At 48.5% G+C, this 72,089-nt stretch overlaps 1 protein-coding gene across 1 annotated transcript; it reads left to right on the plus strand.

Moving 5' to 3' along the window:
- The first annotated feature begins 4,486 nt into the window (after positions 1-4,486).
- Positions 4,487-59,980, plus strand: PGAM2 (phosphoglycerate mutase 2). Its single transcript, XM_029604223.1, has 3 exons — positions 4,487-5,165; positions 23,374-23,554; positions 59,125-59,980. The coding sequence occupies exons 1-3, from the start codon at positions 4,755-4,757 to the stop codon at positions 59,292-59,294; spliced, it is 762 nt and encodes a 253-aa protein (XP_029460083.1). The 5' UTR covers positions 4,487-4,754; the 3' UTR covers positions 59,295-59,980.
- The last annotated feature ends 12,109 nt before the right edge of the window (positions 59,981-72,089 follow it).

Raw genomic sequence — 72,089 nt, forward strand, 5'->3', positions numbered from 1 at the left:
CCACCCTCTTTAATATATACCTACTCCCAGTCTGCCACTTCATCTCAAGTCTTGGCATAACATATTTTATGCATGCAGATGACATTCAACTACTCATCCCTGTATCTAACTCCATTGAAGAGGCTCTGAACTCCACAGCCAAGCACCTAATCGCCATCAGAGACAAACTAAACCAGCTGAAACTATGTCTCAATATGAATAAAACCGAATGCATCCTCATAGGTAAACACAACCCAGGGTCGACAACCTCCTCACACTTCCTACAAATTGACAACTCTAGCATCCAACTCAAAAACACAACAAAAGACCTCGGAATCTGGATTGACAGCGACCTCAACTTAAAAAAGAATATCGCAATGAAAACGAAAGAAAACTTTCTGAAACTCCACATCCTGAAACACTTAAAACCACTTATCCACCATCAAGACTTCCGAACAGTACTGCAGTCCCTAATCTTCAACAGCCTTGACTACTGCAACTCCCTGATGATCAGCCTCCCAAAATCCACCATAAAGCCACTCCAAATGCTGCAAAACGCCGCCGCCAGAATCCTCACCGGCAAGAAAAAATCGGATCATATCACCCCCGCTCTGAAAAGCCTCCACTGGCTTCCCATAGCACAAAGGATTGAATTTAAAACTCTAACAACTGTCCACAACTCAATCTACAACGAAGCCAACCCCGCCCTCAATGACATGATTCACCTTCACAAAGCACAACGTGCCACCAGAACAGCAGGCAAAACGACCCTAGACATACCTTCCCCCAGCATAGCCAAACTGACAGCCACAAGGAACAGAGCATTCTCCATCGCAGGACCCAAATTATGGAACACCCTACCTCAATACCTAAGATCACTCAGTGACATTAAATCTTTCAAAAAGGAACTCAAAACCTGGTATTTCAACCTTACCTTCCGTGATGGAGTCGGCTAAGCTATCCACAACCCCTCGCTTCTTCCCCCCTTCCTTCCTACTCCCGCACATCTCTCCCAATCTCCCCCTTCCTACCTCTCCCCCTGCCCCATACACTCCCCCACACCCCGTCCCACCTCTTTTCTTCCTCCCAAATGCATCCTACCCACAATTACCCCGCTCCTCCATGAGTCCCGCCCTCTACCCCCCATGTTACTTGATTTCACCATTTGTTATAAAGTGCTCTATCCAGTTTGTAATCGTTGTTCCCCCTTGACCTCACCCTAACTCATTTCTCTGCTAGGGTGTCCCAGTGTTACCAATTTTGTTACCAATTTGTTACCAATTTGTTTATATAAGTTGTATAAGTTGTATAATTTGTATAAGTTACCAATTTGTTACCAATTTGTATAAGTTGTTATCTTGTAAACCGGAGTGAAGGCAACCTGCTATACTTCGGTATATAAAAGCCTCGAAATAAATAAATAAATGTGTCAATGGGCACATTTGAGCACTTTTGAAAGTTATCTTCAAAATATGAATTATGCACATAAATAAATGTCCCCCTTTGAAAATTTGCTTATACATCTGTGGCCACAAAAGTACTTTCCAGCCGCCGTCTGTGCGGGCAGAGGAAAAAGGGGCAAAATCTTTTGGAGATAATTTTTAAAAAGAGTTACAGGTGCAAACATGACACAGGATCGCAGCAATTTTCAAAACCCACTTACAGGGGTAAAGGGCATTTACACGTGTAAAACCCAGTTTTAAGGATATAAATGCTTTTTGAAATCATTCCCCTTTGTGTAGATTTGAAAATGTGATTCTACAGATGTCGTTTACTTCCCTGACCTAAACACACCCCGGGAATGCTTCTTTTTAATCCCTTGTGAAAGCAGACATGCACTCGTAGTCACCGTGGGGTACATTTTCACGCCAGGGGAATCTAGCCGGCTTACTCCACAGGGACCCAGCTGGATCTCTTTGGAACTTGCCCTCATAGCTAAAAAGAACAACGGAGTAGTGGGGAACTCCAGTCACCAAGCTGCAGGGGCCTGATATTTAAAGCGCCTGTTCAGCGATATTTAGCCAGATAAGCGGAACTTATGGGGCTAAATGGCAGCCACTGAATATGTGCGTACATTCAGAGGCCGCTGCTTAGCCATATAAGTCCCTTATAATGGCTAAAAAATACACGCACAAAAAGTAGGCGTGTACTGGGCAGAACGGGGCAGAACGACTTAGACGTATAACTTATACTCCTAACTACCGATATTCAGAGTTAAGCACATAAGTGTACATCTAAGTTTAGATTCTCCATACAGCAGGTCTAAGCTTAGTCGGTTAGACTTATCTGGTGAAGTGCGCAAATATACGTGAATATTCAGCAGCTTTGCCGTGCCATCAAATATACATCATAATTAAGCCGGATCAGTTCTAACTGGCTTAAGTCACTTACACGGCCAGCTTTGAATATTGATTCCCAGGTGTCTAACTCCCCTTAGTCTTGGAGTCTTTCGTTCATCCATTTTCCCTTTTCTTCCTTCCACTTTTTTATTTCTCTCACCTTAACTTTTTTTTTTTTGCAAGTTCACAATTACATTTTCACCCTGGCTAATCTTATTTATTTTCACTTGAACATTGTTTTCTTTCTTTCGGGCCGATACAGTACAGTACGCTCCGATGGAGCACACTGTTAACCCGCCATTGGATGCGCGTTTTCGACGCGCTAGCGTTACCCCTTATTCAGTAAGGGGCCGAAAATGCGCAGCCAATCCCCCAAACCTAATAGTGCCCGCAACATGCAAATGCATGTTGATGGCCCTATTAGGTATTCCCACGCGATTCAGAAAACAAAATGTGCGGCGAAGCCGCACATTTTGCTTTCAGAAATTAGCACCTACCCAAAGGTAGGCGCTAATTTCTTCGGGCACCAGGAAAGTGCACAGAAAAGCAGTAAAAACTGCTTTTCTGTGCACCCTCTGACTTAATATCATGGCGATATTAAGTTGGAGGTCCCGAAGGGTAAAAAAAGTGAAAAAAAAAAAAAAAAAAATTTGAAGTCGGCCCGCGGCTGTCGGGTCGAAAACCGGACGCTCAATTTTGCCAGCGTCTGGTTTCCGAGCCCGTGGCTGTCAGCGGGCTCGAGAACCGAGGCAGGCAAAATTGAGCGTCGGCTGTCAAACCCTTTGACAGCCGCCGCTCCGGTCCAAAAGGAGGCGCTAGGGACTCACTGGTGTCCCTAGCGCCTCCTTTTGCCTGTTTTTACCACCGGGCCTCATTTGAATAGAGAATCGCGCGCACAGGAGAGTGGCATTCGCCCGCTCTCCCGCGGACTTTACTGTATCGGCCCGTTTATTTGTGTATTTCTTTTCTTTTGCTTTTCACTTTCTTTCACCGCCCAGGGCACATTGTGAAGGCCGGACTCTCATTCTGAGTCTCTGGAAAGAATACTGATTACTGTTCCAGCCCCCCCTCCCTGTCCCTTCCCTCCCTTCCCCTCAACCACTGCGCTCAGCCCAAGCCTCTCTCCTCTCTCCCAGTCCTACCTCACTATCCTCCCCAGGCTGTCCCCTCTTTCGTCTTCTCCTCTTAGCTTTTCCCTTGCTCTTCCCTCCCCCTTCAATCTCTGTTCTTGAACTCTCCCAGCCTCTCCCTCTCTCTCTCCCAGAGTTCTCTCCTTTCATCCTCACTCTCCCCTTTCTCCCAGGTTATCTCTTGCCATCAATTCCTTCCCCCTTCCTACCTGTTTTTTTCTTTCCTCTGAACTGTCTTTCTGTCTCCCGTACACTGACATTCTCTCCTCTTTCCTGAATCTTATACTCCTAGCCCACTCTCTTTACCCTGTGCTCTCCCTCCCTTGAATGGAGAACCATGAAACTCTCCTACAGAAATGCAGTATTGCACGCTGACAACCTACAGGCATCCCCATGAAAAGCTTGTACCATGATGTGTGGACCAGCTTTTCAAAACGATTCAGGATGCTAAACCAAGCACATATCACCCCTCGCTGGACACAGTGAAGGAGTTTACTCAGTATTGGGGGTGCTCAGGCACCCACAGAGCTGGCATGATGCATTTCAGCAGGGCCGTGTGACAGTCTATTCCAGTCCATGGCACTCTTAGCGTGGGAGTAATATATCATCTCACACGGTCCAAAGTGAACCCTTGTGGCTCGCCTTAATGCGGGACCAAGATGGGATATGTTAAGCACCAGTCTGGAAACCTAAATCTTGTCAATTCAAGACGAGCGTTTGCTGAAGGTCACGGTGGCTTTTTTTTTTTTTTTGCATTGCGCCTGCAGCATTAACGTCCACCACCCCCTGTCCTATTTCCATCCAGAAAAGGGCAGTCAGCTGGGATAACTATGCTGCTGCTATTTCTGGGCTGCTCCATCTGTCACTCAGAGGATCACTTCAGAATCAGGAGGGGAGGCGGGGAGGTGGGGGGGGGAACAGCTGCCCACCCCTCTGCATTCTGATTGGCCACCTGCCACTGTCCATCTACTGCTGGGGTGGCTGCTGATTGGGTGGTGAGGTGGAGCAAGGGCTGGAGACCTATATAAGTTTAGTCCAGGAGCTGGGGCGGGTGCCAGTGTTTGGGACAGGGGGGTGAGGTCGAGGGGGGCATTGAGGAGACGGAATCAACCAATCTTGGAACCAAGAGACTGCCCCGACTTGCCTTACATCCTTAAGCTCCTACAGTTTTAAAGGGCTAAAAAGCTGAGGTGGCTGGGTCTCTCTCTCAACTCCACTTGGTGTGCACGAAGCGCGGCCTTCGCCCTTGTTCCACCGTTTTGCCCCTTCGCCCCTTGCCGCAGCTGGGAAGCGCCCCTCTCCCACCATGCCGCACCGCCTGGTCATCGTCCGTCACGGCGAGAGCACCTGGAACCAGGAGAACCGCTTCTGCGGCTGGTTCGACGCCGACCTGAGCGAGAAGGGCTCCGAGGAGGCCCGCCGGGGCGCCCATGCCGTGAAGGACGCCGCCATGCAGTTCGACATCTGCTACACCTCCGTCCTGAAGAGGGCCGTCCGCACCCTCTGGTACATCCTGGACATCACCGACCAGATGTGGCTGCCGGTGGTGAGGACCTGGCGGCTCAACGAGCGGCACTACGGGGGCCTGACCGGCCTCAACAAGGCAGAGACCGCCGCCAAGCACGGGGAGGAGCAGGTGAAGATCTGGAGGCGCTCGTACGATATCCCCCCGCCCCCCATGGACGAGGCGCACCCTTACAACAAACTCATCAGCAAGGTGAGCGGGACGCCCCCTGTCTTATCGTTCCCTCTGGGGAGAGAGGGGGCCCGCTGTGGCCTCTGAAATGCCCCTGCATAACCTGCGGCCCCTGCCTGCTCAGTGTGAGGAGGGGGCCTGCCCTTTGATTTGCGCTTTCAGCTCCTGCGTGGGTGGCGGTGGAAGGCAGAACTCAGAACCCGTACTCTCTTCTACTTTTCCTCCTCCCACCTTCTAGAGCGGCAGACACTGCAGGGTGCGAGCAGGCTCCGGGGGAAAGGCAGGGGTTTTGGTTTAATTTTAAAGGGTTTTTTTTTTCTGAGCAGTTACCTCCTCCTTTGTCTTGAGTTGAAAACCCCCTTCCCTAGTTTAAGCCCTCGTTTTTGTTTGGTGGTTAATTCCCTTACTTGCCCTTTAGTACCTGATTTAACTTCCCCACAGTTTCTTTTTCTTGTTAGAGAGTCCCCCCATCTTTTCCCTGAGTGTGTGAGTTCCCCTCCTCCACCCCCTGAGTGAGCTGAAATCAACTTTTTTCTTTCTTTTTTTTTTTAAGACCCCTTCCCCCCCCCGAGGCTTGCGTAGGGGATAGCAAGCACAGCACAGGGGCTGAGCCACAGGCTAAAAGGTCGTTCCTATCCCAGGCCACTAATAAAGCCTTAGCTCAGCTGTTTCTTCCCTTCCCACTCACCCACTCCCCCCGCCCCCCCCCCCCCCCCCCCCCCCCCCTTGTTGTGTATTACGGCCTCCGACAGCTCCTGGGACACTAAGGGTACTCACCAAGGCAAAGAGGGCAGAACCGGACGTCAGCACCTCCCCCCCCCCCCGTTCTGGGGCTCCTGAGGGCCACGGGGCACTTAGGCCCTGAAATCCTCGATCCCAGAACCCCGTCCCCATGGCGAGGTGGCAGAGTCCGCCCCCCACCCCTACCACCAAAGCCACCGGGAACAAAACCCGCTGGAAAGAGGAAAAGGAAAGTGAGGCATACTGGCCCCCCTTCATCCTGCCGGCGGGACCCCTCCCCCTTCCTCCCCCTCCTTCACGCCCCCCCCCTCCCGCCAAGGACATCACTGTAGAAGGCGGCGTTTCCATTGCCCTCCCTCCCCTCTCCCCCTCCCCCAAAGACAGGCGCCCGCTAAGAGGACATGCGGTACCCACGGGAGGAAGCGTCCCCACAGCCAGCATTGCCACCAGCGCTGCCGTCATAAGCGCCCCCGACACAGCAAGTGCCTCTGCCGCCGATAACCACCGCCGCCACCACTGGCATCACCGCCAGTGCTTCCGCTACTGGCGCCGGCACTGCCACCCCCTCCCCCACCCAGACTCTCCTATGTGACTGCAGCCGCCGCCGAGAGTTGGGGGACCTGACTCGCTGTTCATCGGCGGCCGAGTCCTCCAGCCTGACTCTCAGGCACGGACCGCGGTGCCCTAGGTTGACCTCGCCCGACCCCCTCCACCTTAGCGCTGCCCTGGAAAAACTGGTAAGGGCCAAACAGGTCCTGGTGGCAGGGAGAATGAACAGCAAGGCCGTTCTTTTTGTCAGGCCCCTCCAGGCGGGCAATAAGGCCCTCGAGGAGGGAACTGTGGTGGAGGGGGTATTCCACCAAGTGGAACCAATAGTGGGGCAGGGGACCAGGGTGGTCTTTCCCAGTGTCCTGCCTCATCTCCCCAAAGTCCTACTGAAGATCTTTTTCGGTGACCTGGGTACATTTACCACCCCTGTCACCGCCCTCCAAGCAGGTCAACAGGAGAGGGGGCTGCGCCACGTCTCCTCCGTCCTCGGGCAGGCCTGGGTTGGCCTGCCCGAGGACGGAGGAGATGCCCAGGGTGGAAGTTGATGCCTTTTCGGGGGGGGGGGGGGGGGGGAGAGCTTCAGGATCTACTGGTCCACGGAGGAGGCACACGGCTTTCACCACCGCCGGCTGGGGTACTCCTGCAGGCTGTGCCCCAGCCTCCTCTCCTCAGGGAGAGAGTGGCCTGCCTCCTCCTGGCGAGATCCGCCCACCCCCAGCCCCTCCACCCAGGCCCCGAAGGGCAGTCCGCAGCTTCCTCAGGGCAGCAGGCCACCGTTGTCACCTCCTGGGCTCCGGGAGATGAGAGAGTACCCCACCCCACTCCATCAGAGCCTGATGCTCCTTCGGCAGCATCGCCAAAAGCCAAGGGGCGGCGCAGGCAGGTGAGACAAGAGGCTAGGGCGGCAAAGCAGAAGGCGAAGGGGGCAACGGGCGGCAAGGCCAGCGAGTTGTCGCCGACTTCTCCCCTCCCTCTCTGCCCCTCTCCTCTCCCTCCCCCTACCCTCTCCAGAGGGTATTGGAGAATCGGTGATCGTGGCAACGGACGTCGCGCTGGAACTGGACCCAGAAGGCCCAGAAGTAAAGCAGGGACAGATTCAGGCGAGGGCGACGGACCCTTTGATTAGGGAACTAGGGATGCCTCCCTCCCCCTCTTCCTTTGTCCCACCCCCTCCTCTCTCTGCTCCGATTTCCAGCTGAAGAGAGGGAGAGTGAGAGGCATCTTCGCCCGTGGGAGAGGAGATAGAAGATGCAGGTGGCGCCACCCCTCCCCGTCGCCTGTACACTTCAGCTGCTCCCCTAAAGCGGCTAAACAAAAGAAGGTAGTAAAGCAGGAAGCCTGCTTGTCCTTCGCCCCCGCCCCCCCCCCCCCCGCCTTCAGCTAGAGATAGGAACCCCCGCCCTGCCTCAGAGACTGCCGAGACACCCCCTCCCGAGCCTACCACCGGCCGATGAAGTAGCCAACGCTGTGGAGGTCGTGGGCAGGGAGGGTGAGCCCTTGAAGCCTCGGTCTGGTGACCGGGGGGGGGGGGGGGGGAGCCAGCCCCGACCCCACAGACTAGCTCTGGAGCTCCTGTGGGGTTCTCCCCAGAGGACGTGGATCTTGAGGGTCCATCAGGAGGGAACTGTGAGGGAGGGACAGGTAGGGTCGCTCCCCCCCCCCATGCCATGGAGAATGCTGCTCCCTCTGTGGAGATGGCTTCTCCTCCCCCATAGCGAAGTGCTTTTCCACCCCTGCCCCGAATAACTCCCCCACCCCTTTGGGAGAAGGGGTGGGGGAAGAAGTGGGACAGCCTCCTCCTTCCTCAGTTGAGGTGCTCCCCCCCACCCCGGTGTCACCCAACCCAATCAGGAGTCAGGTCTGGGAACACCTCCCACCCCGGATGGGGCCCCTCCTCTGTGGAGTCCCAACCAGGAGGAGGAACCAATCGACCTGCTCCTGTCGGGTGTCCTCCCCTTCCCCCTCTCTGACCTGGGGGAGATACCGGATACTTCATCCCCTCTTTCAGAGATGGTGGCAATTTGTCCGTCACCCCTTCTGCTCCCCCTTCCGTCCCTCCTCTTTGGTTGTCCATCCCCCACCCTCTACCCTGACCCCAGGTGGCCCAGCACTGCAACTGGTGGGACAGGACCCGCAGGCGGGTGGGGGGGAGCAGGATCCTAGAGAGAGGTGCAGGATGGGCACTTGGACCCAGAGGGCTCTTTCTCAGGAGGGTAGGAGCAGGGTACTCTCTTGGTCCCTGAGGCTGAGTTCCTAAGACTCAAAGGGGGGAGTGAGAGTGTGGAGAGTAAGTGTGTGTGTGTGTGTGTGTGTGTATGTGTGTGTGTGTGTGGCTGAAGAAAAAGGGCTGCAGGCTGACATAGTGGCTTGCAACCTCTTGCCCCCCTTCTCCCTCTGCAAATAAGCCATCCTCACGGAGATGACAGCAACAGCAGAGCAGAACCGTGGTAGGGAGGATGCGAAGCGGGCGACCGTGAAGACACCCACGAACCGCCTTCCACCCTGGCCGGTACGGGAACGGTCAAAGAGAGACATGCGCTCTCCGGGAGGCCCTGTGATGGGGTCGACTGTGCACATACCCGAACGCTCCTTGACAGAGAATGGTTTTGACGTTTTGTACCCTTAATGCCAATGGCTGTGGGACTGGGCTCTGCAGGTAATGGGTGCTCTTTATCCTTATGAGCGGTGGGTACCTGGTGGCCTTTTTATAGGAGACCCACACCACCCCGGACGCCAAAGCATCCTGGTGCCTGGGGTGGAACAGGAAGATGGCCTTCAGTCACGACTTGGGAGTGGCTGGTGGAGTGGCCATCTTGTTTTCGCAGTTCCTGCAGACCGAGGTGCTAAATGCCAAGGCAGAATGCTGCACATGAAGGTTTGGCTTGAGAGCATCACGCTTAATTGCATCAAAGTGCATGCCCCCAACAATGAGACCAAGTAGGTAGCATTCATCCGCCATTTGTCCGCCTACCTAGATTACCTGGACCCGGACGAAAAAGTGGTGCTCGGAGGTGACTTCAACACCAGCCTTGACCTTGTGCATCGTGATGTCCAGGGAGAGGAATCTGACCATGGACAGGTGCCTCAGAGAGACAGTGCATCGTCTCTCCCTGGTAGATGTCTGGTGCAAGCAGCACCTGAGGGCACGCCAAGGCTTCACCTATGTAAGGATGAGGCAGGGGTGGGTTTCCTGCTCTCAGATCGACCGGTGGTATCTTTCCCGCTGGTTGATGTGCCGGGCCACGAAGAGCATGGTGGAGCCTGCCCCCATCTCGGACCACAACCTCATGGCCCCGAGGGTGGTGCTCAGCCCCACAAAGCCCAGGTCGACCCATTGTTTCTTTAACAATTCGCTCCTCGCGGACGAGGGGTTGGTGGTGGCAGTCCAAGAGTTCTGGGTGCACTGGCGCCACTGGGAGGCGGACTTCTCCTCACTCATTCAGTGGTGGGACATGGGGAAGGTGCGCCTCTGGGTTCTCAGTCAGGAGCATGCCAGGGGCGTAAATGCGGAGCGGTGCCTCACATTTCAGTGACGTCATACGCGCCCGTCTATGTGCTTTCATTGGCCTGAGCGCCCAAATCGACGGGCGCTCAGGCCAACGAAAGCACATAGACGGGCGTGCTTTCATTGGCTGGAGCGCCCAAATCGACGGGCGCTCAGGCCAATGAAAGCACATAGACTGGTGTGTTTTCATTGGCCGGAGCGCCCGTCGATTTGGGCGCTCAGGCCAATGAAAGCACATAGACGGGTGCGCGTGACGCACGCCGTGACGTCACACGCGCCCATGTATGTACTTTCATTGGCCGGAGCGCCCAAATCAACGGGCGCTCCGGCCAATGAAAGAACGTTTCGCTCCGCTCGTGCTGGAGAGGGCACAGAACAGTGGACTCTCACCTCACGCCGAGCCAGGAGAACCGGGACCTGCGCGGGGGGGGGGGACGGGGGGGGGGGACGCTGCAAGCCGCTTCACAATTTGGCCGAGCCAGGAAGGAAGGAAGGATTGGGGTGGATGGAGCCCTAGCTGTGGCTGCAGGTGGAGAATGTGAATACAAGGGGGAATGGATATGGAAACTTGTGCCAGACTGGACAAGTTGCTTTAATTGGTGGCCATTGTACTGCTGTTGCTGTTGCCGAGCCAGGATAACTGGCACCTGCGCGGGGGAGACCGCTGCGATCCGCTTTCGCCGCCTGCTGCCCCCTCCGGAAGGCGGCAGAGAAGGGAAGGGGCTGAAAAGCAACAAAAGGTAAGTTGGCACATGTCGAGCCGCTTCGGGAGGAGGGGATTTTCGGTTTTTAGGTTTTCATGGGTTAAAGTTGGGATCCACTTCCTGGTGCCTGTCATTTCAAATGACAGGTACCAGCGCACCCAGGATACTGTATAGGCGCTGTATTAAGCGCCTATACAGTAAAATGGGTTGCGCGGGCCTAATGCTTCGCCGACGCGGCATGCATTTGCAAGCAATTTAAAGAGTATCGAGCGGTATGTGATCAGAACTGTGCGTGGGGCAAACGAGGGTGCGCCCGGCACTGCCGCACTCTTTCTAACGCGGCCTTACTGTATCGACCCGCTGGAATCAGGAGACTGCCTCGACTTGTCTTAAGTCCCTAAACTCCTACACTTTTAAGGGCTAAAAAGTTGAAGTGGCTGGGTCTCTTTTTCTTAGACAGAAAGTGGCTGGGTCTCTCTTTCTTAGACAGAAAGAAAAGCTGTCATTTTGGGCTGCATTTCAGATTTCTCAGTTGACAGACGATGACCAGGCGGTGAGGCATGTGGGAGAGGGGCTAGCTGTGGCAAGGGGTGTCACATAATGTCCTTTCTAGGCAAATTTCGGCTTCCCTTGACAGGAGTTATCAGTGCTTTGGTTTTTTTTTGTTTTTTTTAAAGCACAGTTTTTTCCCAAGTGTTTTCAGATCCCCCCAAGTAATCTGCCAGTGAAGACGTGTCACTGTTTCTGCAGAGATTGTAGAGTAACTCCCTAGGTTTTTCAGCTTAAAACCTCTACCGTATAACCCTACATGCCAGCGACTTCTCGCTAAGAACTGCGGAAGCTGTGGCTAGTTGGACTGAGAACCCTCGTCGTGCGCTGTAACGGGCCCAGCAGAGAATGAGATGGCGTTAAACTACCCCGCTGTCTTCCTCAGCTTTTGTGCCCCACCCGGGGCCCTGCGGCTCAGGTGCCACGGCTGCACTCTTTGGTGATAAAAGGGAAAGACTTGTGCATTTCGTGCCAGGCCAGTAGGAGGAGCTCTCCTGGCTGGAAGAGCTTCTGCCTTTAGACCAGTAGCTCGCTAATCCTAACCCTGCTAGGGGACTCAGAATACACCTTTTGCCAAAATCTACTTTGTCAAAACCAATTTTGCTTTCCCCAAAGCCCTGCTTTATTATCACAGACATTACTGGGGCTTGTGCAGGTCAGAATCGCTTTGCAAGAGCTAAGGAATATTGTCTTTACCTGAAAAGATTCAGGATCTTCCATCAAGGCATAGAAGGATGGACAGTTTGTGTAATACATAAGCTTGCTCCTGGGAGGAGGCTGGAATGAGGTGGCAAAAGGGTCAGTGTTCCAGGGCTCTGCGTATTTATGGCCCGCACTGTCTAGTCAGGATTTTAGATTGCTGGGGAGGATCTGGCAATTGTGGTCCTTATGGGCACCATTGACAGGAAGGTGCATGAGGGAGGTGCTGGAGGCTAAATTTAGTTTGTTAGGGAGAAGGCTAAACTTCAAAACCTCCAGGGTAGCGTTCTCATGAATACTCATGGTTCCTCGGGCAGGAGTACGGAGGCAGGCAGAGCTCCAGGGTGTGGATGAGAAAATGGTGCGGGGAGAAGGCCTTTAGGTTCATTAAGAACTGGGGATGGAACCCAGCTGCTGCCACTAACAATAAAAAAAAAAAAAAGAGAGAGAGCAGTTTTTAAACTAAATCATGGGGGAAAGCGGGCAGTCGGGTTCTGAACTCGGCATCCACAAAGGACACCGTTAAAAGGTGATACTGGGATACAAACATACTGAAATGACAAAGGCAGAAGTGGTGGGGATGTGGCATGATATTAAACAATTCAACAGGGAAGTAGAATACAAATTCTGGAGGTAACAAACGCGTCATCTGGAACCTGTAAGGATCGAAATTCCGAGTGTGGCAGGGAGGAGTAGAACAGTGGGGGCTGTCCAAGCTGTGAGATGAAACACATACAGAGAATTGCCAACAGAAACGACACAGGCTACCAAACACGGAGAAACAGCAGTGGGAGACTTCAGTTGCCCCAGCATTGACTGCGTGAATGTTTCATCAGCGCATGTCAGGGAGGTTATGTTCCTAGACACCATAAATGGAGCCACTGGTCTAGAACAGATTTTGGAGATGGGTGGGGGCTATGTTAGACTTAGTCCTCAGTGTAATGCGGATCTGGTGCAAGCGGTAAGTAACAGTGGTGAGGCAGTAGTGACTGAGAAAATGAGGAAACTAGCTAGAAGAAACTAAAAAAGAGCATTTTGTCATGTCTGAATTTGTTTGTTCATTGATTTTACTATTTCATATGCTAGTTGTACTCCACTGAATGTAACTGCAGGAGCAGCGGATTATGTGTTTCCCAGTGGAAAGAGATAAATAGTGGCGTGCCCCAGGGATCTGGGCTGTGTAACACATTCATCAGTGATCTGGAAATGGGAGCAGCAAGTAAGGTGATGACATTTCTAGATAAGACAGACCTTCAAAGTAGTTAAACACAAGCAGATTGTGAGAGGACCTGCAGCCTGCCTAGACGGCAGATGAAATTTCATGCAAAGAAAACCAATCCAAACTATAGTTACAGAATGCTGGCTTCTCTATTAGGAGCCACCACCCAGTAAAAGGATCTTGGACTCCTTGTGGGCAGTACTTTTGAAATCTTCAGCTCGGTGTGCAGTGGCTGCCGACAAAGCAAATAGAATATTATGGATTGTTTGGAAAGGAATGGAGACTATCATAACAGGAGGAGCGTGATCCACGAATGTAACCAGGAGATAATGCCTTTGTACAGATCCACAGAGTGACTGCACCTTGAGTATCAAGTGCAGTTCTGGCCACCCCATCTCAAAAAAGACAAAGCAGAACTAGAAAAGGTTCAGAGAAGGGCAACTAAAATAACAGGAATGGAACGGATCCCCTAAGAGGAAAGGCGAAATAGGTTAAGGCTCTTCAGATTGGAGAAGGTGACGGAGGGGATATGATAAAGGTTTATAAAATCCCGAGTGGGCGGCATAGATAGAGAGCAGCTATGCACTCTCTCAAATAGCATTAAAACTAGGGGACACTCTATGAAACAGGTAGCAGATTCAAAAACAAATTGGAGTTTTTTTTCCACTTAGCACATCATCAGGTTTGGGATTTGTTGCAGAGGAATGTGCACTGCTGGCTTTTAAAAGGGGGATGGACAAGTCCCTGGAAGAAAAGTCTCTGAAGAGTTATTTGCCAGGTAGACTTGGGGAAAACTACTGCTTTTCCCCAGGAGTGAGTAACACAGAATGGATGGACTCTTTGGGATCTGCCGGGTAATTCGGGGTGCTCCGCATTGGCTGCTGCCAGACAGGATACTGGGCTTGGTGGCCTCTGCTCTTAGCCAGCATGGTGCTTACGTTCTTACCCCCTTTACCCCTAGATTCCCTACAAGGAGTGATTAGAGTGAGTCGGCCCTCTCTCCTTTATTGGGACAGCCGAGCTTCATTATTGTAAAGGACTTTATTTATTTTATTTGAAACATTTATAGCCCAGCTATATCAACATTAGTTCTAGGTGGATAACAATTATAATTTTTAAAATTTTTTTAGATGTTATTGTGTCTAGCTCATGCCTTTTCATTGGCAGCACAAAGCGAGTTCCATTCAGGTACAGTAAGTATTTTTCCTGTGCCCGGGCTCACGGTTTTGTTTGTACCTGAGGCAATGGAGAGTGAAGCGACTTGCGCAAGGTCAGGAGGATTTGAACGCTGGTTTCCTGGCCCCCTCAGGTTGCTGATGAGAACCAGGGAAGGCAACTCTCACATTTACTGGTACTTTTAAGACATAAAAAGACAGGCAACAGATTTAGTTGTGCAAGTCTCAAGAGCAAGATGTATTAGCCACCGCTTCCCATCACCCGAAAACTTAAACCAACAGAGAAGTCTTCAATCTCCCGTGCAATGAATCCAGCTTTGGGTGACAAGAACAAACCTTGAAGAATGTGTTTTGCACACGAAACCTCTTCCTACTCACACGCTTCAGATGAACACATCCGATAAAACCTTTAGCTTTCAAATACAGCAGCAATGGAGTGAGTTAAATAAAATGTTATCTCTTTCTGCACGGCAAGCAGCGAGATGCTACCAGGTTCTTCCAAAAGGGGCTTGATTCAACCATTCTCACTCGCCGAGGCAATCTTTACTTTCCGAAAACCAATTTAAGAAGAGAGGGCTTCTGGGAGCTTCCTCCATCACATTGCTGGTTGCCAAACCCCGGAGCAAATTTAGCATGAGAGATCTGTTTTAGCATTCCAGCAAAGGTATGGCTGACCCTAGCGACTGCCACTACTACTTCTTTCTGAAGCCCTCCCAGACCCGCACCGCTCTGTGCAGAGACTCCTACGTGACAGTGCTTGCCCGGTGGAGCTTATAGTCTGGTCAGGACACCCAAAGACCAAGAAGAGGCTTCAGGAGAGGTGATTACAGTAAGCATGGTTCAAATCAACAAGGCAGTGCCAGGGTTTAAGATTGAAAAGCAGCCTCAAAAAGGTGAGTTTCGGCAGGATTTAAATGTCCAGAGGGAGCTCGATGCAGCAACACTCAGGAAGGCCGTTGTTAAGACAAGATGGATAGCACAGAGTCGGGAGCTGGAAAAGGAGAAGAAGGGGATAGATAACTGCAGCTTGCCTGGTGAACACATTTTATAAGGAGGGATGAAGGGCTTTGCCGACTTAACGCTCCCCGATTCCCAACGCAGCTTTGATCATTTCATGTAGGTCTGTGTGTCTGGTTATCCTTTGTTAATGTGGAAAAGATCGGCATGGTGGGCTGGTTGGTTCTGAGGCATCATTCGGATAATGTAAGTTTTGGGGGGTTTTTTATTTTAATGAATTTCAAATATTCACAAGAATTACCTTAGTAAGTAATCATGTAAGAAATACATAACAATCCTTAATTATAAGAGAACAAAGAAATCTAACATTTATGTACCTAAATAAAAAAAGTTTGGGGTTTTTTTTGTTTTTTTTTTTAGTAAAATTAGTGGAAGGAAGATGAAGGGATGTAATGGTAAAAGCAGTCAGCTAGGGGTCAGAGCCCCTGTAATGTCTACATAAAAGTCCATCATGTAACTGACTGTGAGACCTTGAGCTCATCACTTTGTCTCCCTCAGCCTCAGTTCCAAGACTGTTGTTAGTGGGTGGGGACTGAGTCGATTGCCACAGAATCTGTGCTTTGGTTGGGGCCTTTGCCGTGGCATTTGCCATATTTCCCCCCCCCCCCCCCCCTCCAATGTCTAGCATCGCTTTCTCAGCTTCTGAAAGAGAGCATGGGGGCAACTCCAGATTTGCTTTCAGCTGCACGTCCTTAGGCTCAGCCCTGCTCAGTTCTCATCATGGCTCGGGCAAGTAATCTCCCTGTGTCTGAGTGCTCATCCCAGCTGTGACTGGCTAACTTATGATCCCTCATGTCTTTGGAAGTTTTCATATGGATGAAGAACCATAATTGTCTTTAGGGTTTACTGAAACACTTAAACCATTTTATGAATGTTTAGCGGCCAGTATTCAGCTGCTGGGCAGCTCAGCTAGTTAGGCAGGTAAACTAGCAGTGTATATTCATTATTCAGTAGTGCGGTTGCGCTGCTGAATATTCCCGGCTATCTTAAAGTTAGCTGCATATGTTAATCTAGCTAACTTTAGGACATCCCTATGTCATGACCAGAGTTAGCCACGTAACTTATGCAGCTAACTCCGCTCCTTCCCGAAACGCCTCCCAACTGCCCCCAGAACACCCCCATGTGGCTGGAACTTATCGGTTAGAATTTAGCTGCATATGGCTTTTAATATCGCCGGTTAGTCACTTAGATGGATAACTTTTCAGTTATCCATCTAAATGACCTTTAAATGTCAACCTCTTAATATACTGTCTCTTCCAAGTTAGTCTCAAGGTTGATTACAATCAAAATTGTGGTAAAATGACAACTACAGTAACATCAATGTACAGTCAAAAGGCACATTAAACATGAAGGTAGGACATATATATAGACACAGTTAAAGGAAGGAGGTAGATTGTGGATAGCGATTTAGGTTGTAGCACATATAAACTGTAATAAGTGGGTCATATTCTTAACAGAGTGCAGGTATGTATGTGTGTGTATATATTCGCAAGCTGCTAGTGTAGGGGTATTGAGGAACATTAAGTAAGATTTTCCTAGTGGTGGCCACAGTTGTGGGCACATCACAAAGCTCTGGCAGTCTGAGTGAAAGGGGAAAGTTTCTGCTGAGGAATCCAGTGGAAGGCCTGGCCGAACTGCCAAGCCTAGAGTTTCTTTCGGAAGCTGAGGTGGGGCAGTTTGAGGAGTACGGGTAGTGGTATTTTACTCTGTTTTTTGGAGCATAACAGCTGGATGCCTGACGTCTTTTCCAAGTTAATCTGGCAAAAGCCAGAGAAGGGGAGGATAAGAGGGCCATTTGGAAGGATTGAAAGTTAGGATTGTAGGAGAGCAGAAGCTGAGAGCATTTGAAGACAAAGCAGACAATATTTCATTTAAACCTGGTTTCAACTGACTGGATGTGCACAAACTTACTCTCATACACAAACACACATTAACACTCATATGTTCGCCATTACTTTCCACACACACACACACACACACTCATTCTTACATGCTCTCATTCCTCGTTCTCTGACACATTCTCACATGCTCAGTTACCATACCTGAGATTACTGTGAATGCAAGGGGGGGGGGGGAGGGGCGAAGGACCTGATGTGCACAAACTTACTCTCATATACACACACACACACGCACGCTATCACTTTCCACACACACACACACATTCTTACATGCTCTCTTATTCCTTGTTCTCTGACACATTCTCACATGCTCAGTTACCATACCTGAGATTACTGTGAATGCAGGGGGGGGAGGGGCGAAGTACCGGATGTGCACAAACTTACTCTCATACACAGACACACACACACACACACTCTATCACTTTCCACACACACACACATACACACACACACACACACTCATTCTTACATGCTCTCATTCTTCATTCTCTGACACATTCTCACTTACTCACTTACCATACCTGAGATTACTGTGAATGCAGGGGGGGGGGAGGGGCAAAGGACACGATGTGCACAAACCTACTCTTATACACAGACACACACACACACACACACACGTTCGCCATCACTTTCCACACACACCCGCTCATTATTACATGCTACCTCTCATTCCTCTTTCTCTGACACATTCTCACATGCCTACTTACAGCTTTACTCCTCTCATTTTCCCACATGCACACTCCTCTCACACACATGCTTCTCTCCCTCTTCCACACCCTCACATGCCCACTCACCCTCACACCCTTGTTCATTCACATTTTCACTTCTCTTCCTCCTACATACACACATTCAGACATGTTCTTTCTCTTCCCCCATGCACACCGCATTCACATATATATCTCACACACACACACACACATGCCCCCTCACATCTATATATACACACATGTACAAATATCGCCTCACTGACTACCTCTCCCCACCCCAAACTTACCAGTAGGGCAACCTCCTCCTGGGCTTGATAGGAAGGAAGGCGCTGTACCTTCTGTTCGTACACACGGTTCACTTCCTAGCGCTCGCCTCCCGCCCTGACACCGTGTGGAGAGGAATGATAGGAGGAGATAGAGGGCCGCGCTGGAGAACATGCTACACTCACCCCACCCCCAGGAAGAGCGCAGATCTGGCGTGGAGGTTAGCGCACGGAGCCATATTCACAGGGAGTACGATGGAAGCCATCACCGGCTCCGCGGCCTGCCCTTTCTGCCAGGTGCGGGAAGCCGTAACTCACATTTACTGGTTTTTGCCCTCGCTTAACCCCTTTCCTTGTCTTTCTGAAGAATTTGTTTTTGTGTTTTTGGTTGTCCTTCTCTCCCCATCTCCTGATCTACGGGTTCGCTATACCAAAGAATCCAGTAGTACGCAGCCGAGCCCGCCTCATCGACTACCTTCTGGCAGAGGCCAACAGTACCATCAGGGTGGGACCAGAGAGGCGAGGTGGGCCGGCGAACAACTGGCTGCGTGCGAAACTCTCCTTAGGTCTTTGGTGCTTTCCCGACTGCGAGCAGCGCACGCACTCGCCGTTCAAAAGAACAACATCCAGGCCTTTACCAGTGGTCAGCTGTGTCCTCTGCCCAGCACCACTTCCCCAACCCACAATCTATTACTGTACGTTTAAGTTTCCGTTTTGGTTAGTTATCCACCTCTATATCTCCTCCCTCCCTCCGCTTTTCTCAGTAAATTGGTTTTGCAATGATGTGCTAAAGGACACTGACCGAGCCTGTGATTCCTTTCTTGCCTTTGTGCAGTGTGCGTCGCTGAGTAGACTGATTACACTGATTCCCTGTCTCTCTTCTCTTTTACCTCTACGGATTTCTGGGAAGGAAAGGTTGGAAAGGTTAGAAACACCGGGAGCTGATTGCCTCAAAATATCTAGGCACCTTGTTTATTGGCAGGCTGAAAATGTTTTTTCTCGTGTATAATCCACTTTTTAGGACTGTTTTCTGGTGACTTCAGCGCCCTGCTCTGGTGCCTACTCCGATAAAATAGCAGGGCACCCAGAGAGTTCCCAGGTATGGTAATATCCCTTATGCAATAAAATAATAATATTCACACCACTTCTCAATATACTGTCACTAGACTCTATTTGCCCTGCTAACTATAATCCCTTTTGTATCCAAACTAAATGTGCCATTCACCTCTGCTGACTTGACTTTTTCATCGCAAGTCAAATGCCTGTATCCTGCTTGACCTACCCACTGCTTTTGACACTGATCACCACTTATTCCTTGGATTTCAGGACTCCGTCCTGTCTCGGTTTTCTTCTTATTCAAGGAAGAGCATTCCCGCTGCTGTCACAGTCTGGGGGTGGTCTTCGGAAAAAGATGGCATTTATGGCTGTTTCTCGCCTGAGGAATGACAAGGCACAGGGGGAAAAGGCCTACTCCCTTTCCCCACACCGTTACCCTTCTGCCAGATAACGGGGGCGAGAGCAGGTCTGCCTAGCCACAACTCCTCGGCCGGGCCTGGCTTGGTCCCGGTTGACGTCTGCTGTGCCCGCTCTTCCAGCTGCCTCCCTTCAGTGCTGCTGCTGCCTCGGCCGCCCTGCATACCTCCAGGGAGGGGACCAGCAAGTAAACATAGCTGCTGGCTAAATTACCTTTCCATCACACTTCTAGTCTGTCTGGATTCTCTGTTGCTACCCCTCTATCAATCGGTCTGCCTCAGGGCTCTGTCCTGGGCCCTTTTTTTTCTCTTCTCTATACTTGTCCCTTGGTGCTCTGATCTCTTTCCATGGCTTTAGTACCTTTTATGCTGACAACTCTCACATCTACCACTCTACAACAGAAATATCATAAGGAATCTAGTCTCAGATCTCAGCCTATTAGGCATTGCGGCCTGGATGTCTATAACCGTCACCTTTATCCTTCATCCTTCCCCCGTTCTCTATTTCCATGGACAACACTGTCTTCTCCCAGTCTCCTTAGCCCCCAACCTCGGCTCATCTTCAACTCCTCTCCTTCTCTACACACATCCAGAACACTATTCTTTTTCTCTCTAAGATCACCAAAATCAGCCCCTACCAAAACCCTTATCCACGCTTATCAACTCCCGCTTAGACTACTGCAACCTGCTGCTCAGGGGTCTTCACCACAATCTATTCAGAATTCAGCTCCACCGCTTATCTTTCACCATTGTCCCTACACCCATATAAACTACTGCTTATCTGTTTCCGCATATCTTAACCCCTGATCCTCCCACTCACAGCCTTATTAGCTTTAATCATTTTCTTAATAAATGAAATTCACAAACAGGTCGATCCAGTAAGGCCGCGGTAAAAACAGTGAGGTAGTGTCAGGCGCACCCTTCCTCCCCGCACGCACAGTTCTCTTCACTAACTCCCCGATACTCTCCTCTAATCGCATGCAAATGCATGCCGTGGCTGTGAAGCGTTAGGGAAGGGTTATGCCCGCGCAACCCATTTTACTGTATAGGCGCTGTAACAGCGCCTATACAGTAACCTGGGTGCGCTGGTACCTGTCATTTCAAATGACATTTGAAATGACAGGTACCAGGAAGTGTAAAAAAGTTTAAAAAGTGTAAAAAACAAAAAACCTGTGTGTTATATAAAAAAATAAAACAATTTTAAATACCTGTCGGAGGGCCGTGGGTCCAGGCGGCCGGTGGGCGGCGGGCAGCCATCAGCGGCATCCGGTAGTCCCTTCTCCCTTCCTCCCTCCCTCCCCTGCCTGGATGAGCGCCAAAATCGCACGGGCGGGTCGGCAGCGGGGGGGCGGCAGCAGGATCCGGGAGCGGCGGGTAGGCAGCAGCGGGGTCTGGGGGGGCAGCGGCAGCGGGGTCCGGGGGTGGCAGCGAGATCCGGGGAGCCAGCAGCGGCAGCATGTTCGATCGGGCAGGCAGGTAGGTGGCAAAGTAAAGATGGCCGCCTGCACGGGAAAATCGTGCAATTGGCCGCTGAAGACGTGACGTCACACCCCGTGACGCCAAACGTCGTGACGTCACGTCTTCAGCGGCCAATTGCACGATTTTCCCGTGCAGGCGGCCATCTTTACTTTGCCACCTACCTGCCTGCCCGATCGAACATGCTGCCGCTGCTGGCTCCCCGGATCTCGCTGCCACCCCCGGACCCCGCTGCCGCTGCCCCCCCGGACCCCGCTGCTGCCTACCCGCCGCTCCCGGATCCTGCTGCCGCCCCCCCGCTGCCGCCCCCCCCCCCCCGCTGCCGGCCCGCCCGTGCGATTTTGGCGCTCATCCAGGCAGGGGAGGGAGGGAGGAAGGGAGAAGGGGCTACCGGGTGCCGCTGATGGCTGCCCGCCGCCCACCGGCCGCCTGGACCCACGGCCCTCCGACAGGTATTTAAAATTGTTTTATTTTTTTATATAACACACAGGTTTTTTGTTTTTTACACTTTTTACACTTACCATAGCAGGCCCGAGCCTTGCTACTTTTTCGTTTGTTTTTTTTTGCCCTGGTCCCGTCCAGTCTCCTGCAGCCCCGTCCGGTCCGGACGGGGCTGCAGGAGACCGGACGGGACCAGGGCGGGTAAGCAATGTTTTTTTACACTACACTACACTACACTAACTCCTACTAGGGGGAGGCGGTAAACTAGCAGGTTAAGGCCGCTGCAGAACAGCGGGTTACGGAGGAGATAATATCAGCGCCCGTTACAGTATCGCAGGGGAATAGCTAATTCCTTCATTATACAGCTTTTTCGTTCATTTACATGCCGGGTGCGGAAAGGGTTATGCGTCTGTTTTCAGAAGCGATACGGACGCGTGAAACTGGAGACTGTATCGCCGAATTGCCTTGCGCGCCCGAATTGTGCGCTACGAGCACGTTACAGACGGGCAATCCTCGAGCGGACGATACTGGATCGACCTGAAAGTCTTTTATGCTGTTGAAGTTATTGTAAGCTCTACAGAGAAAGGGCCTGTTGTGCGGATTTGTATAGCACTGAGTACATCAAATAGCGCTATAGAAATAAGAGGTATTCTGTACATTGAGTAAAATCTGTGTCTCTGTGCCAGTGAGCTGTCCCCAAGTAGGCTTCCCACCTCACCCAGGTCCATCCAAACAGGCTGACTGAGACCTGGCTTTGCCCCGTTTTCCTGGAGGGAGCTCTACTTCTCAATTCCCTGAAGAGAAAGCAGAACTAGACACCCGTGCAAGCAGTGACGCAAAACCAAGTCTGGAGAAGGCGGCAACCCTATTCTGCTACTTTCTGAAATTAAAAATGGGGCTTTATGGCAGAAATGTATCTTGAGAAAAAAAAATCTTCTGGTCACTTTTCAAGGAATAATACTAACTTGGCTCCTCAAACTATCAACTTTTCTGTTTCTTAGCTTGATTGCTGCTTTTGCTTCCTCTTTTGGTTTATTCCCAAGTCTCCCTTCTATCTAATGCATCTTATTTCTTATTTTAAAATTATTTTAGAATGGTGTGCACTTTTTTTTATTTTGGCCATTCCTCTATTTTTTGTTTAAACATTCTTCCCTGAGTGCCATTTTCCGCTTTACATGTATCAGTCAGATGCATGCATGGTGGGGTGGGGGAGGGGAATGATTTCTGATGACAATCAGTGCAGCAGGACCACAATTCATTAAAATTCTTACAAGTGGGAACAACCCAAGTAGAAGCAGCAATAAACACGAATACCTCCTCGGGGGTCAAAATATGTTTCAAAATGAAATGCAATACTCTCACAGATTCCATTTTCTGGGTAGCTGATGTATCTACATTTTTAAAAATCTATTTTATTTTCTAGTTTTGCCATTGTCAGTCAGTTATAGATCACAGAAGATTTCTAAGCGGGACTGAGCAGAAGTGTGGTAGAAGCTGAGGATGCTATGGGAAGGAGTATTGGGTCTAGTGATATCCTGGCACTGAACTGGGTCGTACCGAGAATACATGGTGGAAACAGCTTCCTGAATAGAGACATACCCAGCCGCTGGAGAGGAGAGAGCTGCCTAGAATTGATAATTTAGGGAAAAAAACTGAATTCTCTTGACTTCTCCACCTAAGGTTCACTTTCTTTAGTGCATACGAGTGAGCAAAGACATCCTCCTGGATATTCTGAGGTTGGCACGTAGAAGGGTAGAGGTCTCTGACAGTATATTGCGATCACTAAGGTCTTTTTCTTGTTGTGTTTCCTCCAGGAGCGGCGCTATGCTGGTCTCAAAGCCGGAGAGCTGCCCACATGCGAGAGCCTGAAGGACACGATCGCCCGGGCCCTGCCCTTCTGGAATGATGAGATTGCACCTCAGATCAAGGCAGGCAAGAGGGTGCTGATCGCCGCCCACGGAAACAGCCTGAGGGGCATCGTAAAGCACCTGGAAGGTAGGAACCCTGTACACGCTAACACCATAGAACGTCTGCATAGTACAATACTGACAGAGTACAGGGCCTCTGCTCCTGGGATCTCCCACTGTGTACGCTAAGCTCTTGGGAGCTCCTGCTGTAGTTGACCTCAGGAGATGAGATAGAAACAGAGAACATGACACTGGATAAAGACCATATGGCCCATGTAGTCTACCCATCCACATCTCCTGCTCAGTTTTATAGCCCCCTCCTCTCCCTCCGATTCTCTGCTTGTCCCATGGTTTCTTGAAGTCTGGTACTGTGCATGTCTACCACTTCTACAGGATGGCTGTTCCATGCATGCACTACCCTTTTTGTAATGAAATATGTTATTAGTTTAGCCCCTTTCTCCTTCATCCCTTGCCCCTTCATTCGGTTAAGAAGTCTACCTCTTGTGCATTTATTCCTGTGAGGCATTTAAATGGCTCTACCATATCTCACCTTTCCTCCAGGGTACACGTTTGGATCTTTAAGTCTCTCCCCATATGCTTTAGAATGAAGACCACTCATCATTTTAGTAGCCCCCTCTGGACCCACTCCATCCTGTTTACATCCTTTTGCAGGGGCGGTCTCCAGAAATTGTATACATTAATCCAAGTGAGGTCTCACCAGAAATTTACACAAAAACAATGTCTCCTCCTTTTTTCTGCTGACCATTCCTCGCTATGCACCCAAGAATCGCATTGTCTACCTGTTTGGCCACTTTAAGATCATCAGATATGATCCCATCCCCTTGATCCCGCTCCTGTTTTGTTCACAGAATAACTTTGCCCCCTATCCTGTACTGCTCCCTTGGGGATTTGCAACTCAGATGCATGGCCTTGCATTTTTTAGGATTGAATTTTGGCTACCAGACTTTAAACCATTCCTCAAGCTTCACTGGATCCCTTCTCTGTTTTCTACAGCTTAAAGGGTTTCCACCCTGATGCAGACTTTGGTATTATGTACAAAAGGGCAAAGCTTTCCCGCTAGCCATTCCACAATTTTGCTTACAAAACTGTTGAACAGAACTGGGCTGAGGACCGATCCCTGTGGCACACCACTGGTAAACCTTCCTTTGTTTGGAGTGAACTCAGTGTACCACTACCCTCTGCCACTTCCTATCCCAATCAGTTGCTCTAGGGCCCATATGGAGTGCACTCAGATTGTTTATAAGTTGCCTATGTTGGAACCATGTCAAAAGGTCTCGCCGAAATCCAAGTACACTACACCGAGCTCTCCCCTGATCTACATACCTGGGAATTTTCGACTTCCAGTCACCCTGAGATTACCATGGATTAGTGGGGAGTGGGCGGGGGGGGGGGGGGGGGCAACTGCACAGTGGGACCGAATGCTCACAAATTTGCTCTCATAAACACTCTTACATGTTCACACACTTTCACTGCTCATTCTCTCACATTCTCACATCCATTTACACCTTTACTTCTGCCATTCTCCCTCCAACACACACCCGCTCGCGTCTCTCCCTCTTCCATACACACATGCCCACTCACTTTCACACCCATGCTCACTTGCACTCAGCTCTCTCCTACTCACCTACATACACTCTCAGATCTCTTCTTCCTACACAAATACACACTCACTCACTCTCACAGACATGCTCATTCATTCTCTCTCCCCCCCCCCCTTTCAAAACACACTAGCAACAGCAGACTCTGACTTGGGCTCCTGGAGCAGCAGCAGCCTCTTCCTTCTCCTCCTGTGCTGCGGAAGTGGACGCTGCCTGTTTCTTACTCCTCGTTTGATGCACGGGCAGGAAATCGCAATGTCGATTGGCCAAGACAAACAGGATGGGGCGGGCAAGTGGCTGGAAACAGGAAACAGGCTGTGCAGGAGCAGGTGGTGTCACGAGGAAGTTAAGAGTTAAAAAGGTCCAGAGATGGTAGAAATCACTGTCGAGTTCCTCCTTTTTCAAGACCAGTGACGTTCCTTTCTTCTTTCCGGGTCCAAGCAGATTGGTTTTGCTGCAGCACCCGGAGATTTCCGGTATTGGCCCAGAGACCTGGTAATTCTTTTAGAATTCTGGAGTCTCCGGGCCAGATCCGGATAGTTCCCAGGTATGGCGATCTAATTCTCTGGTCACTCCATCAAAGAAATAGATTAGATTTATTTGACAAGATCTCCCTCTTGTAAAGCCTTGCTGCCTCGGATCTTGCAATCCATGGGATTCCAGAAACTGCACCGTCCTCTGTTTTAGCAGCGATTCCATTCGTTTACTCACCACCGAGGTCACACTATCAGGCCTGTAGCTTTCAGACTCCTCTTTGCTTCCACTTTAGGGAAAACGAACCACATCTGCCTGGGTCCAGTCCTCTGGAACCACTCCTAACTGTAAGGAAGCATCGAAAAAGTCACAGGGGAGCTGCCGTAAGTTCCCTTAATTCCCCTGATGCCCCCCTGGGGTCTCATTGCCTTATCAACTCTGCTGGCTCCTCACGAGCAGTCTTCTGAACACGGAGATCCACCTCACCTCCATCCCTGGTCCTATTCCAAGCCCTTCCTCAGGGAAGGAACACCGAGCAGAATATGAATCCAGTCCGCTTTTACCCTGTCAGCCCCCTGCCCCCGCCCCGTCACCTTTCAGTCTTCCAGTCCCACTTGTGCATTTCCTCTTGTTGCTAATCCTTCTGGCCTTGTCCCCCTTTCCTTGTGTTTGCTATTTTTAGTTCCTTTTGCACCGTCACTTGATTAATTTCTCAGCGTCTTTTAGCTTTTCCAGATATTGATGCCCGCGTCGCTCTTCCTGCGATCTCTCTCTTGTGGTTTACGGGCGCTGACCATTTTTCTCCTACCTTTTCAGATACTTTAGAAAATCAGTGCCCTCCTTTTTTTTTTCCCTCTTATTTACTTTCCTAACAAAGTTTTTTTTTTAGTTTTTGCCCTTACAATATCTCTTTTCTGGTTTTGTTACATCATTTTGTGTGTCTATAACTATGCAAAACTAACCAATTCAGCTTAGTCATCGATTAGTACATGCTATTTGCAAAAGCAAATGTGTTTTAAAAAATAAAGCAGGTTAGCAAAATGAAACGAATGAAGCAAACAAAATCAGTGGAAAAGTGAGACAGTTTTCCATGCACATCCTTAGAAAGCTTGCCTAGCACTGATGCCAGAGATGTCCCAAGGTGAATTTTAGAGCTCCATATTGAGTAAACCAGCAAAGAGGGAAAGTTACGTGGACAACTTTAGCAGGCCATCCAGCAAAGTTACCCGAACAAGTGTTCTGCTGAATGTCCCTGGATCAAGTCATCCAAATAACTTTGGGGCAGGGGTTTGTCCAAGCAGACTTACTCAGCTGATTTTGCACCCGCAGCGCTGAACGTCGGCACCCTGAGAGCGCCACCTGCTTGTACCCAAGGAAAGTTTGTGCCAAAAGCAGGGGGAAATATTCAAATCTTGGGTTGTATCCAGCTAACTCCAAACGTTAGCCAGACAGACCCTTTGAATATCGTCCTCTTAGCATTTGGGCTGGCAGAAGGGGTGTCTGGGCCGTGTATGATTAGTGTGCTGGCGCGTACATGCAGTGAGCGGATCTTGGTAATAGACCTATAATTGAGTAGTAAGCACAGTAGGCAGACACAGATGGGTGTACTGGGTAGAACTTTGTGGTCCTTTTTCTCTCGACATCTTGGCTGTTTCTGTAATGTTGGTCTGCCCACTAATATCCTCCATTTTATAAATACCTGACTCGAGGGCTGATCACATTAACGCCAATTACTTGTCTTGAATTTTCTGCTTCTCCTGTCCCTGAATGAGAGGTGCACTCCAGGACAGGAAACATTCTGCAGCAGAAAGAGAAGATGCCTAATAAGCCAGAAAGCAACAGAGGCGGCAGGAGTCGATACAGAGAAACAGCACAGCAACCTCTCCTTCTGCCAACAGCCTCTGGGAGTGGAGGGGAGAACTGTGTGCTCTGCCTCCAGCCATAGTAGCTGCCCTCTGAGCTAAAGGAGAATGCTGCACTGGTGGTAGTACTATTGTTCCCCACTAGAGGGATTTTATTAGGCTGGTGTGTTACATCCACTCCTGCATTTCATAACAATCCTGTAATATTTCTGGAGGGTCGTATGCAGCAGCATGGCGTGTGGATAACTTATCCACCGAAAGATAGCCGGATACATTGTCACAGATATTCCTCAGAGGGCTGCCAATCAGGTGCTCTGCTGAATATAGCTGGATAAAGTCCTAGTTAGCTGGATAAACTCATCTGGCTAACTTTAGACCAGACTTAGCTGGATAATTTATCCAGTTAACTCCAATATTCATACCTAAGCTAAATAGGTTATCTGTCTAACTTAACTCTCCAACATATCTGACTAATTGTTGTTGGAGCCATTCAGAGTGGTGGGAAATTTTCAGACCTGCGGTTTGTCCAGCTGAGTCCCAAATTTAGTTGGACAAACCACCTGAATATTGACCTCGTGGTTTATAAAGAAATTATGGATACGTTTTTGGATATTTTAATTATGGCCAAGAAAAGCAGCTCTCGGTTCCTGCTAGTCACCATTTCCCATTGGTCACTAAATTAAGGTCAGCTTAGCAATCTTTGCAATTTTTCAGGTAGCTGAGTTTATTCACAGACAAGACAGCACAGTGTGAAATACTGTATGTCTCCAAAAATGCACATTCACACCTCCTTCTCTCGCTCCTCCATCCCTACCTCACACTCGCTTCTTCCTCCCCCTCACGCTCCTGCACGTCTACACTTCAGCCTTACCCTTCTCCCTCTGTCACTCACCCTGTCCTCTCTCCCCTGCACTCACCTCGCTCTCCTATGCTCGTCACTCACATCCTCCGTCCTTTTTCCTCTTATAAACTTGCATGTAGACTCGTGGCTTGGTTCACACTCATGCTGTCTGCCCCTTCCACTGCACCCCCCATATCTACCACCACTTAATAATTCGTACACAAAGTCAATCACTGAGGCACTTAAAAATGCCTAGGCCATGACTTAATGATATAACAGTTCTGTGTAGGACATGCGGATAAAAGAAAAATTAGTTTGGTTTTTGGTGAAGGGGAGACTGAAGGATTCACACTAGGGGCTGGCAAATTATTTATGGTGCAGGCTGTATTTTGCGGGTTTTATGATTTTACGACTGTAGATTAACTCGCCTTAGATATTAGAGCAAGTAATAACATACTAACATAGTAATGATGGCTGAAAAAGACCAAAATGGTCAATCCAGCCTGCCCAGCAAGCTTCCCAAGGTAGTAACTGCCGCTCCGTGCAGGCTACCCCCATGTTTCTCTTAAGGGTAGTAACTGCCGCTCCGTGCAGGCTACCCCCATGTTTCTCTTAAGGGTAGTAACCGCCGCCCCGTGCAGGCTACCCCCATGTTTCTCTTAAGGGTAGTAACCGCCGCTCCGTGCAGGTTACCCCCATGTTTCTCTTAAGGTTAGTAACTGCCGCTCCGTGCAGGTTACCCCCATGTTTCTCTTAAGGGTAGTAACCGCCGCTCTGTGCAGGTTACCCCCATGTTTCTCTTAAGAGTAGTAACCGCCGCTCCGTGCAGGCTACCCCCATGTTTCTCTTAAGGGTAGTAACCGCCGCTCCGTGCAGGTTACCCCCATGTTTCTCTTAAGGGTAGTAACCGCCGCTCCGTGCAAGTTACCCCCATGTTTCTCTTAAGAGTAGTAACCGCCGCTCCGTGCAGGTTACCCCCATGTTTCTCTTAAGGGTAGTAACCGCCGCTCCGTGCAGGTTACCCCCATGTTTCTCTTAAGGGTAGTAACCGCCGCTCCGTGCAGGTTACCCCCATGTTTCTCTTAAGGGTAGTAACCGCCGCTCCGTGCAGGTTACCCCCATGTTTCTCTTAAGAGTAGTAACCGCCGCTCCGTGCAGGTTACCCCCATGTTTCTCTTAAGGGTAGTAACCGCCGCTCCGTGCAGGTTACCCCCATGTTTCTCTTAAGTGTAGTAACCGCCGCTCCGTGCAGGTTACCCCCATGTTTCTCTTAAGGGTAGTAACCGCCGCTCCGTGCAGGTTACCCCCATGTTTCTCTTAAGGGTAGTAACCGCCGTGCAGGTTACCCCAATGTTTCTCTTAAGGGTAGTAACTGCCGCTCCATGCCGGTTTAGCTTTTTTATTTATTCTCATCCTCTAGCCCCTATGAAATCCTTCACAGTTTTAATTTTTAATAATTTAGTAATTGCCCTCCCTACCCTCATTGGAAAACTGCCAGCAAATTGGTGTTTGAGCATTGACGTCTGTGCTGGGCAGCTGTGAGATGCTGGCATGTCTGATAGGGCCACAGAGCCTGTGTGTCGGAGAGGATGGATTTTTTTTAAGAGCTAGATGCCATGGCGGACAGTGAGGTGGATGGATTGGAGACCTTCTCCTGTAACTTGGCTTCATGTCAGTGCCTGGAGGAGAACAGCTATCATTTACCTCTGACCTTTACAGAGCAAGGAGACCTCAGGCCAGCTGCCCCTCAGCTATCTGCTCTCATTAAGCCCACGTTATAAATAAACCCTGCACGTCTCTTCCTCGGGAGGGCTCTCCTCATCTTCTCGCTTAGAAGGTGCACAGTTGCTAGGCTGCAGTCTGGAGCAGGCAGAACCCCAACCCAACTGGCCCTTCTTAATCTATTTTCCCAAGCAGCAGAGGGGAACTGCCTGACTCCAAGTTATAATGCTAGTAAGGGGTGGCTGGAATCTCACCTGGAGCTTTTCATCTCTTGTTTCAAAAGCTGTGCTTGCTCATATTCGGAAGCTCCCAGACTGACTCCCTTGACCCTTATGGCCTGGAGCCAGGTGATTACGCTGCCAGGAAGGAACAGGGAAAGCAGAGCAGAAATGCTCCCAAGGTGACTTCCAGGGCAGTGGTTCAAAGATGGAGAGGTGAGGATGGGACAGAGGGCCAATCCCACTTGAGCACCTTACAAGCTAGGGGTGCAGTCTCTCCATTTATAGGAAAACTGCCATAAACTTACAGGTGAATTTTCAAAGGAGTTACATGTGTAAATGTAACACGCCATTGCAGCCATTTTCAAAAGCCATTTAACATGTATTAAGTGCGCTTACACGTGAATATCCTATGGACAATTCAATGGCATGTATTGTAGCAATTTTCAAAAGCCCGCTTACTCGAGCAAAGTGCATTTGCACATGTAAAACTGCATTTTATGCATGTAAATGCTTTTGAAAATCAGGCCCTTAGGTTGCAATCAGATGTGTGAGCTGAAAGCCATAGGACAAATCAATAAAAATGAAGTGTTTTTCATGTTCAAGATTTTGTCATCAGATCTTGGAAAGAGGGTTTGGATGGGATCTCAGGAGGTCATAGGATCACTCTACCCATATTGCAGGTGGCAAAGATTGCTCCAGCTCCCTGGCTAACCTGTTCCAGGGCGCGACTCCCCCCACAGTTAAAGACTCAGCTAAACCTCCCCTGCTGCAGCTTGAGGCCTTTTTTCCTTGTCCTAACCCCGCTGGAGGTGCGTAAATAACAATCACCAGCTTGGTTTGTTTGAAAGCTGCTGTCAGGTCACCCCCAATCTTTTTCCCAGGCTTAACAAACCCAACTCCTTCAACTTAGTCATGTATTTAAAAGATTTTTTGGCCCGTGCAATCCAAAGTACTTGGAGGGTTACAATAGTACCATTAACATAAAAGCAAGCAGGATGGAACAGCAATAACATGATTACTTATAGTCCAAATTAAAACTAAGCACAGACAAAAAGAAAACACTCCACCACCTGCAGACCTAAAAATGCAAATAATGCCGTCAGACCCCATTAGACCCACATGCCTGCTTAAAGAAAGTTTTCACCTGCTTGCTAAAAGTTAGGTAATGCTAAAATGATCTAATTGTCGGGCCGATACAGTAAAATTTTGCGGGAGAGCTAGCGCTCCGAGGCGAGCGTCCGCTCTCCCAACACGCGCCCAGGCCATTCTCCTGGGTGCACGATTGAGTATGCAAATGAGGGCCTCCTTTTTGACAGGAGCGGTGGCTGTCAGCGGGTTTGACAGCCGACGTTGAATTTTACCGGCATCGGTTTTAAAATCCGCTCACAGCCACGGGTTCAGAAAACAGACGCCGGCATAATTGAGCGTCCGTGTTCTGACCCGTGGGCTGCCGGCCGATTAAAAAAAAGTTTTTTTTTAAACTTGATTTTTTTTAAATTTTGAGGCCTCCGACTTAATATCGCCATGATATTAAGTCGGAGGGTGCACAGAAATGCAGTTTTTACTGCTTTTCTGTACACTTTCCTGGTGCCAGCAGAAATTAACGCCTACCTTTGGGCAGACGTTAATTTCTGAAAGTAAAATGTGCGACTTGGCTGCACATTTTGCTTTCTGTATCGTGCAGGAATAACTAATAGGGCCATCAACATGCATTTGCATGTTGCGGGTGCTATTAGTTTCGGGGGTGGGGGGGGGAGGGTTGGCCACACGTTTTCGATGCGCTATTATCCCTTACTGTATAAGGAGTAAAAATAACGCGTCGAAAACGCGCGGCCAATCGCGGGCTTACAGTGTGCTCCGCCGGAGTGCACTGTACTGTATCGGCCTGTGTATCAGGTAGGTGATTCCTGCAACAAAGAAAGTTCTCTCTCTCTTTTTCATCTCTTGTAAATTTGGGAATAAGGCTGAGAGACTGCTGGTGAAGATTACTAAGACTTGGGTGGCTCCCAAATTCATTTCAATGGAGCAAACGAAAATGGATAAAGTGCTTAATTCTAAAAGAAAATTGTAAATTATTTTATGATAATTATGCTCAATTACCTAAAGGGGAATTTAGTGATTTTAGATGATATCAGGGATTACCTTCAATCATCTTCTCTGCCCCAAATCTCGCAGGTCACCTATGGAATTAGAGGAGTCACGTATGGCCGAATTTGTTTGTCTTTGGCATATGCGTTTAAAAAGGTAGTTGAGCAAGAAGAATTTTCATATGGCGCTAACAGAGCAGTAATTATTTATTTTACCGTAACCTGGTCGGGGTTCTCCAGTGCCATCATATCGACCTATTTCGTTGTTGAATTTTGAAATAACGTTTTTAAAATCATGGCAGACCACCTTTCCAAGATGTTGCCTGATTTGATAATTCAGGGACCCCTGGGTCTGTTAAAGACAGAGAGGCCGTCCTTAATGTTCACCGACTATTGGCTTCAGTGGAACAATCTATTTGGCATACATAGCACTCAGTTTTGGTGCAGACAAAAGCTTGTTGATGAACTGGCGTTTTCTCATGGAGGCCTTGAAGGCCTATGGTTTTGAGGGGTGATTTGTTAGTTATACATGCTTTATATACACAAACCTTTTCCTTGGTTACAAGGCAAGGAGGTCCTCTCTCCCTTCTTCTATTTTGCTTTTCTTGGATCATCTGGGAATTAAGGGGTTTTTCCTTTGGGGCTCAGCAGATTAAAGTAGCAGCTTTTGCTTTCGTATTACTGAACCTAGACCCATCCTCTAGATAGGACACACTATGAGTTTGCCCAGTTTGGGTGGGTGGAAGGTTTAAAGATAAATCTTCAGAAATCGGAGGCTCTGCTGATAGAAGATAAAGTGCAATGCTTATGGGATGGAGACTTTCCTCTTAAGTGGACGGGTGATTCTGTAACACATCTGGGGGTCTTCTTTGTAAACTGAATAAATCATCTCTGTTGCTTACTGAGAAGTTTTTAAGTAATTGGGGTATATTTCCTCTTTCTTTATTGGCTAAAATACATCTCTTTAAAATGATGTTTCTGCCAAAATGGATATCTTTTTAATCTCTTGCCTCTTTTTTTTTCTGTCTCAAAAGGATTTTATTATTCTGGGAAACACCTTGAGAGAATTTGTTTTGGCAAGGAAAGAAAAAAAGCTCTATTGCTCTGTTAAAGTTAATGAGGCCTATGAATAAGGGAAGCCTTGGTCTTCCAAATCTTACATTTTACAACATTGCAGCAAAGCTTTGACATATAGAGGATTGGTTAAATAGCCACTGAGTTTTACACTCCTTTGACTCTTGAATCACTAAGCCCACAACCCCATATCAGAACATCTCAAAAATCATATAATCATGCCATTGTGGAAAACTCAGAGATGGATATATACAACACTGAAACTCAGCTATGGGGCTTCTCCTTTTTTACTACTTAAGGGGGGAATAAGGAAGGACTTCATGCCCCGGTCACATTTTGGTATCTTTGGTTGGTTACAGAAAGGCATTTATTCCATATCTCAGAAAAGATGGTTAGTTTTGAAAATCTCCACGAGCGCGGCCCACTACCTTGCCCGCGATGGCGACCCGCCGCGGGAACTCCGGGGGAGACCCCTGGCCCGATGCCCGTCGCTTCGGCACAGGTCCCCGCTCTGGCCGCCAGGTGGGGAGCCGTCCCTGCTCCTCCCTCCCTTCCTTCCTCCGCTGAGGAAATCCAAGATGGCCGCCATCTTTAGGCGTGAGGCCGCACCTCCTCATTAGATTTAAAGGGACCTGATCCCTTTAACCAGGTTCAGCTGTTCCCTATGACCCAGAGCAGAGGAAGTATAAAAGGAGGCTTCCTCTGCTCATTCCTCAACTTGGCAACTTTTGGGTTAGTCAGGTCTGCTTGCTTCGGTGAGTTCTTCTACTTCGGATCCTTGTTCCTGTCTTGGTGTTCCTGGTTCCTGACTTCGGATCGGCTAGCGGTGATTCCTGGTGTTTGACTTCGGATTGGCAAGCGGTGATTCTCTGGTGTGTGACTTCGGACTGGCAAGTGGTGATCCCTTGGTGTGTGACCTCGGACTGGTAAGCAATGACCCTCTGGCACTTGTCCTTGGACTTCCTCTTGACCATCGTCTCCAAGGGCCCACCTAAGTCCCAGCGGCTCGGGTCCCTATGGGCTCTTCCCGGGGGGACAGCAGGCTTCCAGGGGTGAAGCTCCAGTCATCCCTTGCACCGAACGCTCAACCTCTCAAAGGTCCACCTAAGTCCCAGCGGTCCGGGTCCCTATGGGCTCCTCCTGGGGGAACCGCGGGCTTCCAGTGGCGAAGACACAGTTCCTTTCCTCGACGTCACGACTCTTCTTCTGCCTCTACAGTCGCCTCTGTCTCCAGTGCCGAGGGTCAGCTGGTCACGTTTTCTGTTCCTGCCTCACCACCCGACGGGAGAACCTACGGATCTTCCTCCTAAGGTATTCCATCCTCCCGTCGGCCCAAGGGTTCACAAGCCTGAGCATAACAATTATATGTTTTACTCAAATTAAGACCACATACAGAGGCAATATTGCCTCCTTTTTCCTGCTGGCTATTCTTCTCTATGCATCCTTCTGCATTTTGGTGTTGTCTTATCTACCTATTTGGCCACTTTAAGGTCATCAGGTATATGTTTAGCCCTCTAACGCAGGGATGTCCATCTCTGGTCCTTGACAGCTGCAAGTCGGTCTGCTTTTCAGGATAACCCGAATGAACATGTATGAGATCAAATTTGCATATACACTGCTTCAGTTGTATGCAGATTTATCTCATGGATATTCATTAAGGGCGAGCTGAAAACAAGACTGGTTTATAGCCTACAGGATCAGAGTTGGACACCCCTTCTCTATTTCTCATGCAAGCTTTAAACACACTCTTTTCTTAGAAAACCAATACTCACGAGCCTGCCTCACCCACCAGCAGATGCAGCTTCTGCTATCAGCACTTCCTGAGGACTGCTGTACAGAGCTGTAAGCTGCTCATTCACAGTTTTAAAGATAGGAACGACTTTATAGTAGGATGGCTAATTTGTGCTGGAATTAAAAGCGCTTGCATAATAAGCCTGCGCCATTCATAATACAGGGAATGGTGACTGTGGGAGGACATGGGGTGGCACTGATTGTGTAAAGATTGTGGACCTGTGTGGCTGTGGAGGTTGACTCATCCTACACTGAATGACCTGTAGGTCCTCCCTGACAGCTGGCAGGATTGGGCTGGTGCGAGACTGGCCTAGGGCTTCACCTTTACCAGCCTTTCCCCCCTTTAGGTTGACCCCCGGGTTCCGGTGGCCAGCAGGACTTAGGTGATAGTCTCGTGGAGAAGAGAATGGGGGGGGGGGGGGGGGGGGGAGGAGTCCCGGTTGTGGCTAAGGGTCAGAGGCAGGCGGCAGGTGAGAATGATCCAAGCCCAGGCTGTGGTCAGTCCGAGGGAAGGCTTGGCTAGGAGGGAAGAGGCGGGCAGGCAAGAATGGAGAGACGAGGTGGGCAGGGAAGGCTGGATCAGGCAGGAACACAGCAACTAACACTACCTAAGGTAGTCGACTCCTTGCTGAGATGATGCTCTGTTGCACGGCTGGGGTTTAAATACCTGGCGGTGCGTTGTCATCAGGGTGTGCCAGGGAGAGTGGTTCCCGCTGCGGGGCCCTCACAGGCTGGTGCGTGGGCCTAAAGGGAAGGCCCCGGCGGGCGATGGTGGCATCCTGGCCAGGAGGCAGGTCATGGTGTCAGCGTGCCTGGCAGTACTAGGTGAGTGAGCGGGCTCATGGGAGCAGCCCGCGAGCCGGCAAACATAACAGATTGATGGACAGGGTCACCTTGTAGTGAGTGCAGTCTTATGCAGTACTGGTAGCAACTTGGCACCTGCCCAGTTTTATTCATGGAAATGCTTAGTTAGCAAACTTACAGGGAGTTGGCCCAGCTCAGTGGCAAGTGCTCCAGGCTGCCATGCAGAAGATCTGACTTTGATTCCTGGGTCTGATTTCATCTCCGTGATTCAGTAGGGCCGGGATTGCTGTTGCTTGCACTGGGGCTGTGGTACCGTGAGAACAATTGCAGCTGTCCTGTGTTTTCTACCCCTCCTCCCTTCCTATTTAGTCCAGCCATCAAGTGACAATTCTTAGCCAGGGGTCATCAATAGTGTGGCTTCTTCAATTACTCTGCACCTGACCCCTTGAGTTTGCCATTGCGTTGTACAGTGGATGTGATGACTTCCCTCTGGAGGCTGTGAGCTATTCCTGGCCCAAGGGATGGACTGGGGAATAGAGTCCAGATCTCCTGCATACTACAGAGCCATTTACCCCATTCCAGATTTTCCCACTTCTGGGGAGTGGTCTCAGACAGGTGACTAGGAACTCAATCGCTGGGGAGAGATTTCAGGTCAGGCCTGGCTTTTTGATTCTCAGTTCCCTGCTATACTTTCAGACCAGTAGCACTGGCGTCAGATGAAAGAAGCAGGCCTACTCATCTCATAAGATGTAAGTTCAAAACTCAGGAGTGGCTGGAAGTCTTCCCTCCAGAAATTGAGTCACTTTAGCACCTTTGATTATGGACAAGGCAATTTAGTTACATTTAAGATTGCCCAGTATTTAGCAGATTCTGGAGAGGGGGTTTTTTTTTTCACCGTATGCAAGTTACACACAATCTGAGGTGTCTCTTAACTATTTAGTGGCTCTTCTAGCTTTTCAGTTTTGCTCTGTCCTGGCTGGCAGGCCCTCTGGGGCTTAACACATTTGCTTTTCCTCGCCATCAGCATAGTGCTTGCAGTCCACTGGAAAAAGTCTAGTGTCGCCAGCCTCACTCCCAGCTGAAGCTCGTTCAGGTTTTCCTGCTAACTTCTAGCCCTGGAGGTGGACCCTAACCAGGGGGAGCCACCATGAATAGGCATTTATTGGGTTTCCTCTTTCTGACATTGCCTTGTAGCTTTTTAAATGCTAACCTTTGTGCCCTTACGTTTTCAGCCACTTTCTTTTGAAAACTTTACTGCTCTCCTCTTCCTCTCTTACTTTCCTAACCAGACTGGTTACTTTTTAAGGTTACTCTGCTGTTCTGGTTTGCAGAGATCTCCCCTTCCTGCCGCCCGAGTGAGCCTAACGTGAGTGAATCTTTCCCTTCCAAGGGCCTTCACTCGTTTATGCAAATTCAGACTAAAATGGCATCGCTTTAAATGTCAGTTTCCATTCAGTTCAAATTAGTAAACCAGTGTTAAATTTGTTACACTTTAAGTGAATCATAGCATTTGCTCTGCCAGTGCCAGCACTGTAATACAGCTATGGGTAGATTTTGCCCAATTTTATAAACTGTATGCGTAGAGAGAGAGAGAGAGAGTCTCACATTTTGAAAGTAAGTGTTACACCAGTCGGTCGCACGTCTGCTCACCTCTCTCTCTTCTCTTCAGTGACTCCATTGGGGGAAAGTGGCAGCCTCCGCCAGCTACTGCCGATCCACCTGGCGTTCCCGGGATGGCGTGGGTGCTGCCGACCGCCATCTTGTCTCCGGGATCACATAGGCGCGCACAGGTCAGGTTAAGCACTGCTTGGCGGGAACCTCAGGGGCGTCCCCCGCCGATGACGTCTCCACTCCCGGATACTTAAGCCAACCGAACCTGACCACTGACGACTTGGCAGTGAGTTCCCTCATTGCTGATTCCGCACCTCACGCTACGGACTTCTGTTCCAGCTCCTACTCTGGCGAGACACCCTCTGGGTACCCGCTCCACGGGGGCCCTTCCTTTTCTCTGGCTATCCGCTCCTCGGAGGGCCTTCTGCCTTATGCTATCGTTCTATCCTTCATCCCAGGACTACTGCTGGAATGTACCTTACTGTGAGTACTCTGAATCCTTGGATTACTTCCTATCTCCAGTGTACCCCGTGCTGCGAGCCACTACCATGTTCACCTTCATAGGACTTCCTATGAGCACCTCATCCTGCGGACCTCCTCCATTCCATCATCTGTGGGGAATCCTCTGGCGTACCCCGCGCTGCGGGCCACTACCATTCCTGATCTACTTGAGGCACCCCGCTGGTGTACCCTGCGTTGCAGGCCACTACCAAGCAATCTCTGCGAGAGGACCTTATCGTTGTACCCTGCTCTGCGGACCATTACCGATTACTACTAGGAGGTATTCCCTCTGGGTCTACCCCATCTCATGAACATTGTGCTTGTCTCTGCATTGCCCGCTTCTCGGGCAGTCCCTCTCTCTCTCTCTCTAATAAAGACTCTATTCCACAGCTGTATCTGAAGCCTGTTGAGACCTTGCCTCCCGACAGTGAGACTCACAGGGCTCCTCCCTGTGGGTGGTACCATCACTCCCGTCAGCCCAGGGGCCCACAAACATACAAAACCCTAACAGATTGTCACGTCATGGACCCGGCACAGGTCTCGGTGATACAGGCCCGGCCCAATGTATTACAGAACAGCAAAAGGTACTAGAGACTTTGGCTAACGCCATTAATCAGCTAAGTAATCAGCTGGACACTGCCTCAACGCCTGCCAAGCCTATTCCTGCTTCACAGGCGTCCTTATTCCGGCCTTCAGTGCTCTTGTCGGCACCTCCGTGTTTTGCAGGTGACCCCTCCTGTAGGGGTTTACTGAATCTATGTAAAATGCACTTCACTTTACGACATGCATGTTTTCCTTATGTAGCTGCCAAAACTACATATATTCTGTCTCTCCTGGATGGGAAGGCCTTGGCCTGGGCATCATCCAGGAGATCGATGGATCCATTACTCAATGACCTGCAGGGATTTCTTGCTCAGTATTTGATGACCCTGGTTGCAAGACCATCGCTGGATCCACACTTCTGCGTTTGCAACAAGGTAACCAGTTGCTGACTGAGTATGTTATTGAGCTCAAGACTCTTTCCTCTGAATTACGCTGGGACCCGGACTGTCTGTGTGCCATATTTCTTGAGGGATTAAGCTCACCCATCAAGGATGAATTAGCTGCACGAGAACTCCCTGCAACTTTGAACTCTCTTATTGACCTCGCCGGTCGCATTGATCATCGGCTACGAGAGCGATCCCAAGAGGTTAAAGGATCTAAGAAAGTTTCGTCAGGTGCTTCCTGCATCCGCTCAACATCTACCATCCAGACGGCTCCTACACCCAGTGTCGAGGAGGAAGAACCAATGAAATTGGGGCATAGTCATCTATCTACTAAAGAGAAGCATCGTAGACAAAAATCAGGCCTTTGCCTGTATTGTGGCCAACCCTCCTGCCCTATCTGTCCGGGAAACTCTCTGACCTAGGATCTGCTGGAGGACTCCTCCTAGGTCTAACAGCAACATCTCCTCCACTAACATTGCCCATCTCCATAAACTCGGACTCCTTGGAGTTTCACACAGTGGCGCTTATAGATTCCGGGGCTGTCTAGACATCTGTGCCTCTGTTCCTATCATCTATCCATGGCGAACCATTACCAGGTGAAGTCACCCAATCCATGGTCCCAATCTAACTTCACACTGGGTCAATGCACACGGAGATCATCTCATTCTTGGTTCTAGACAAAGCCATACAGTCCATGGTGCTTGGACTGCCTTGGTTGGAAGTGCACACACCCCAATTCGATTGAGGTATATTACAGTTGTTTTGCTGGGGCGATTCTTGCCATGGGAAGTGTTTGAAGAGAGTTTCTCCCATGCCCTGTCTCACAACTACTACCTCCCTTCCGGGCCTTCCACCGCAGTACTCATCTTTTGAAAATGTCTTTTCCAAGAAAGCCGCTGACACCTTGTTGCTGCATTGCTCCTTTGACTGCGCCATAAACTTAATATCCAACACCGAGCCTCCCAGAGGAAGGGTCTACCCATGTTCTCTGACTGAGACCAACGCCATGTCCAAGTATATTAAAGAAACTTGGTGAAAGGCTTTATTCAACCTTCTAAGTCTCCTGCTGGGGCCAGATTCTTCTTTGTAGGAAAAAAAGATGGCTCTCTCTGACCATGCTTAGACTACTGTGGCCTCAACGAGATCACTCAGAAGGATCGTTACCCGCTGCCTTTAATATCAGAACTTTTTGACAGGCTCCAAGGGGCCAAGATTTTTACTAAATTGGACCTTAGAGGAGCCTACAATTTAGTGAGAATACGCCGGGGCGATAAATGGAAAACAGCTTTTAACACCCACGACAGCCACTTTGAGTATTTAGTCATGCTGTTTGGCCTCTGCAACGCCCCGGCAGTTTTTCAAAACATGATGAATGAAATCTTCAGAGACATGCTGTACACATGTGTAGTGGTATATCTGGACGACATTTTGGTTTTCTTTCAAAACCTTCAGAGCCACCACTTAGATGTCACAAATGTCTTACAACGCCTAAGAGACAACCAGTTATATGCTAAACTAGAGAAGTGCTCCTTTCACCAGGAGTCAGTTCCCTTTTTGGACTATGTGGTTTCTAGTCAAGGGTTCCAGATGGATCCAAAAAAGACCAACAGCATTCGAGATTGGCCCCAACCCACAGGCCTCAAGGCCCTTTGAAGATTTCTGGGATTCACCAATTACTACAGATCGTTCATCAGGAACTACTCTATGCTAACCACGCCTCTCACAGCTATGACTCGGAAGGGAGCCAACTCTTCACAGTGGTCCCCTGAAGCCATGACAGCCTTCCAAGAACTTAAGGAAGTGTTTTTGCAAGAGCCGTGCCTATGCTACCCAGATCCCCAACAACCTTTCATCGTCGAAGTAGACGCATCAGATGTTGGGGTCGGTGCTGTTTTCAGCCAACACTCTGCCAATAACACGATACACCCATGCTCCTTTTTCACCCGGCGATTCTCTCCCGCAGAGCACAATTACGGGATAGGAGAAAAAGAACTGTTAGCAGTTAAGTTGGCCTTTGAGGAGTGGTGTCCCTGGCTTGAAGGAGCACAGCATCAAATCACAGTCTACACCAACCACAAGAACCTCAAGTACCTGTACCACACTCAACCCCTGAATCACAGATAAGCCCGGTGTTCTCTATTCTTTACCCGATTCAATTTCATCTTCCGATACTGGCCAGCGAACAAGAATATCCGAGCTGACACTCTTTCTCGTTCATTCACCACGGAAGATGACCCTGACACACCACACTACATCATCGACCCAGCGAGGGTTCTCCTCGCCGCCACACACACAGGGCCAGCCAGGAAGACTGTGGTCCTCCGATTGCTCAGAAGGAAGATCCTTAGATGGGCACATGACTCTCTACTCACAGGCCACCCTGGACAGGCTAGGATGTTCTCCTTACTACAAAGATATTATTGGTGGCCCTCTATGAGAAAAGATGTCCAAACTTACATAGAGCTGTCCTACCTGCACCCATCAAAAACCACCGTCTGGCCACCCCTGGGGACACCTTCAACCACTTCCTGCTCCAAGCGAACTGTGAACGCATATAGCCATGGACTTCATCGTGGATTTACCTCCATCCAGTGGCAACAACACTATCTGGGTTACAGCGTTTCGAAGATGGCTCACTTCGTGGCATTACCCGATCTTCCCTCTGCACCTGATGAAGTTATTCATCCATCATATTTTTCACCTTCATGGACTCCCAAGACACATCCTATTGGATCATGGAGTACAATTTACGGTGAAATTTTGGAGATCGCTATGCAAGAAATTCGACATATGTCTGGACCTCACATCTGCCTACCATCCACAGGTTAATGGTCAGACAGAGAGAACGAATCAGACCTTAAAGCAGTTCCTCCGGGCATATGTGAACACTAGGCAGAGTGATTGGTCCGATCTTTTCCATGGGCCGAGTTTGCCTTAAACTCTCATCAGTCTGCCTCAACTGGTTCATCACCTTTTCAAATCGTCTATGGATGTCAACCTCTGCCACCTCTACCCTTACCACTGTCTGTGTCATCTCCAGCGACACAAGTATCTGCACAAGAGCTGCACCAACTCTGGGCGCATACGAATCAACTACTGCAGCAAGGCGGTCAAAAGGCCAAGAAATTCTATTATGTTCATCATCGTGCGGCTCCTCAGTTGAATCCAGGAGACAAGGTGTAGCTTAGCACCCGATTCATCCATTTGAAGCTGCCCTCTGCTCGCTTCGCTCCCAGGTACATCGGGCCATTTGCAGTACTTCGTCACCTAGGTCCAGTCACCTTTAGTCTGCGAATACCTACTTCTTTGAAAATCCACAATGCCTTCCACATTTCGCTTTTAAAACCACTCATCCTGTCTGAGTTCTTGAGGAAAACACCTGAACCCCAACCTCTAACTGCCGAAGAGGACATCTTAGACGTCAGGAAGCGCAGAAGGCGCTGGGAATACCTCATCGCATGGGAAGGTTTTGGTCCCGAAGAAAATAGTTGAGAGCCAGCGAGCAACATCCTCGACAAGGAACTGATCAAACAGTTCCACATCTCTCACCCTAGAAAACCAAAACCCCCTGGGGGGCCCTAACCTATCACTAAAATCATCCATTGTACCTGAAGACTGGAGGGTGGCCAATGTAACTCCAATATTTAAAAAAGGCTCCAGGGGCGATCCGGGTAACTATAGGCCAGTGAGCCTAACTTCAGTGGCGGGAAAAATAGTGGAAACTATTAGAGATGTGAATCGTGTGATCGATCGTCTTAACGATCGATTTCGGCTGGGAGGGGGAGGGAATCGGATCGTCGCAGTTTGGGTTTTTTAAATATCGTGTAAATCGTGTAAATCGAAAACCGGCACACTAAAACAACCCTAAAACCCACCCCGACCCTTTAAAATAAATCCCCCACCCTCCCGAACCCCCCCCCAAATGCCTTAAATTACCTGGGGTCCAGAGGAAGGGTCCCGGTGTGATCTTTTACTCTCGGACCTCGGACCTCTGTGCGTTGTAGAAACAAAATGGCGCCGGCGCTACCTTTGACCTGTCATATGACAGGCCAGCGCCATTTTGTTTTTTTTGTCCCCCAACGTCAGGAGTGTAGGAGATCGCTCCCGGACCCCCAGGGACTTTTGGCCAGCTTGGGGGGGCCTCCTGACCCCCACAAGACTTGCCAAAAGTCCAGCGGGGGTCCGGAACGACCTCCTACAGTCGAATCGTTTTTACGTACGGAAAATGGCGTCGGCCATACGGCGGACCCCCGCTGGACCCCCAGGGACTTTTGGCCGGCGCCATTTTGCGCAAAATGGTGCCGGCCATTCGGCAACACGATTCGACTGCAGGAGGTCGTTCCGGACCCCCGCTGGACTTTTGGCAAGTCTTGTGGGGGTCAGGAGGCCCCCCCAAGCTGGCCAAAAGTCCCTGGGGGTCCAGCGGGGGTCCGGGAGCGATCTCCTACGCTCCTGACGTCGGGGGACAAAAAAACAAAATGGCACCGGCCTGTCATATGACAGGTCAAAGGTAGCGCCGGCGCCATTTTGCTTCTACAACGCATGGAGGTCCGAGGTCCGAGAGTAAAAGATCACACCGGGACCCTTCCTATGGACCCCAGGTAATTTAAGGCATTTTGGGGGGGTTCGGGAGGGTGGGGGATTTATTTTAAAGGGTCGGGGTGGGTTTTAGGGTTGTTTTAGTGTGCCGGTTTTCCCGCCCTCCCCCTTCCCCCAATTTACGATTTTTTGACGATAAATCGGGGGAATTGTTATTGTATCGCGGCTCTAACGATTTTTGACAATTTAAAATATATCGGACGATATTTTAAATCGTCAAAAAACGATTCACATCCCTAGAAACTATTCTCAAGATCAAAATCGTAGAGCATATAGAAAGACATGATTTAATGGAACACAGTCAACACTGATTTACTCAAGGGAAGTCTTGCCTAACAAATCTGCTTCATTTTTTTGAAGGTGTTAATAAACGGAAAATGTCATAATGCCTCTATATTGCTCCATGGTGAGACCGCACCTTGAATACTGTGTACAATTCTGATCGCTGCATCTCAAAAAAAGATATAGTTGCAATGGAGAAGGTACAGAGAAGGGCAACCAAAATAATAAAGGGGATGGAACAGCTCCCCTATGAGGAAAGGTTGAAGAGGTTAGGGCTGTTCAGCTTGGAGAAGAGACAGCTGAGGGGGGATATGATAGAGGTCTTTAAGATCATGAGAGGTCTTGAACAAGTAGATGTGAATCGGTTATTTACACTTTTGAATAATAGAAGGACTGGGGGGCATTCCATGAAGTTAGCAAGTAACACATTTAAGACTAATCGGAGAAAATTCTTTCTCAATGCACAATAAAGCTCTGGAATTTGTTGCCAGAGGATGTGGATAGTGCAGTTAGTGTAGCTGGGTTCAAAAAAGGTTTGGATAAGTTCTTGGAGGAGAAGTCCATTAACGGCTATTAATCAATTAGGGAATAGCCACTGCTATTAATTGCATCAGTAGCATGGGATCTTCTTAGTGTTTGGGTAATTGCCAGGTTCTTGTGGCCTGGTTTGGCCTCTGTTGGAAACAGGATGCTGGGTTTGATGGACCCTTGGTCTGACTCAGCATGGCAATTTCTTATGTTCTTAAGAAGGGGGATACTGTTACGCCCGTCGGTCACAGATGGCTGCAACCACTTCTGCTCACCTCTCTCTTCTCTTCAGTGACTCCATTGGAGAAAGTGGCGGCCTCCGCCAGCTACCGCCGACCCACCTGGCATTCCTGGGACGGCGTGGGTTCTGCCGACCGCCATCTTGACTCCGGGATCACATAGGCGCGCACACGCACAGGTCAGGTTAAGCACTGCTTGGTGGGAACCTCAGGGGCGTCCCCTGCTGATGACGTCTCCACTCCCGGATACTTAAGTCGACCGAACCTGACCACTGACAACTTGGGAATGAGTTCCCTCATTGCTGATTCCACACCTCACGCTACGGACTTCCGTTCAAGCTCCTACTCTGGCAAGACACCCTCTGGGTACCCACTCCTTGGGGGCCCTTCCTTGTCTCTGGCTATCCGCTACTTGGAGGGCCTTCTGCCGGGCTATCATTCTACCCTGCATCCCAGGACTATTGCTGGAATGCACCTTGCTGTGAGTACTCTGAATCCTTGGATTACTTCCTACCTCCGGTGTACCACGTGCTGCGGGCCACTGCTGCGTTCACCTTCATGGGACCCTCCTATGTGCACCTTATCCTGTGGACCTCCATCATACCATTATCTGTGGGAAATCGTCTGGCATACCCCGCGCTGCGGGCACTACCATTCCTGATCTACTTGAGGAACCCCGCTGGTGTACCCTGCACTGCAGGCCACTACCAAGCCATCTCTACAAGAGAACCATATTGGTGTACCCTGCTCTGCGGACCATTACCGGATTACTACTAGGAGGTATTCCCTCTGGGTCTACCCCCATCTCATGAACATTGTGCTTGTCTCTGCACTGCCCGCTTCTCGGGCAGTCTCTCTCTCTCTCTCTCTCTCTAATAAAGACTCTATTCCACAGCTGTGTCCGAAGCCTGCCGCTGCCTCGCCTCCCAACGGTGAGACTCACAGGGCTCCTCCTTGTGGGTGGTACCATCACTCCCGTTGGCCCAGGGGCCCACAAACATACAAAACCCTAACAGTAAGAATAAAACCATGACGCTCTGACATCACTCTTAATTTCCATGTAGCCAAAGAAAACTAGGATCCCTCATGGTTTTTTTAGTTCAAATCTTTTTATTACATTTTTAACAAAATGATAACAAAGAAACCCACAGTGGTGCTTGGCTCCTTCACACCCCCGATAGAACAGTGCACTTCATAATACGTAAGTAAATACCTTTTGAACATCAACTGTACCCTTCCTCCCAAATCATCTGTCTTCATCAAGGGGATTCTAATGCAGGATGGCAACGTTATTTCCAATAGTGTGTGAGACTGTTACATTTATTATCAAATGACATGCTCTGAGGTAAAGAGTGTACGTAAGAATTGCAAACTTTTAGTAACACTTTTTGCTTCCTAGAAACATCCATGTTCTCGGTATACTTTTCCATGAGGCAGACATGAGGTTTCTCAACTGTGCCAGATTAGGTGATTCAGGCACCATTCAAATCTTTAAAATGACCTTTTTAGCTAACAGCAACACTTTCCGCCCACCATAACTTTGTATACTTATCTGAAAGAAGGTAGCGACCTCCTTAGGTATCGTCATCTTTGTCACCTGAGAGAGATATTGTTACACTGCCCCCCCGAAATCCTGGAGAACCGAGCACAATCAGAACTGACATTTAATACATTTGCTAGATTGAACAATCCTCAATAAATGCACATGTTTTTGGGGACAGCAGAATCTCCAGAAAAATTTGAATTGAGCTGCCCGTAGTGGGATGTTTGTTGTTAAAGAGCAAATGCTAGAAAATCCTTTGAGATATTGGTCCAGGCTGTGGTTCTGTGGGCAATTGAGGCCTCAGCTCCAGCCGCTTGCCCTCTATAATATTAGTTAATCCAGGGGATGCTGCCTCCTTCTTGAGTGCTTTTTATAAGGAGTTGACCATATTTCTAGCTGGATCTTCCAGATCAAAAAGCTCAAACAAAAAAATTCTCCTAAGTTTATGCCATAACTGACTGACCTAAGGAAAGGGAACAAAATCCAATAAATAAGCAATCTTTTATTATAAATTTTCACAAAAACATGAGTGTTGTTGTAAGACTACTGCTATCAAATAGATTACAATTATATAACCAAACTCTAATAATGTGCCCTCCCCTCGACCATGTCTTATTAGCTATAGCTTCATATAAATACAAGAGCAATAAAATCAGTTCACAAACATTCACACTACACCCATACCTCTACAAACACAACAACAAAAAACATGTTTTTTAAATATATCTGACATCACATACACTTTGATGACGCCAACCTTTTTTAATGTACCTCTACAGATGCCACTGTTTCACCAAAATACAGCTTCTTCAGGAGGTTTTTTACGAAACTGAAAGTGAACACACATTTTTTAAAAAAACACTCGTTTTCTAAGGGCGAATCTTATCCATGGCACATGTCCGGGACGCTTTTCACACCTGCTTCAGCAAGATGTCTGCTACTGATGCGGGAGCCCGCCTATTTCATTCACATCAATGAAATCTTTAGCGTTCGTTATTTAAAGTTCAACAGAAGCGCATAAGATATGGACGTTCAATCTCTCTCTTGTAATATGCTGCATGCTCCGAGTGATTACTCTTTGTGTCTCTCTCAAGTTCCCCTAGATCTTGGCTGGGACACAACAGAGGAGCGATACCGCTCTCAACTGACAGTCCTTTTAAGCAACTCAAACCTGCTAGAGCAGGGGTCGGGAACCCATGGCTCGCGAGCCAGATATGGCTCTTTTGAGGGTTGCATCTGGCCCGCAGACAAGTGTCGCCACACTTTCCCGCTGACCCAGCTGCTCCCCGGTCCTCCTCCGCCCGGGCTTAAAATGCTGTCAGCCCGGGCGGAACGCGGCAGGACAGCTGGAGTCAGCGGCACCGGCACCGGCGTGCTCTCTTCTTCCCGCCCCGCGGCCCGGAAGAGGAAGTGGAGAGTATCGGGTGCGTGCGCGGCAAGAAGAGGCCACGCTAGTGCGCTCGGCATCGGCCCGAAGAAAAGAAGACTGCAGCACGGCTCGGAGGAAAATGAAGAGCTTCAACCGCGGCCGATGGGACTCCGCCTCCGCGAGGGCTGAAAATGAAGAGGTTATCGTTGGGAGGAGGCTGCTGCTGCCGCCGCGAGTTCCCGGGGTGGGGGAGAGAGAGAGTGAATGAGCGAGTGTTTGCTCGCTCATTCACTCTCTCTCTCCCCCACCCCCACCCCGGGAACTCGCGGCGGCAGCAGCAGCCTCCTCCCAACGCTAACCTCTTCATTTTCAGCGGAGGCGGAGTCCCATCGGCCGCGGTTGAAGCTCTTCATTTTCCTCCGAGCCGCGCTGCAGTCTTCTTTTCTTCGGGCCGATGCCGAGCGCACTAGCGTGGCCTCTTCTTGCCGCGCACGCACCCGATACTCTCCACTTCCTCTTCCGGGCCGCGGGGGGGGGTGGGGGGGCCTGTGTGTGTGAGTGAGAGATTGCATGTATGTGAATGATTGAGAGCCTGTACATGTGAAAGAGAGTATGTCTGTGACTGAGAGCCTTCCTGTGAGAGAGAGAGAGCATGAATGTAAGTTTACCATTGGGAACCTGTATGTGTAAGTTTGTGATTGAAAACCTGTTTGTGTGAAAGAGTATGTGTGTATGATTGAGATCCTTTGTGTGTGAGAGAAATCATGTGTATGTACGGTATGATTAAGAGCCTGTGTGTATAAGTAAGAGAGAGATCATGTGTGTCTGTGTGTGATTGAGAGCTGATTTAGGTGATGGAGCATGTGAGTATGTGATTGAGAGCCTGTGTTTAAATGAGAGAGAGAGACCATGTGTGTCTGTGTGTGATTGAGAGCTGATTTAGGTGAGGGAGCATGTGAGTATGTGATTGAGAGCCTGTGTGTAAATGAGAGAAAGAGAGGACATGTTTGTAAGCATGTGAATGAGAGTCTGTGTGTGAGAGAAAAAGACAGCATGTATTTATGTGATTGAAAGCCTGTGTGTGTGTGTAAGCGTGAAAAGATAGCATGTGTGTAAATGTGTAATTAAGAGCCTATATAAGTGAGAGAGAAAAAGCATGTGTATATGTGAGTACTGAGAGCATGTGTGTATAGGTGTGTCATTGAGAGCCAGTGTGAGAGAGAGCGCTGGTATGTGACTGAGAGAGGAGAAAGTTCCAAGCAAACCACCCCTCCTCCTGCTAATTCAGAACAATCTCAGGACACCTGGATATCAAACGTTCCCAGGTATGCAGAGCAAAAAAAGTTTTGTATCCTTATTATTTTTCATTACTGGGTCTTTGTGTCTGCTATTTTGAAATATTTTGTTGGTGTCTGGAAATGTTTTATATGAGTTTTTAATTATTGGATATTCCACTCATCAGCTGTTTTGAAATATGTTCTTTTTGTTAGTACAGTTTTACTGCTGATGATTTTATATTTCTTGATTTGTTTTATAAGGATGGGTGATGTTTCTTTTTCCTTTGTTACACTGCATACAGAGACTCTGGCTTGTTGCAGTTTCCAATTCAGTTTTTTCTGCATGCTTCTTGTTATACGTTTTGGTCTCTTTATTCTATGTTAGGTGAGGGACAGCACGTGATTCAGGTGAGGTTTTCTGCTGGCGTGTTGTTTCTGTGTAGGACTCTATAGCAGCCTGACTTGGTCCATTTTCCTAATAGGAGATGTATTGGTGTCTTAAGGCCTGGTGTAATATTTTCAGAGACTTATTGTACTTTAAAAGTGTGATCTTACATAAAATGCACACATTTACTTGTATTTAGTTTTAAACATGGAATTACATTTTAAAATATGTGGCGTTTATGGCTCTCTCAGCCAAAAAGGTTCCTGACCCCTGTGCTAGAGCATCTCAACATCTTTATGTTGAAACCAAAAGTGAGCCTATAAATGCCGACATGGGCGGCACAACTAGCCTTGCACGCCCATAGCCCCTGATAACAATGTAAATTAGAGGGGACTGTTGGCTTAGTACCACCTTGATTCATTTGCCTAACGGTTTCCTTTGTATTGAAGTGATCTAAGGAAAGGACAAAGTGCAGGTAGGCAAAAAAACTGTTTTTGCAAAACGTGAAATGTTTGCTGAAGATCCTGAAAAGAAAACTCTTCCATCTTCACTGAATAAATGAAACACCTTTTGTATAACCTTCTCGCCCCATTCTCTAAGAAGGGAGTGAAAGCCAGGAATGAAATTCCTGTTACCTTGGAGAGACAAAAAAAGTGAAATATTATAACATAGCTGTAATTTCAGGCATAGGCATTTCCAGGCTTTTAAGACTGGGATAAACAATACTCTATTCCAGTGATTCTCAACCAGTGTGCCACAACACACCAGTGTGCCGCCAAGCATCGGCAAGTGTGTCGTGGCTCCTGGGATTGTACTTCCCTTCTCCCTTTTGCCTACCCCCGTGGGCCAATGGGAAGCCTCCCTTCTTCCTGCCAGTGGGAGTAGGAAGAAGGGAGGAATCCTCTCACGCATATTCATTCTGGATATCCTGAAATCCCGCCTGGCTGTGGAGTCCCCAGGACAGGTTTGGGAAGCCCTTTTCTAGAGGGTGTCAGTCCTATGGTCCCCCCCCCCCCCTCCAAAGCCAGTTGGGTTTTCATGATATCCCTAATGAATATGCTCGAGATTTATTTGCATGCATTACCTCCTGTTATGCAAGTATTCCTCATGCATATTCATTCTGGATATCCTGAAAACCTGCCTGGCTGTGGAGTCCCCAGGACAGGTTTGGGAAGCCCTTTTCTAGAGGGTGTCAGTCCTATGGTCCCCCCCCCCCCTCCAAAGCCAGTTGGGTTTTCATGATATCCCTAATGAATATGCTCGAGATTTATTTGCATGCATTACCTCCTGTTATGCAAGTATTCCTCATGCATATTCATTCTGGATATCCTGAAAACCCGCCTGGCTGTGGAGTCCCCAGAACAGGTTTGGGAAGCCCTTTTCTAGAGGGTGTCAGTCCTATGGTTCCCCCCCCCCCCCCCCCGCCAAGCCAGTTGGGTTTCATGATATCCCTAATGAATATGCTCGCATATTCATATGCATGCATTACCTCCTGTTATGCAAGTATTCCTCATGCGTATTCATTCTGGATATCCTGAAAAAACGACTGGCTGGGGGTCCTATAGGACTGGTTTGAGCACCCCTGCCATAGTTTGTGGTCCTTGGTTAAGGTCTGGCACTGCAATGACTGGGCTTAGTGAGTTGGAAAAGGGATGTAAAACGGCAGAAAAATCCCTGGCTTACAGTGCATGATGTTCATGTTGCCTTTGCTCGGATGCTAGGTTCTGACTGAACTGGAGCATGGGCCAGGGAAGAAAAACGAACCATAAACCTGTCCCTCAAGATCCAGAACAGTAAGTCACTATGGACACTATTCCTGATCCTCAGCCAACTCGACGAGCGGGCACCCAGGCTGGCAGTGGATGCCAGTTCATGTCGCCAGGACCTCTGCTAGGGACCTTGCCTGGGTTTTGTGGCTCCACTCTTTCTATTAGCAATTTAGCACCCACCGCTGTGCAGCATTGGGTGCACATGGTGTGAGGAGTTGTAGCTGAAGGTTGCATTGCTATTTTCAGAGAGAAGCATTATATTTCAAGAATTGAAGAGAGCATCTGTTCTCCTGCTCTCCTTCATAACCCCTCCTTCCTATGCTGATCCCTCCTTGCTCCCATCCATCTCTCTCACATACTCCGCCTCCCTCACCCTGCTGAACTCACACACATGTCCAAACTGTCTGCACCAGCACATTCACACTGCTCCTCACTCAAGGATTCAACTTGCTATCCTCACACAAGGGAGCCTCTCCCTCCCTTCACTCTTTCTGTAAAGGTCACAAGCATTCCAGGGAGGCCAGAAGGTCAGGTCTGGTCTTGAACTGAAAATGGAATGATAAATTACCATGAAAAGGAGTCTGCCTGCTCCTGAGGATCCCAGTTCACGTCTCTACAATTCCCTGGGTAAATAAGTTGCTTTCTTTGCTTCATGCGTATCCTTCTGAAGAGGAATGTGCAACTCCCGGATCCACCCTCTCCTGCACTGCCAGCATGACAGAGCATGGGGCAGTCATTTCCACAACAGTGTTATATTGTGCGTGTACTTGGAGTGGCTGCAAGAAGATGGAGAAGGAATGGGACAAGAGAGCTGCTATTAATTTGAGAAAATACTACCAGCATGCAGATGGCCTCCCAGACCAGTACTTAACACCATGTCATTTTATTGACATTAGACTCTTTTTTAAAGAGGAAATGTTTAACTGGGCTCTGTGCTACAGGGCCTCTGGGTATTTATTTTTGAAAATGTACAATGCTGTGCATCAAAATGGCACCGTCTACTGGGGTGGATGCACCAGAGTTAATTAACTCCAGTATGACCCCAGTGGATGGCTTCAGTAGGCAATAGAAGAGCCGAAGAAAGAAGATGCAGAAGAGGAGCTCCAAGGCCTGGGCTCCAGGCCGAGCCCTGACGTCAGGCCTAGGTATGGATTGAGGCCCTGCCATCAGGGCCCGGTCTCCAGGCCAGGCTGTGGTGTTGGGCCAAGGCCCAGGTGTTGAAACCCGGCCTCCGTCCTAGGCCAAAGCCTTGGCCTTGTGTAGGCTGAGGCCGAGGTGACCTACTGTGGCCTTGGCCTATACAAGGCCAAGGCTTAGGCCTGGGCCTAGACCTCGCTGGTGGAGCCCCATCAGACTGGTTAAGTGGGGGCCTTGGGGGATCCTGGCTCTGGCATTTTTCCGGGTGGGTGGGGAGGCCGGGAGACCCTGTTTTCTTTTTTTTGGGGGGATTTTTTTTGTAATGTTTGATTAGTTTTTTTCACACAAATGAAATGAATCAAATATTCCATGAACTGAAATTCATGTGAAAAAAACCTTTCGGAAAACCAAAAATGAATTTTTTATCCTTGCTCAGCCCTAGTGCATATCCTGAGATGTTGTCAAAGCGGGCACACCCTCCAAGGCCTAGCACATGGGGAGGGGAGGACACAGATGATGGAAGGTTTTTGGTAAATTTTGTACCAAGGGTTTGACTGTGTTTGGTAGGCACTGGCTACCTGGAGGCCGTGGGAAGCTACAGGGTAAGAAATGATCAAGACACACACCCATGTTTCTTTCTTTATCATGCAGGCTGGAGCAGGAGTCCAGGAATGGTAATAAAGCACACAGATCATTAAAATTGGCAGTATTAGAACTGGGCTGGGCTAGGCACCATTCATCATCTGGCATGCCAGGATCGGAACTGCCTACCCTGCTATAAACTATTGCTTATGAATGTTTCTCTGCACTAGCTACTACAGACAGCCGGACTATAGAAGTTGTCTCGTACTGATTTGATTTGATTATTTTGCACACCATCACACCAATAAAAGCTCCATTTTCAAAAATGAATACCCAGAGACACTGTAGCAAAGGGCCCAGTTATAATATATAACAGCACTGTGAAGGAAAAGAAAGAGTGGGGACTACATTTCTTTTAGTTTGTTATTGTGTTTTATGATTTTAGTTGTTGATATGTTTATAGGTTTGTCATGTATGTTATGATTTTGTGGGGTTTTTAGGTTATGCTTGCCATGACCTTATGGTTTTATGGATTTGTTTTATCCATTTTTTCTGGATGTGAAATTGGAAACTGCTTAGGAATGCTGATATGTGGTATATAATTTTTAAATAAATAAGCAGACATCATAAGGATATTGGTATTGAAAATGAGGATGCATGGGAGTTGCCTGCCCCCGCTTTACCCATGAAGTCAATGGAGGTGGCTGACAAAATAAAAGCTAAAAGAACAGCATTCAAGAAATATAAAGGATCCCAAAGGGAGGAGCACAAAGAAGAATATCTGGTGGAACTGAGGGAGATGAAGAAAGTAATCAAGATGGCAAAAAGTCAAGCAGAAGAAAGGATTGCCAAAGAGGTAAAGCGAGGTGACAAAACATTTTTCAGATACATCAGAGAAAGGAGAAAAGTCCAAAGTGGTATAGTGAAATTGAAAGGTGGAAAAGATCAATGTGTGGAGAGAGACTAAGAAATGGCAGAAATATTAAACAAATACTTCAGTTCGGTGTTCACTAAAGAGGACCCTGGAGAAGGACCATTGCTAGTTAACAAGAAACCGGAGGGGAATGGAGTAGATGTAACTCCATTTACAGTAAAGAATGTATGGGAAGAGCTAGGAAAACTGAAAGTGGACAAAGCCATGGGGGGCCTGATGAGGTTCATCCTAGGATACTGAGGGAGCTCAGAGATGTGCTTGCGGGTCCGCTGCGTGACCTGTTCAATAGATCCCTAGAAACGGGAGTGGTGCCGAGTGATTGGAGAAGAGCGGTGGTGGTCCCGCTTCACAAGAATGGGAGCAGAGAGGAGGCTGGAAACTACAGGTTGGTTAGCCTCACCTCAGTGGTGGGAAAAGTAATGGAGTCGCTGCTGAAAGAAAGAATAGTGAACTATCTACAGTGGGAAGAATTGCTGGACCAGAGGCAGCATGGATTCACCAAGGGAAGGTCCTATCAGACAAATCTGATTGACTTTTTTGACTGGGTGACTAGGGAATTGGATTGAGGAAGAGCGCTCAATGTCATCTACTTTGATTTCAGCAAAGCTTTTGATACGGTCCCGCACAGGAGGCTTGTGAATAAAATGAGAAGCTTAGGAGTGAGTGCTGAGGTGGTGGCCTGGATTGCAAACTGGGTGACGGACAGAAGACAATGTGTGATGGTAAACGGAACTTACTCTGAAGAGAGAGCGGTGTTAAGTGGAATGCCGCAAGGATCGGTGTTGGGCCCGGTTCTGTTCAATATCTTTGTGAGCGACATTGCGGATGGGATAGAAGGTAAGGTTTATCTTTTTGCGGATGACACTAAGATCTGCAACAGAGTGGACACGCCGGAAGGAGTGGAGAGAATGAGACAGGATTTAAGGAAGCTGGAAGAGTGGTCAAAGATATGGCAGCTGAGATTCAATGCCAAGAAGTGCAGAGTCATGCATATGGGGTGTGGAAATCCGAAAGAACTGTATTTGATGGGGGGTGAAGGGCTAATGTGCACAGAGCAGGAGAGAGACCTTAGGGTGATAGTGTCTTACGATCTGAAGTCGGCAAAACAATGTGCCAAGACGATAGCTAAAGCCAGAAGAATGCTGGGCTGCACAGAGAGAAGAATATCGAGTAAGAAAAGGGAAGTGATTATCCCCTTGTACAGGTCCTTGGTGAGGCCTCACCTGAAGTACTGTGCTCAGTTCTAGAAACCGTATCTCCGAAGGGATAGAGACAAGATGGAGGCGGTCCAGAGAAGGGCGACCAAAAAGGTGGATGGTTTTCATTGAATGACTTATGAGGAGAGATTGAAGAATCTAAATATGTACACCCTGGAGGAAAGGAGGAGCAGGGGTGATATGATACAGACATTCAGATACTTGAAAGGTTTTAATGATCCAAAGTCAACAACAAACCTTTTGCATTGGAAAAAAAATCAGCAGAACCAGGGGTCACGATTTAAAACTCCAGGGAGGAAGACTCAGAACCAATGTCAGGAAGTATTTCTTCACGGAGAGGGTAGTGGATGCCTGGAACGCCCTTCTGGAGGAAGTGGTGAAGACCAAAACTGTGAAGGATTTCAAAGGGGTGTGGGATAAACACTGTGGATCCATAAAGTCTAGAGGATGTGAATGAAGAGAAGAGGCTTGCGGGAATGACAGCTACTACCTGGTGATTAATACCCTTATTCAATAAACATACACTCAGTTAATGCAACTCCAACATTGCTCTATGCTTCAATGGTAAGAAGAAATGTGGAAAAAAGGATTTGCATTCACAAAAAAGCGGGGGAGTAGCTTGCTTGTTGCGGCAGTTACTACCCCAAACCAAATAAGCCTAATACTTCACTTTCAATGCATATCCAGCATAGCTCTCTGCTTCAAAGGCAGGGGGGAATGAAGATAAGAGGATTTACATTCAGACAACAACCAACAAGGACGAAATTGCACAGGCTGGGTAAACAAATAAGCGAGGGAGTAGCTTGCTTATTGCGGCGGTTACTACCCCTAACCAATTAAGCTTGATACTTCACTTAGATGCAGCTCCAGCACTGCTCTCTACATCAATGGCGAGGGTGGAAGGTAACTAGAACAAAAAAATTACTAATAAGGGCCAAAAGTAACAGATGAGAAAAAATAAGTGTGAAAGCTTGCTGGCATACTGGATGGACTTTGTTCTTCTTCTGCCGTCATTTCTATATGTTGTCCTGTCCCTCTGCTGTTGCGATGGCATGTGCTGTCAAGGGTGGAGGCCTCTGATGTCAGCTGAGAAGCCCTGTTCCCCCTCCCTCCACGGCAAAAGATGGATTCTCAGACACACAAAGAGTCTCCTTTGCACCCAAGTGTTTGTGTTACAATACAGGAGTCAGTAGCACTGGGTGCATTACTCAGAGCAGAAACTAACTGGCAACTGGCTTTCTGCCCGAATACCTTGGCTGTTGGGCCAGATTTATTTATTTATATTCTGCTTTTCGCATGCGAAAAGCCCTGTTAATGCATGCGATAGCACCATATTGTGTGGTGCGATGCAAATCCGAAAAAGAGGAGGAGTTAGGGGCGTGAGAGGAGAGAGAGACTCTAGCCATAATGTCCTCTCCCTAGGTAGGTATTTGTATCCCTATGGGAGGCCCACCTAGTAACTGGAGGTGAGGTTTAGGTATTAGTGTAGGGGGTTAGGGGCCACTTTGACATTCACCATGAGACGTACGAACAGAACAGTGCTCTCTTGTGAAGATTTGATGACCTGCGGAGAGAGGAAACTCACCCAAAGATGAGATTTGTGCAATGTTCTCTACACCTAGCTTGATGTTACGTCTCATGTTGAATGTCAAAGTGTCCCCTAACCCCCTACACTAATAGCTAAACCTCACCTCGAGTTAATAGGTGGGCCTCCCATAGGGATACAAATACCTATCTAGGGAGAGGACAATATGGCTAGGCTCGCTGTCTCTCTTCCCCCTTCCCCGTGGTTGTATGCAGGAAATACAACAGGTCTGGCACTTATCGCAAAGTCTGAAAATGTTATTGCAATTTGCGCTAACTTAGTTCATTGCATAGGTAATTAGTGAAAATTGTGATAAACTGTCTATTAGCATAAACCACACGTGCGATACTTATCACATTTTGATAAATCCAGGCCTAAGTTTGTACCTGAGGCAATGGAGGGTAAAGTGACTTGCCCAAGGTCACAAGGAGCAACAGTGGGACTTGAACTCTGGTCTCCTGGTTCGTAGCCCACTGCTCTAACCACTGGGTACTTGCCAGGTTCTTATGGCCTGGATTGGCCACTGTGGGAAACAGGATGCTGGGCTTGATGGACCCTTGGTCTGACCCAATATGGCATGTTCTTATGTTCTTAGGCTACTCCTCCCCAGATGTGTGCAGAGCATCTAAAACCCAGAATAAGATGGCATAGAGCCCTCAGTCAATAAAGTGGTGACCAGGCAGAAGACCCTATTCCTCCCTCCTTAAATCCCACTGTCAAACTGTTCTAAGAATCATAGTCTATGTGGACAAAACTGGCCTACAACTTCCAGAATGCTTTGAAGTTGGGGTGGGAGGACCTAAAGATCAATCCTGCCTTTTCAACTTCTGTTTCAAAACGATCAGAATTGCTGTGAGCGTGAAAATCTCTGGAAATGGCTCCAGAGCACTGATTTTATAATTCCCCTCTGAGCATGCAGGCTCTGCTTCCTGTCCCCTTCCCCCAACTTCCTGTTGCATCCTGTCGCACACCTTTATTTCCTCCCCCATACGGCAGCAGTAAAGGGCCACGCGTTCCCTGCTCCCATAGTTGTCCCCACCCCTCCTCTACCTGCTGTGTGGGCCCTTCCACTCTAGACAGGATGTGCACAGGTAGAGGAGGAAATCTGGTAGATTCATGTGGGGAGCAGAGGAATTGCTGCTTAATCTAAGCATCCCTGCAGCCCAAACCATTCTGGGAGAGAGAGAAACAAGGTTCCACATGGGCTTGAGCACCTATGACCAGGGGATCTGGACCTTCTAGTCATCACTCGAATTCCACAGGAAACAGAGGGTGATGTCACAAGAGGGTGATGTCACAAGCGGACAATCCATTGCCTTTTCAGAACAGGCTCTCTGGCAGGAAGGCGCATATTGCAGCCAACCATTTCCTGTGCCATATGTTCTTGGGAAACAGAATCTACATACAGAAAAAAGCAGACGTTATAAATATTGTAGCATATGATTTTATTTCTAGGCACGTCAGCAAAGCTCTAATTAGGAATTGTGCATCAGAACATGACTTTTTGCCTGAATGCATCTGCTGCCACTGGTACCCCCTCTTCTCCGGCATTTTCATAATCCTGTTTTGTTTTTTTCTGGGATAACAATTTTAAAGGCTGGAGCTCAACACAAGTTGAAAACCATATGTTTCACTTAAGTACATTAATCAGCAGGATGACAAGCTTTGGTGACGATGTTACTCAGCCCTCCTTGGCCTAGTGCTACCACCTGATGCAAGTCAAGTCTGTTTGGTTGATTGGGCCTGGTTTTGCCCCATGGCATCTGTGGACTTGTAGTCCTGCTTTTCTGAGAGAAACAAGAACTACAAGTCCATAGGTGCAATGGGGTAAAACTAGGAACAGATTGGCCTCTCCCTGATGACCTGGTTAATCAGTTTTGTTGGCAGTAGAAGTTAGCTGTCCCCTCTCTCTACCAGGGGTTACTGGGATTTCATCTTTGTTAAAAATTGAATGTGATGCCAACTGATTCCATGTTGTAAATAACAGGCGGATCCAGTCCTGGTTGTGCCGCCCTTAGTTAGCCATAGCCTTGGGGTCTTGCTTGGGCAGGTGGGAGAAGCCCCAAAGACCCCCTGCCAGGGTTACAGCCCCTAACCCATTTTTCCAGCCCACGAAGACTGCTACCCTCAATCCCCCGATGCCAACGCAACAAGGCATCATAAGAACAGGCCTAACAGCGGTGTAACCCTTCCCTCTACTCCCCTTCCCTTCTGCACTCAGGAGACAAAAATAATTCTCCCCTTGCAGTCACCCCTTCCTGTGTGTTAAATGAGTCACAGTTAGATCTGTGATATTAGTTTAAGGCATTTTCAGTGCAGCCACTTGCAGGATGCAGTGGCTGCAAAGGTTTTAAAGTTAGTTTCTGCATGCGAGGGACGCTGCCAAAGGCCCCCCCCCCCCACCCCTCGTGGATTTTGGGGGAACAATGCCTTGAAATAGTAGGGGAAAATCAGAGTTACAAGTTGCCGCATGTAGTGGGCCAAAAGCAGGAGTGGATCAGCCTATACATTGTGACATGGAGCCAGGTGGCAACCATCCCTGGGTGGTGCACAGCCCGGCTAGAGGTAGTTTCCTTTCTCCGCTTGTAAACACTTTCTCTCTTGCTTCTGCCTCATTAGGACTGACGGATGCACAGATCATGGAACTGAACTTGCCCACGGGCATCCCCATCGTCTACGAGCTGGACGACAACCTGAAGCCCCTCAAGCCCATGCAGTTCTTGGGAGATGAAGAGACCGTGCGCAAGGCCATGGAGGCTGTGGCAGCTCAAGGGAAGATCAAGAAGTGAAGGCAACCCCCTCCTCCCTTCCATCCCCCCCCCCCAAACACTGCTGTCCCACCTCTGCCTGTGAGATGCCAGTAACCTCTCCACATACTTGTTTCCGGCGTTCCCCTGTGCCAACATGTTCGTGCCTTGAGTCCTCCACCGTGGCCATGAGAGATAAGCTAGGGTAGCCTCGTTCATGGCTCTTTTTTTAAAAAATCTTCCTAAGCCACTGCATTCTGCAAGTTTTTAGCCCTAAAAATGCACACTGGTATCTCCCAGAATGCAGTGGGACAGGAGCTAAAGCGGAATTTCATAGAGCTCCGTCCTGCCTATCCTGGGTTATAGGGCACCTCCCACTCCCATAATCTCTTACTTTTTTCCTCCAGTGCTCCATTTTTTCTGCCCTGAGCTCACAACGCAGAATGAACAGGATAAAAATACCTCATCCGGTCAATCCAGTATCCATGGCTCGCTGAATTTATCCTGCTCCTCTTAGCGTGCGGAGAAAAGACCAATGATCGCTCGATAAGGCTACGGCAGCCATTGTTTGATTCCTGCTGTGGATAGAGGCTACCTCGCCAGCCACTTTCCAAAGCATCGCTGGCCGGGGGGGGGCTGACATCTGGCAGGCAAAGTCAGAGGAGGGCAGCCCTTACAGAGAGCTTTCCTCCTCGGCGGGCCCCCCCCCCCCCCCCCATGTTAAATAATCACATGATCCAAGTAAGAAGTCCACCCCTGCCTGTGGTGTGTCTTCTCTGTTGACTTCCAGCGCTGACCTGTCCAGTTTATTGATCAAAAAATAGCACTTATCACTCTCGGATACTGCTCAGCGAAAATGAATCCCAGGCGGTTTTTGTCTGCCATATCATCACTATAGTTAGGGTGGCTGCTGTGTTTTGCTCATTCTATTCTGACCTGATGGAGGCTGCAACTTCCCAAAGCTAGTTAAGAAATGTATTCAGTTACGTCAATTAAAAGGCAGCATGCTTTTGTTTTCTTTTTTTTGGCTAACTTTTATTTCCATAACATCATTCGTCAGTGATCTCAAGCTCTCTATGTACTATCCAGTTTTTATTGCACAGTTCTAGGTGAGACCTTTTTAATGGACTAATGTAATACGTTTGTGACCAGTTTTTTTTGAGAGCTTTGCTGCCTTCAACAGATCGGTGAAAAAGGAGCCTGGGTGACCCCGGCTCCAGAAGGAGCACCACCCCTGCTTTGTTTGCTGCTTTCCCTCTGCAGTAACAGATGCCTGTAAGGAGAGAGATTTCAGCCCATAAATGGGGCAGATGCTGTAGAAAGCTGTTAAGTGGTGGTAGAGCAGCCACACAATCTTGAGTAGCCAGAAAGCCTTATTTTCACAAACGCTTACTGGAGGGCCACTCCACCCTCATCAGCTCCTTAATCAGTTCTGTTCTTAGCACTGTACTATTCTGGCAATCTTGGGTCTCTGTCAACGGGCACCAAATAAAAAAAATACCTTTGGAATTAAAATAAAATGTTCTTATAAAAAGTATGATTGTGCCTTTTGATTGCAATCTTTCAAGCTAGTTAAAAAACCTCATCACAATTTATTGTAAAAAGCATATGCAAGAAATGAATTGGCTGGAGCTAGAACTTGTCCTGTGTGCCTTGCTCCTACAGCTCAGGTATGCTGGGTTTCCGGAGCAGTAAACATTATTGTCGCTGTTGTTATAAACATAAGTCCAGTGGTCCCCAGACCTCGTGAATCACCGCCAGGTCCAGCATTTCAGACCCTCCAAACTCTGCCTATTAACCCGGTTCATGGACCAATTACAAAGTATGCCCATGAATATTCAGAAAACCAGAATGGCTGGTCGAGTAGGAGGGACAGAGTTGAGAGCCACTGTGACCTGGTGACTAAATAGTTAACATGTAACAAAGAGCTCCCACAACTGTCCTGGCAACTTCACAGCCAATTGGGTTTTCAGGCTATCCATAATGAATATGCATGAAATATATCTGCAAATGCCGGCTCTCCACTGTACACAAAATATATCTCATGAACACCCTGAAAACCAGACTGACTGTGACCGCAGGGTCAATGGACAGGTGCAGGCAAGCCCTGCTGCCCTAAATAACAGGCTCGCTCCAGTCCTGGTTTATCTTGTTCCACTTATGGACACGCAGGCCTGCCCTGCTTAAGACACGCGAACGGCAAGCCCACAGATCAGGGCTTGGGACAACCACGACCTCCTGAGACCCTTTCAGCCATGCTCCCTCGACTTTTTTAAACTAATACACAGGCCGATACAGTAAGGCGCGGTAGGAAGAGCTGCGTTAGTGCCGGGCGCACCCGCGGTTGCCGCACGCACAGTCCGGCTCACCTACCGCTCGATACTGTATTTAAATTGCTTGCACATGCAAGCCGCGTCCATGAAGCGTTAGGCCCGCGCAACCCATTTTACTGTATGGAGCGCTATACAGTACCCTGGGTGCGCTGGCCTAACGCTTCACGGACACGCTGGTATCTGTCATTTCAAATGTCAGTACCAGGAAGTGGACGGTTCTCCTACGCTCGAGATTGCCAGCCCTTTCTCCCCTCCTCCCGAAGCAAGGCGCGAAAAGCAGCCTAGCTTCGGGAGGAGGGGAGAGAGGACTGGCAGTGTAAAGCAATGACTTACTTTTTTCGCAGCCCCCCCTCCGGAGATGGACATCGGCGGAGACGGATCGTGGCTCCCCTGCCTCCCGGAGGCGAAGATGGATGCCTGCATGGGTGAAAGGGGCCCCTGTGCGTGCAATTGGGCCGCTCAAGACGTGACGTCCATTGGGCCGCTCAAGACGTGACGTCACATATCGTTGTGACGTCACGTCTTGAGCGGCCCAATTGCACGCACAGGGGCCGCTTTCGCCCGTGCAGGCATCCATCTTTGCCTCCGGGAGGCAGGGGAGCCGCGATCCGTCTCCGCCGATGTCCGTCTCCGGAGGAGGGCTGCAAAAAAAGTAAGTCATTGCTTTACACTGCCAGTCCTCTCTCCCCTCCTCCCGAAGCAAGGCTGGTTTACGCGCCTTGCTTCGGGAGGAGGGGAGAGAGAACTGGCAATCCCGAGCGTAGGAGAACCGTCCACTTCGTTGCTACTTTTTTTTTTTTTTTTTTTGGCTTTTTCGATTTTTTCCGCTTTCGTTGCTTCAGGAGGAGGGGAGAGGACTGGGGCTGCCCCGGAGACCAGCACCCATTGATGTGGCCAGGGCAGGTGAGCGGGGGCTGGGGGTAAGTTTGCCGCCTACCCTTACTCCTGCCTCTAACGCAGGGGTAAGGATAGGCGGTAAGTTAGCAGGTTAAACGCGCGGCAAAACGGCAGGATAGTCGGGGCGCACGTTACTGTATGGGAGGGAATAGCTAATTCGATCGTTTACATCTAATATACATGCCGCATGCAGAAGGGGTTACCCGGGGATTTAAAGAGGCGGTAAGAATCGGTTAAAGGGGATTGTGTATCGCAGGAAGGGCTAACGCGGCGGGAAAGTGGGTAGAAAGCGGGTTAGGAGCGGGGTAACCGCAGCCGCACTTTACTGTATTGACCTGACAATAAATTGATTTACCAGCCCACCAATGCTGTGCCCCTGCCAGGATCATTAGAAGCAGACGCTTCCAGCCTTTGATGACGTGGCCACAGGGACACAGGTGGCTCTGGATGTCGTCTTCCTCCTCCTAGGGGCTAGTGCAAGGGTATTAGGAACTGTAAGCTACAGCTTTGCCACCCTCACCCCACACAACGGATTTTCAGGCCCACAGGACCCACGCCTTAATAACTGAATTCTACAATCATGACGCCCCCCCCACCACCACTGCTCCCAGCACAAATCCTGTAAAAACCCAGAATTAGACATAGGCCAGTTCAGTTTTCACTGGCCATTTACACAGGTAATTACCGATCTACCCGGGTACAGTGGGCGCCTGAGACGTTCCAAAGGGAAAGTCTGCTCTTACCTGCGGACTCTGCACCCAAAGTATTTTGGGTGCAGAGTCCGCATGTAGAGCGATTTTGAAAATCGCTCTACATGCTTTTTAATGTTAAACTTTGTTTTGTATACATATACGTAATCCAGATGTGTTTCAGAAATCATGTCGCAGTACTGAGGAATGTGCCATCTGTGATTTTTGGGGAGTAGACGGCAAAAACAAAAACAACAAAAAAAAAATAAAAAAGAAGCAAGAGCTAGATAATTTGTAAAGGAAAAGAAGCCCCGTAGCGGCGCTGAGTGAAGGCGATCTCTGAAGTTGGCTGGCTGGGCTACCCGCCACGTGAAAAACATTCGGACTCTTTTCTCACCTCAGTAAGAGTGACACAAACACCCTCCAGTAGCAGATACATTGTGAAGCAACACAAAACCCTGCAAAACAAAAAAAAGTCACTCGGAAACTATACAGCAAGCCTGTCACATCCACGCAGCAAGCTCAGAACTCAAACCGCACCACCCGGCTTATGCAAAAGGCAGCAGCGCCTCCCGACAGGAGCACTTTGTTCAGGATTAGTAATTACTCAGTGCTGCAGCTCCATCAAGCTGTACGTGTTCCTTTTTTTTTGTTTTGTTTTGTTTCTCCCCTCCCTCCCGCCTCCATCTTATTTGAGGGCTGTGATTGGCCTGCTGGTTATTTATTTCTTTGGTTATATTAATTTCTTGCAATGATCGAGACTTTGTCTTGCATATTTATGGCAGCAAGTGCTTATTTTTCTGTGGAACTTTTGTTCGTTATATGATTTGTGAAAATAATAAAGGCAGCAATGCAAATATCACACCAGGCCCAAGAACAGACTTACTGTTCTTCCCAACAGGGAAAAGGAGTGGCCTAGTGTTGAAAGGAATGGGCTGGGAACCAGGGAAACCAGGGTTCATATCCCACTGATAAACTGTGACCTTAGGCAAGTCACTTTATCTCTCATTGCCTCAGGTGCCTACTTAGATTTTATGCTCTCTGGGGGAGGGATTTATTGTACCTGAATTCTAAAATTACTGTTAGCTGCCTTGAGCATTATTTGGAAAGATGGGATAAAACTCCAAATTATTTGCGATGCAACTCCTATTGGGAAAACAGAACAAGCTGGAGTATACATTAGCAAAATATCTCACATAGGTCACATACACAGAAAACTCACACTAAATATAGAGTAACTATAAATAGATATATGTAGATAAAAACCAAACTCTTCATCTATTCCAGGCTCACCCCTTCCCCTCCTGTTCCCTGCAGGACAGAAGGGAAGGGGGGGGGGGCTGGATTATGGAGCAGAGTGACCCTTCTTTGCTTTGCTCTGTTCTGTCCACGCTAGCCTCAGCCCCTCTACCCTCCTGTTCCTTGCACGTTACCTGGGAAGGGAGGGTGAGGAGGGGAAGCAGGGGGCTGTTCTCTGCTGGCTGAGATTAGGGACAGTGGCCAATAGAGTCCAAGGGCAGAGCCCTATCTGCTCATGCATAACAAAGCTCCCGGTGCTGCCTTTAAAACTGCTGTGCTGTAGGCATGGCTTGGATCTGCCTAATGGAAGAGCTGAGCCTGCCTTCTGCTCTCTCCACCGAAAAGCTGGCCAACAAAAAAAAAAAAAATGCAGCCACCGCCCATTCCCTGCTCCCTGGAGCAGCAACAACCCTGGACTCTTCCAGGTGTACTGGCAAACAGTTCATAAGAACATAAGAACATAAGAAAATGCCATACTGGGTCAGACCAAGGGTCCATCAAGCCCAGCATCCTGTTTCCAACAGTGGCCAATCCAGGCCATAAGAACCTGGCAAGTACCCAAAAACTAAGTCTATTCCATGTAACCATTGCTAATGGCAGTGGCTATTCTCTAGGTGAACTTAATAGCAGGTAATGGACTTCTCCTCCAAGAACTTATCCAATCCTTTTTTAAACACAGCTATACTAACTGCACTAACCACATCCTCTGGCAACAAATTCCAGAGTTTAATTGTGCGTTGAGTAAAAAAGAACTTTCTCAGATTAGTTTTAAATGTGCCCCATGCTAACTTCATGGAGTGCCCCCTAGTCTTTCTACTATCAGAAAGAGTAAATAACCGATTCACATCTACCCGTTCTAGACCTCTCATGATTTTAAACACCTCTATCATATCCCCCCTCAGTCGTCTCTTCTCCAAGCTGAAAAGTCCTAACCTCTTTAGTCTTTCCTCATAGGGGAGTTCATTTTACTTCTTTGTAATATCACTGTGGGCCCAACTTCTGTGTTCACCATTGTCCAATAGGCGGACAGTGACGGTGGGGAGGATCCAAGAATTGTGGCCCATGGTGATAAATAAAATAAAATGAATCAGCTGTTCATCTCAGACATGAAAAAGCCCAGGGTTTGCTGCTGCTGTTGCTGCCACATTGTGCGCAAGAGCCAAAGACAGCAGGAGTGGAAGGAGCTGGCGCATTTGCTCTCCTTCAGTCACCTCCCAGCTGGTGTGGCGTTGGCGGCAGTGGTAGTTGGCGGCAGTGGCAGAGAGCAGCTGATAGAGCATCCTCAGGGCCTCCTTGCAAACTCCATCATGCCCATGTTACCAAAATGATAAAGGGAATGGAACAACTCCCCTATGAGGAAAGACTAAAGAGGTTAGGACTTTTCAGCTTGGAGAAGAGACGACTGAGGGGGGATATGATAGAGGTGTTTAAAATCATGAGAGGTCTAGAACGGGTAGATGTGAATCGGTTATTTACTCTTTCGGATAGTAGAAAGACTAGGGGGCACTCCATGAAGTTAGCATGGGGCACATTTAAAACTAATCGGAGAAAGTTCTTTTTTACTCAACGCACAATTAAACTCTGGAATTTGTTGCCAGAGAATGTGGTTCGTGCAGTTAGTATAGCTGTGTTTAAAAAAGGATTGGATTAGTTCTTGGAGGAGAAGTCCATTACCTGCTATTAAGTTCACTTAGAGAATAGCCACTGCCATTAGCAATGGTTACATGGAATAGACTTAGTTTTTGGGTACTTGCCAGGTTCTTGTGGCCTGGATTGGCCACTGTTGGAAACAGGATGCTGGGCTTGATGGACCCTTGGTCTGACCCAGTATGGCATTTTCTTATGTTCTTATGTGTGTATATAATCCGGGGGGGTAATAACTCCTGTCATCACTCCTCTAGGCCGGTTGTGCGGCTGTTCCTCTTTACTCTCCTCAGACTAGTCTGGTCAATGTATGGGGGGGAGGGGAATATCTGAGGGAAAATTGTAAAAAAAAAAAAGGGAAAAGACAAACCAATAGCGACATTGGGCTTTGGAGGAGGGGCTCGGGAAGGGCCCGAGAGTAGAGATGCTTGGGAATGTGGGGTACTTTGAGGGGAGCTCCCCTCTGCACCTCAGCGTATGCTTTGGGGGTGGGCTTTGGCGGGATTCCCGGTGGCCGGTGTAGGTAAGAGCCACCAGTAAAAAAAATAGAAATGTTGGCCACCCCTGCCATAGACAGAATGAGGCAACCCCAGAACCAGATCAGCTTTCTGACAGGGGACCTTCTGGTGTCCTTATATGAGGAGGATTATTGATGCTGTTGGCTCCTTACAATACTCCTCTGTTTCCTTTTTTTTCCCCCTCCTAACGAATACAGAAGATATCATTTACATTTCTTCTGTAGTTTTCTTATACAGAAGAGGGAAGAGGAAAAAAAAGAGAAAGATTCAGTCTATGTGAGTGCACCGGAAGGAAGTAACCGAAGGGAAAGCTGGTGTGGCAGCAAGTAAAAAGTAAAAGCAAAATCTTTTCTCTCGCCGTGGGAAAGCAGGGAGAAGGGAAGTGCTCCACGTGTACAAATGTACAGAGACAAAGCAAAGAGCCAAAACAAGAAACAACACGAATAAGTTTTAAATCGAATTTAGCAAAAAATGAAGAAGAGAAAAAAGCCGAAGACAGATGAACATGAAAAATGCACGTTATTAAACGGGAAGCCTTAAATCATCATCTCAGGGCTTGCAGGCAGCCTTCCACCTCCTTGCTTTGGCACATGTAGCTGGTGCACACAGCTCCAGAACCCAGAGCCCCGAGTTCAAATTCTAACCCTCAGTGCCACTGCCAGGGCTTCTTAAGCCTGTTCTGATGACCCCTCAACCAGTTGAATTTCCAGGCTCTCTACTATGAGCGTGCACGTGATACATCTGCCAGTACATCCACGCGTATCTCGTATATATCCACTGTGGACAGCCCGAAAACCGGACTGGCTCCGACTCAGGATGCGTTGCGGAGCAAATCCCTTATGTCCCTGCGGCTCCGACTGTACGTGTGCATTCTCTTGGGACAGATTTAGTGGCGTGGCTTGTACACCCCTGCGTACCATGACAGCAGAGCATTAACAAATAAAGCACCGCGCTTTCGCAACGGTTCCCTTCAGCGTTGTCATTATGGAGGCAGCTGGGGAGCAAGAAAAGGTACAGCTTCAACAAAAGAGGAAAAAGTACCTCTGTTCATACACAAGAGAGAAGAAGCTTAATCCCCTCTGCGCTCCTGTAACCCCCGCGAGTAGGAGAATGAACATCAAAGCAAGCAGAAAATTCTTTTGTTCCTTTCGAAGGATGATTTCTGTCCTCTCCTGCCTGGCGCAGTACAGCAGAGGAAGAAAAAAAAAATGAAAAATAAAAATATATAAATACATTTCTGTGTGGATGACTGAGCTGTTTTCAGGCTACCTTGGAATCTGAACACCGCAACTACCAGCTGTGAAAGTTATTAAGAAATTGCCATGCTGGGACAGACCAAGGGTCCATCAAGCCCAGCATCCTGTTTCCAACAGAGGCCAAAAACCAGGCCACAAGAACCTGGCAATTACCCAAACACCAAGAAGATCCCATGCTACTGATGCAATTAATAGCAGTGGCTATTCCCTAAGTATAATTGATTAATAGCCATTAATGGACTTCTCCTCCAAGAACTTATCCAAACCTTTTTTGAACCCAGCTACACTAACTGCACTAACTACCTTCTCTGGCAACCAATTCCAGAGCTTTATTGTGCGTTGAGTGAAAAAGAATTTTCTCCGATTAGTCTTAAATGTGTTACTTGCTAACTTCATGGAATGCCCCCTAGTCCTTCTATTATTCGAAAGTGTAAATAACATTAAGTCTTCTGCGTTTCTTTGCACGGTTCCCAGGAAAATAAGCCTGCAAGCTCTCCGGGCAAGCTTGCTCTTAGTTTGGACTGAGGTGCCAGCACCCACCCGCTTTGCCCTGGCACAGCTGACAGGGGTACAGTGATGCCCTGCCCTCCCCCTCCCCCCTGTATTCTATCCACACCCAGTCCATTGGCACAGCGGTATGATCTTTGGACTGCGTGCACCGGATTTTATGGTCTAGGATGGCACACGTGGAGCTTCACCGACTAAAGCTGCTCCAGCTTCATTTCATAGGAAATGGGCCGAGCCAGACAAGGTTTCGCTCCTTCTACTTCCTCTGGACTTGTAGTTTCAGTCTCTCTAAGAACAGCTGGACTGCAAGTCTATAAATGAAATGACTGGGCCTGTCCTGTAGGAGATGGGGCTGTCGTCACTCTACCCGTACTCTTTTTGGCTGGAGCTGTCCATCGACTCCAAGCTGGGTAGGACGCCGAGCCAGTCCTGTTTTTTTTACATCTCTCTTCCCTAAGCATCGCTGATACTTGAAAGCACGCTGGTCGGTGGCTCGGCAGCAAGCACCAGGCGCCACCCTAAAGAGGGACCCTGGTTTCAGTTCCCAGCTCAGGTCTTCCACTCTCCCTAGGTCAGCCAGAGCTGAGGCTGCTGTGGAGGAGGCACTCACAGCCTGTGAGGGAATGGAAGTCCCAATCATAGAAACATGACAGCAGAAAAAGTCCGTATGGTCTGTATCTAATCTGCCCAACCAATTTAGTGTTACAATTCCCCAGAGCCATAGCCTGGCCAAGTGAGAAACTGCGCCCTCGCCCAGTACACAACACATGACACCAGGAGTTGGGAGACTCTTCAGTGCTTGTGCAGTAATGCCCATGGCCAGTGCAAGGGAATTAGGCAACCTAGGAAAACCTTACAGCCTTGCACCCCCCCCCCCCCCACCCCATCACACCCTCCTCACACACACAATTAAAAATAATGCATTTATAATAACAGATTTTACATTTATTTATTTAAGGGTTTTTATATACCGCAGTACATAAAGAAATACATCACCGCGGTTTACATTTAACAATAACTTAGCAACAGGCTTTACATTGACATTATTAATAGGTATTAAATAAACTAAATTCCATATAACAGTTTTGACGGAAAACAGGCTGAACAGACTGTAGACCATCCAATAAAGTATAACATACAATTAAAATATTGATGTAACTATTAAACCTTAACAAACCAACACAAAAACTAAATAGTATCTAAAACAATACCGGTTCTGAGTTCTTTTTCAATACATGAAAAAGAACATTCAAAGCACAGTCTTCTGAGGTAAAAATATCACTTACAATATGTATATTACAAGCCGTTAGGCCCGTTCAAACGGGTGAGATTCCGCCGGTCAGACCGGCACGTCGGTGAGAGCCGTTCTCTTCTCCACAACTTCTTACCCTTCCCACTTACTCATTCATATCCTCTTCCCTTTCCTTCCATCCCCTCTCATCTTCCCTTTCCTTCCCCTCTCACCTCATCCACCATCCTTTCCCTCTCCCTCAGCCCTCCTCCACTCCCCCTCTTTTTCTCTTCTACAGGGCCGGCTGTACCCTGCTGAACCTGTGAGATGCAGAGGGAGAGGGGCGCCGCTACAGGGACCTGCCTCTCTCCGTACCTCCCTCCCTGTGTACTGTGGCTTCTCACTGCTGTCCCTTTGCGTGACGGTCCGTCCGTCCGTCCCTACATATCATTTCGGTTTACAATATAACAATTAACATGCATATAAGAATGCGGTTACATCGAACAGGTAGGATAACTTGGAACAATGAACTGGGGAGTAAATTGCAATGATTACGATTAGGTAATAATATTCTATAACTGGAAACTGGCTATGTAAATAGGGAGTCCTGTTACAAGAAGCACATTGATGGGCAATAATTGTTATGTATTAAAAGCTTGTTCGAATAGCCAAGTTTTGAGTCTCTTTTTAAAGGTGATTGGGCAAGGTTCCTTCCGGAGTTCTGGAGGTAGCGAGTTCCATTGCGCAGGGCCTGCTGTAGATAGAGATCGTTTATTTAACGAGGTTTTGATAGGTGGGTTGATAGGAAGTTTCCTATTGTATCGTGCCTCTAACGATTTTTGACGATTTAAAATATATCAGACGATTTTTTAAATCGTCAAAAAACGATTCACATCCCTACTAATTGCCAGCACTCAAACAGCAATAACTCTATCTATGAACGTTAACACTGCAAATATTACTCCAGGCCTAAAACACCAATACATCCCTATTAGGAAAACAGAACAAGCCAAACTGCTATAGATCTCTACATACAAAGTACACACTATTGGAATACCTAACTCAGTCACACATGCACATCACAGATAGACCCTCAAATATGGAATAAAGAGACCATACAATATAAATGGAAATATACAAGCAAAAACTGAACTGGATACTGCAACAAGCCAAATTCTATATGAACTGCAACAATGAAAAAACACAAGCATTACCATTTCTCATAAAACAAAATTAGTAAAACCATACTGATAAAAAGAATAATTCAAAACTAATGTACAGAACAGCATTCAATAATTAAAAACACACATAAAGGAAAGGCAGTGCAGGCTTGTACTGCATTGCCGGTGATAACACGGAGAAAAGCGCACGAAAGCGAGACAGGAGCAAGCGGGGTGGGGTGGGTGTGAGGAGCAAGGGGTGGGGGATAGGGGAGGAGAGCGGCAGGGACGGTTAGTGATTTCAAATCCAGGATTATGATTGGCTGTGAGGTGCATAGGGTGCGCGCGTTCTCCTCAGACTGGCTGCATTGGGCGGGTTAGCAGCGAGAGAGGTGCCTGGCTCGATGTCCCTCCCTATATACGTATATTATGTGCGTGTGTTACTGTTGTGGTGCTGTTGTCGCAGTTAGAGGCGGAAACCTGAGCCCAAGGGATTGTTGAAGGAATGTGGGGTTAAAAAAGGGGAAGGGGGGGGGAGCTCATGTTGCGGGGGGGGGGGGTTGTTACATGGGATGGCCAGTGAGCTGAGGGGCTAAAGCTCGAGGCCAGGTTTGCCCACGCTGGTAGCGAGGCGGGGCAAATTTGGGGTGAGGTGGTAGAGCATTTGGGGGAGGTGGGAGAAGTCAAAGGGGGCGGGGGTTGTTTGTTATCATTGTTAAGTTGCCATGTTAGTTGTCTGTTAGGGCTCGGATTGGGTGAATAAACTGCGGCCTGTTATAAAGCCAAAATAAATAAACAGTGTTATGTGTTCTTTGGGGGGGTGTTAGGGTATTGAGCCGAGCGCATGTCTTGACTCCTTGTGTTAACATTTTCCAAACATCAATAAAATATTTCAAATAACACATCGAATAACACCCAATGATTAGATCTAATAAGGATTTTAAAAAATCGCCAGTTATCCATATCTGGGAACCTTAGCATTTCCAGAAATGCTAAAATTGTCATGGATTAGCAGGCAGAGAGGAAGTGGGGTCAATCTCCCACACACATGCTCTCTCTCTCCCACATGAATACACACATGTATGCTTTCTCTAACTCTCATTCTCCCACACACATACACTTCTGCTGTCTGTCTCCCATAAATATGCTCTCTCTCACTCTCCCTCTCCCACACACATGCTCTCTCTCTCTCTCTCCCACATGAATACACACATGTATGCTTTCTCTAACTCTCATTCTCCCACACACATACACTTCTGCTGTCTGTCTCCCATACATATGCTCTCTCTCACTCTCCCTCTCC

This window comes from Rhinatrema bivittatum, chromosome 5 (assembly GCF_901001135.1).
Source record: "Rhinatrema bivittatum chromosome 5, aRhiBiv1.1, whole genome shotgun sequence".
Taxonomy (NCBI): Eukaryota; Metazoa; Chordata; class Amphibia; order Gymnophiona; family Rhinatrematidae; genus Rhinatrema; species Rhinatrema bivittatum.

Bases quoted from the DNA above. Each gene is read 5' to 3' on its own strand.
- PGAM2 (XM_029604223.1), top strand. From the start codon at position 4,755: ATGCCGCACCGCCTGGTCATCGTCCGTCACGGCGAGAGCACCTGGAAC. The intron at 5,166-23,373 runs GTGAGCGGGACG...TGTTTCCTCCAG, and splicing joins ACAACAAACTCATCAGCAAG to GAGCGGCGCTATGCTGGTCT. The intron at 23,555-59,124 runs GTAGGAACCCTG...CTGCCTCATTAG, and splicing joins CATCGTAAAGCACCTGGAAG to GACTGACGGATGCACAGATC.